The 72,089-nt window shown below is 37.3% G+C and overlaps 2 protein-coding genes across 2 annotated transcripts; both read right to left on the bottom strand.

Moving 5' to 3' along the window:
• Positions 1-276: 276 nt before the first annotated feature.
• foxe1 (forkhead box E1) lies at positions 277-1,341 on the bottom strand. The gene has a single exon (XM_073841481.1). The coding sequence runs from the start codon at positions 1,339-1,341 to the stop codon at positions 277-279; it is 1,065 nt and encodes a 354-aa protein (XP_073697582.1).
• An 18,443-nt stretch (positions 1,342-19,784) lies between these two features.
• On the bottom strand, positions 19,785-54,006 carry sh3gl2a (SH3 domain containing GRB2 like 2a, endophilin A1). The gene is made up of 9 exons (XM_073842371.1): positions 53,823-54,006; positions 34,133-34,201; positions 32,260-32,332; positions 32,028-32,171; positions 26,774-26,907; positions 25,025-25,183; positions 24,050-24,153; positions 21,721-21,839; positions 19,785-21,634 (listed from the first exon to the last, which is right to left on the bottom strand). The coding sequence occupies exons 1-9, from the start codon at positions 53,865-53,867 to the stop codon at positions 21,438-21,440; spliced, it is 1,044 nt and encodes a 347-aa protein (XP_073698472.1). The 5' UTR covers positions 53,868-54,006; the 3' UTR covers positions 19,785-21,437.
• Positions 54,007-72,089: the final 18,083 nt, after the last annotated feature.

The raw sequence follows: 72,089 nt of genomic DNA, 5'->3' as shown, positions 1-72,089 counted from the left end.
TTGAGCACTTTGTGCTTTTTTTTTTTTTTTTTTTTTTTTTTTATACAAGATTCTAATAGGAAAAGTCTGTACATGCGTAAATTGAGGTTTCTAAAATTTCAATTTACTCTACTGATGGGATCACAATAAACAATAACAACATCAGTTTAAATATCACAGTTGTTTTTCACAATGTTTTTCATATTTACTAAAAATAGTCTCTCCAAATGTTTCTGTGCGTTAGCGGTTCTTGCAATGCAAAAAAAAAAAAACGAAAAAAATCTTCCTTGTACTTGTTTAGGTGGCAGACACAAACCTGTCCATGTTAGCTGAGTAGGCTGGATGCCTGATGTAGGCTCCTGAGCTTCCTACTGGACCAGAGTTATTGTACTGAACAAAAGAGCCCAGCTGTGCAGGGGAGGTTCTGCCATAAGGGTCCCCCACAGCATCCCCAGCAATGGGAGACAAACTGGAGATTGCCACCCTCCCTGTTGGCCCGTAGGCCTGGGTGCTGCCTTGCGGGTATGATACCTGAGTTTGTCCATGTCCTGGGCTGGAGTAGGCAAAGGCCATGTTGTTTGAGGAGCTTGAGCAGCACGACAACACCGTCTCACCGCTGCAGGACTGATGCTGGAAGCCCGGTCCTCCCAAACTGCAGGAGCCACTGTCAGGACTGAAACTGCGGCAAGACTGCTGAGGCATCATCTCTGCACTTTGGCCCATCCTGCCGGGCGACCCAATGATAGAGTTGATTCTGAAGACCCTGGACTGACCAGCACTGAAGTTTGGGGGGGAGGACTGGTAGTAGGCGGAAGGCAGCTGTTGTGTATATGGCGGACTCACGGCCATGTTGGAGTAGACTGAGTTGGCGTAGGCTGAGCGCGCAATCTGGACTGGCGAGAAGACTGGAGACTCATGGATGTATGACGAATATGTAGTGAAGTCACTGCGTTTGAAGCGTTTTCGCCGTCGTAGAAAGCTTCCGCTCTCAAACATGTCTTCGGCGTTGGGGTCCAGCGCCCAGTAGTTGCCCTTTCCGGGTCTACCGGGCTCTCGGGGGATCTTGATGAAACAGTCATTGAGTGTCAAATTATGACGGATGGAATTCTGCCATTTCTTGGAGTTGTCTCGATAGAAAGGAAACCTCTCGGTGATGAACTTGTAGATCCCTCCCAGAGTGAGTTTGCGGTCGGGCGAGTTGGCGATGGCCATGGAGATCAGAGCGATGTAGCTGTATGGTGGTTTGCCTCGCTGAAGGGGCCTCTTCCTCCGGCGCCCTCTTTGCGGCTCTGCTCTCTGACTGTCATTCACTGGAAGAGTGGTTTCAGAGGGAGAATCACTCTCCACTTTAACCACAGGCATGACTCTAGTTAGAATGACTCCCAACGGTAGCACAGCTTGAAAATCACGATAGTCTGACTGTCACGGTTTTGGTTCACTTGGTTCTTTGTCAGGAGCAACAAATGGTCTTTGCTTGCTGGAAATATTCTGGTGAAAAAATACCAGTCATAATGCAGACTTTAAAATCCCCAACCAGAAATATCAGTTCCTTTGCACTTCATCTGGAACGTCAGGTTTGTCCTTGCACTGATGCCCTTAATTCTAAGCAATTCTTGCAGTAGCAAGTTTAAAAAAATAGAAGCACTCACATAAATTTGATGGTGGTCTTCGTAACGTTGAAGAGAGAAGTGAGCAGTCAATAACTGGCTGTGTTAACCAAGGAACACAGTACCTGAAGAGTTATTAGCCACACCTCCTAAAGCAGGTTATCCGTCACGTGGCTAAAAGCACATGCCTCTGCAGATTTGTATATCTTTAAGTGCTTTCTCAATTGGTATCATTTATTTACTTAACTTTTGTCGAAACAGGTACATTAAAAACACGGATGTCCTTTTAGAGCCGACAAATGAAACGGTTTCTTCTGTGTGCCAAATTTTTGAATCCTATTAAATGATGTAGTCCATGCGTGTATTATTTGTGTTAAAAATTCTGCACTCTCAAAGAGTACTTTCTGTTTATGATTGTTTCTGAGACTCTCAAGTAGCTACTGTTCTCCCTGCCACTGAAGCACTTTTTTCCCCCTAAAAAAGATTGAAAGATATCTACTATTTGACTACTTATCCTATTTTTGTTTAGTGACTCATATCATCTTATTTTTTTCCCTACATGCAGCTAGTCTTTCTTCGAGAAGCTAATTTTTGAGCTCTCCAGCAAGTAATGTTTATTTTTGTAGCAAGCAAAACAGATTGGGATTCATTTTGGCTAAAGTGGGGCATTATTGAGCTCTAATAGCCCTGTTTAGTGGTAATCCAAACTACATTGCCTCCGCAGAGTTTTTTTCTTTTCTTTAGTGCCGTGTCAGGCGGTTTCATCTGTGTGAGAAGATGTAAATATGTTATTGTAAGCCACCGTGTGTGCCTCCCTCTGTTTTAACAGCATGCAAATCTGGGTCACATTTTGGTGTGTGGGTATAGACAGGCTGATACCTAGGCCAGGTATCTTGTTTCCGTGTTGGGGAGATGTTTAATAAAGGAAATAAAAAAAATGAAATTGATTCTACACAGTGTTATTCCCCTAAGCTATGTTTTTTTTTTTTAATGGAAAGTAGCCCTGTTTAAATACTGATTCTCACTCAGTGGTCATCTTAGGCAAATGCTAAAATTCTGTCCTTAAACAACCTCTGACCTTTCATGCTGATCAGGTGGGCTTCTTGCATTATATTCAGTGGTTTGTTTCTAGCTAGTTCTTAGCAAATACTTGAGCAAAACCTCTTATGTGAGAACCTGCACTTGAGGCCAACTGAGGGGTCTTGTGCTGGGAGAGTTTGAGAGGTTATGCTGAAATGGGCTGCTACTCGGACAGACGCCAAGACAACGAGCCTCTCTCTAAAGGTTAAACATTGCTTGGGCTTACAAAGAGATTCCTCACCTGTCATCCGAGGGTAATCTCTTGTGCTTGGCGGATTTATAGAGGATATTTCCTAAGGGCTGCCCACCCTTGTGCAGTTGGCAGAAAATGCTCTAGGAATGAGTCATAAAATGTTGCTCCTTGTTATACAGAGGATTTTACATTTAAGAAAATGAGTTTACCTTAATACCCCATGTTTTGTTCATTCTATCACTGACGTCATCAGAGTTAATAAAGCATCAGAGGGAATCAGAACATCAGAGATAATAAAAAAATACATGAATAAAAATATGGTCAAAACTATTAGTCTTGTAAAGTACATACACCAGCACTGTTAATGCTACCTAACATTTTTGAGTTGGTTAAATGCAATAGCTATGTTTATACAATTAATAAAAATAGGGATAATTGCAAATTACATTTTTTTTTTTTTATAGACAATGCCAATGCATGAATTGGTTTTGTTGACATGGTAAGCAGGTCTGGTACATTTGTATGGACAGAACAGGAAACATTTTAGAAATCTTCTCTTGAAATTTGGGTTATTGTGTTCCATGAATTAAATTAATATATGAAGCTATTAGTGTCTATTTATGAAAGCAGGATGCTTTCACTAAAGATATAGGTAACACTTTATAATAAGGTGTCATTTGTTAACAATATTGCTCATTGTTCGTTCATGTTAGTTAGTACATTAACTAATGTTTAACAAATGAACCTTATTGTAAAGTGTTACCATAATGGATTAACTAACATGAACAAACAATGAACAATACATTTATTACACCATTTATTGATCTTTGGTAATGTTAGTTAATAAATATACAGTCGTTAATTTTTAGTTAATGTTAGTTCACAGCACATTTACTAATGTTAACAAGCACAACTTTTTAATAATTTTAATAATGCACAACTAAAGTAGTTAACTAATGTCAATTAATTAACCTTATAAAGTCTTACTAAGATATCATATTGGACAGAAAATGACAAAATTTACCTTTGTGTCAGAAAAAAATCTATTAAATTCCTTAAAAATATATATTGTTTTTGATTATTTATTCGAACATGAAAGTTTAGAGCACAATTTATAACTGTTTTGTTAACACTTAACACAATAAGGTTTCATTAGTTAATGTTAGTTAATATATTAACTAACATGAACAAACAATGCATAAAACATTTATTACAGTATTCATTAATGTTTGTTAATGTTAATTAAGTACAGTAGTTTATTGTTCGTTCATTAATTCACAGTGCATTAACTAATGTTAACAAGCACAAGTTTTGATTTTAATAATACATTAGTAGATGTTGAAATTAACATTAAGATTAATGAATGTTTTAGAAGTAATGTTCATTCTTAGTTCATGTTAAGTAAAGTAGTTAACTAATGTTAACTAATGAATCTAGTGTTAAAAAGGACATAATATTATAATATATAATATTGGACATAAAATTACAAAATTCACCTTTGCGACAAAAAATACATTTTATTTTTACATTAAAATACAAATGACTATTTAAATGTATCTGAAAGTTTAGAGCACAATATATAACCATTTTGTTAACACTAGGTATCATTTATTTACATTAATGTATAAACTAACATGAGCAAACAATGAAAAATACATTTATTACAGCATTTATTCATCTTTGTTAATGTTGTTAATTAATATTGTTGGTTCATGTTAATTCACAGTGCATTAACTAATGTTAACAAGCACTAATGTTAATAATGCAATAGCATTGTTAAAACTAACATTAACTAAGATTAATAAATGCTATAGAAGTATTGTTCATTCTTAGTTCATGTTAACTAAAGTAGTTAACTAATATTAACTAATGAACCTTATTGCAAAGTGTTACAACTGTTTGTTTATGCATTTATTTGACCTGATTTGTTTTTGTTTTTTCCTTACATACATTTCTTCAATGCTTGATATGAAATAGCAGTGTTTTCTGCATGTATAATCTACATTGCTTGCTACATTTGCCCAAATCTACGGCATATAGCAGACCTTACTGTGTGGAGTCCTGCATCTGATAATCCAATGCTCTTAACTTGACCTTCAATTTCTAGTGTGAAGAATGAACTAGAATAACCAGAAAAAAAATTCTCTCTCTTTATCACCCAGGGAAGTTTGTTTTTACGAGTTGTAGTTTGTATTTACGAGTTGCCAGGTTGTAATTACCACGCACATGGTGAAATCATGTAATGACAATGGAGCAAACTGCTGTTTATTAAAATAATTTTAATTCTTTGAAAATTACCAGCCCTTTCCTTGGAATTCCGTAGTCACGGATTCCAATAGCTTTAATGACAAAGCAAACAAACAAGAAAATGGGAGTTTGTGTATGTAATATTTATTGCTTGGTAGTGATTGTTCTGCTGATCTTTCTGAAATAAATAAATATACAATTTATTTAGCGTTCTGACTAACTTCTATTGACTTAATTTATTCTATATGCCTGCTTTTGCACTAAAACATGGCTGTCAGAATGATGACAGCCTTGAATTAAATGAAAATGTTTAATTTTATTTAATTTGTACAATTAACAAATGTAGTATGTATTAAAATGTGAATAGAACTATGTTGTTTTTTTTTTTTTGTTGTTGTTTTTTTTGCAGTAGTGTACAAAGTGGAATGGTCCAAAGGCCATCCATTGATGAATTATGTAAATCAGAGTTTTGTCATTATAAGCTATGCAAAAAACCTCTGGCATCCCTTACACTCTTCAGGTAAAAAATGGTGACATGCAAAAGAAAACTTCAGTATTTATTTAGAAAGTCACTTTAGATAGTTTGTTTCATGTGTAAAAGACTTTAAACACACAACTTTCCTTCTAAACACAAACATTGTTTTCTTGTTCATTTCTTTTATAGATCTGGTCACAAGCTCATTTATAATTAGTAATGCATTTTAGGAAATCTGCTGTCGTGCTATGATTTGATCAAATCTACTGTTCATTTCTTTTTTCCCCTCAGCAATATCATTATTATTTTGCATATCATGATTATAACCCAAACTGTAATTTGATTAGGAAAAAGCTAGTGCAGTGGACAGACAAATCTAGCGTGTTATTTGGAGTGTTTGGCATTAGCGCGTAGCTGACGGCTCTCTAAATAACCCTCTGGTGCTGTGCGGGTGACAGTTTATTTGTGTTGGGTTGCTTTGAGTGTTTCTAATGCTTGCTGGTTTAGAATAATAGACATGACTAATTGCTCAGGCGTTCAGTGTATAACAGGGCCACTCATTTGCTCCTGTCACGGTCTGTGTGTATCTCAGTGCGTGTTCAGCACTTTACAAGCTGGTAAATTTGGCAGATTCTGGAGGTTTTGCTGATTTTTATAAGCTGTTGGTATTTGATCCTGAAGTAATAATGGTCATTAGGATCTAAGGATTTAAAATAGCTTTAAATGATAAAATCAATCACTGACAGATTTTTAGCTGATTATAATTGCAGTTCAATTACGTTTAAAGCCTTCTGTGTGGGTGGTGTGGAATAACAGGCCTCCTTTGGTGGTAAACATTTGCTGTTTATGCAAGTCTTTAAAGATGCCTGTGCAATTCATGTTCCTTTTTAGGTTTTCTTAAATTAATTTGACAAATATTGTTTAGCCCTGCCAATGTCATCACTTGTCCTTTAAAATCTGCATACTCTCAATTCAAGGCTATTTAGATCTGGCTTTGTTATTTCTTGTTTTTTATATTTATGCAGTAACAAATGGTTTATGTTTAGTTATTTCCTTTTTCAAATTGTAAAACAAATGTGACCATGGACCATGAAACCAGTCTAAAGTGTAATTTAAAAAATATATATTTATAAATTACTACATTAATACATTATTTGGTCGAGATACAACAATTTGAAAATCTGCTTTCTGAGGGTGCAACAAAATCTAAACATTGAGAAAATCCTCTTTAAAGTTGTCCAAATGAAGTTGCATATGCATGCAGCAATGCATATTGCTAATTAAAAATTATGTTTTGATATATTTACGGTAGGAAATTTACAAAATATCTTAATGGAACATGATTTTTACTTAAAATCCTAATAATTTTTGGCATTAAAAGAAAAATCGATCATTTTGATCCATACAATGTATTTATTGCTACAAATATACCCGTGCTACTTAAGACTTGTTTTGTGTTTATGAAAGAAGTCTCACTAAGTTTATATTTATATTATGAAATATTACTTGTTTTTAAAATTATTGTTTTATATTTAAATATCTTTAGAAATCTAATTTATTCCAGCAGCCATTATTCCAGTCTTCATAATCACCAGAAATATACTGATTTGGTGCTCATTTACTATAATGTGTTATTGGTGCTTAATTCTTAATATTGTTATTATTATTATTATTATTAATTTAATTGTTCTTTATTAATATAAATGTAAAAAACATTTTTCTGTTTTTGTATTATACATGGTACCTTTTTTAGGATTCTTATATGAATAAAAAAAGAACAGCATATATTTTGTATAGCAGTCTTTTGTTACATTGTGTTTGCTGTCATATTTTTTGTTCAATTTACATCCTTGCTGAAATGTATTATTATCTTATTATTATTATTATTATTTAAAATCTTACCCCAAACTTTTAAATTGTACTAAATCACAGCTTCCACAAAAAATATTAAGCAGCAAAAACTTATTACAATATGGTGATTTCTTGCTAAGAAACATTTTTAATTTTGATCAGTAAAAACAGTTTTTGCTGTTTAATATTTTTGTGGAAGCTGTGATTTAGTACAATTTAAACGTTTGGGGTAAGATTTAAAATAATGATAATTTCTGATGATTTCTTAAGGATCATGTAACACTGAAGGAGCATGAGAGACTTCTTTTAAAAACCTTTAAACCTTAATAAACAATTAAATCCTAATAATTTTAAAGTTTTGACTGGTTGTGTATATTTTTATAATTATTGTTGTTGTTGTTGACAATCCAACTGTATTGTGGTTTTGTCCAACGAGTTCTTTCTATGAGAAACAGCTCAGGTGAACTCCAAATAAAAATGTCTCAAACATTAACAGATTATGTTTTATATGCTCAATCGAATGTTATGAAATGGATTATCTGACCCATTGTGTTCCCTAACAATATGTTTCAACAGTTCCTTGATTCTTAGGGTATTACCCATTTAAGTGTTGCACAAGGCAGAAGTCTTATTGTATCTTATCCTGTCTGCAATATTTTATTATGCGTATTACTAGCATATTGGCTGTTTATCAGTACTACAGTAAGTACATAATAATACCTTATTCTGCATGATCATATTTTAGATCCTTTAATCTCACCCTAAACCTAAATTTAAAAGCTACTTTACTATTCATAAGCATAGAATTAGGAGTTTATTGAGGCAAAAGTCGTAGTAAATAGTTAGTTAATAGTGAGAATTGGACTATGTATTTATCTATGTATTTATTTTCATTTGTGTCGTGCATTAGTCTAGTCATGGTTGCGTGTGTTTATTTGTGTGTACCTGAACATGTATACTGTTTGCATTTAGCCCAGGTCTTGTCAGTGGCAATGCAAAATCCCAGTGCCGGTTGACTGGTTCTCAGGGCTGGCCAGTTTACATAACTGAAGCAGAATGCTGCCTCTCTCGGCTAACGTTCACTCTTTATGACCCTCCACAAGGCAACCACCTGTCTGTATTGACATGGCCAATCAGAACTGCTCTGTGTACATTCGCATTAGACTTACCCAGTTAAAAAACAAAATATACAAACTGGATCATCTGTCTGAAAAGCATCCAAAATAAAAGTTTTTGTTAACATAAAATATGTATGTGTACTTTGTATATAGGCCTAAATAAATACACACATGTAGTATATATTTTGAAAATATTTACAGTCAAGCCTGTAATTATTATAAAGTTACTTTTATCCAGCCAGCAAGTTTTTTTTTTGACCGGAAATGACACAGGCTTCTCCCAAAAGACAATAAGACGATGTACAAGAGGCATCATTGTGGAAAAAAAATATTTCTCAGCTTTTATTTACTTTTCATTTACTTTGAACAAAAAGTGGCATGTCCAAAATCATTCATACCCTTCTCAATAATCAATAGAAAAGCCTTTATTGGCTATTACAGCAATCAAATGCTTCTTACAATTGCTGACCAGCTTTTTGCATGTCTCCACTGGTATTTTTGCCCATTCATCTTTAGTGATGAGCTCCGGCTCTTTCAGGTTAGAGGATCTTTATCTCCCTCCACAGATTCTCAATTGGATTTAAGTCAGGACTCTGGCTGGGCCACTGCAAAACATTAATGTTTTTGCCTGCTAACCATTTCTTCACCACTTTTGCTGTGTGTTTTGGGTCGTTGTCATGCTGAAATGTCCACTGGTGCCCAAGCAGTCTGTTTCTCTGCAGACGGCCTGATGTTGTTGTTGAGAATTGGTGCTGTTTACTGTGATTAAGTTACCTGGTCCACCGGCTAAAAAACACCCCCAAAACATTAGGTTCCCACCACTATAGTATCTTAACACTTGTATGTATTGTAACGCTTATCCTCTTCCGCCTTGAGTTGGCGACAACTGCACGTTTAAAAAAAGTATTTATCATAGAATCGTTCATTAAGGAGGTTGCAATAGTGAAACTCTGAAAATAGTGAAAGTCTTTATTAATTGAGACACTGACATTTAAATTTTTTTTATTAGATATATTTTTAAAAAGACTTAAGCAATAAACCACGTCAGAACCACGAGTAAATTGTTATTTTGTTTAGATTTCTAGTCTTTTTTTTTCTTCAGAATCATGAGAGAATCATGATTTATAATTTTTTTTTACCAATTAAAAAAAAAATTATATTTTCAATTTATCCATGCAGCTTTAGTTTACATGTTTATTACTGAATATAATTCATTAAAACAGAAGCTTAATTTCATAAAATACAAGTTCATATCAAAATGCACCTATATATTTTTTTGCATTTTGTGTTTAATAAAATACTATTTTCACTATATATTTCATTGAGGATTTCTGTTAAAAAAAAGTTTTTTGTCTTGTCTCGTTCTGGTGAACCCAGTCTCGTGTCTAACTAACCCAAAGAAGAAAGCATCTAACCAAGCATTTTCTTTAATAACACCTCTGGAGTTGGGGAGTTGTTATTCCACAGCATATTTTGTTTTGGTGACTATGTGATTGCTCTATTTCATCTCTTGAAATACGGTCTTCATTAAAGGTATTTTTATTTATTATGTTCTAAAAGTACCTATTGTTGATAAGGCCCAAATTAATAAAATATTCTCACCGGCTGTTTATTAGTACTTATAAAACAAATATCAATGCCTTATTTTGAATGACCATAATTTAGATCCCTTAATCCTACCTCATACCTAATCTTAACAACTACCTTACTAACGATTAATAACCAGCAAATTAGGAATTAGTTTTTTTTTTTCAGATTAAAGTGTGACTGAAATATTTGCTCAAAATGTTTAAAGATTGCAATTAAACAGCATCAGAAACACATCCCTGCAAACCCTCTTTTGGTTACAATGCACATTTCATAGCTGTGCGTTGGCTCCATGTGTCTGATAGCATACATTGGCCACCAAGGTGCTTTTCCAATGTTTCTGCAGACGTATATAGACTTCTGTTGGCTCAAAAACTCATTTTCTTTCCCCCTGCCTGCTTCTGAATGGGTTGCTCAATCCAGTTGTATTGTGAGTGTGAAGGTTCAATGTTCTCCATGGAATGTTCTCTCTCATTAGCAAAACTGGTTGTCTAGAAGGACAGATGTGACCACACCTCGCTGGGACGATGAAATGAAGTCTTCCACAGTCCTCAACCTTGAGATTTATTTCATTTGTTTATGTGCCGTTCACGGATATTGTGTAAAATGACAGAGTGGTGATAGAAATGATCTCATTCGGCCCTTGGAAATCGCGGCATGGATTTTTCGAATGTAATCCAGGTGTATGTGTGTACGTCCTTTGCTTTGCTTTGTGAGTTCATGCATGATGTCTACTGTTCTGAACAGCCAAAGCTCAGTGTCTCTCATGAATGTCATTCAGTGTCTAATCTTTCAGCTCCTGCAGATTTAGTTAAGTGTTGGCAGGATTTTGGCTGTTTAACAGGTTGAACCTTTTAATATAACAAACATGGTTGTGACATCTTTTGAAAACATCTTGAGCTTAACAAATAAAATATTAAGAGAACATGTGCAACATCAACTGATCTATCTATCTATCTATCTATCTATCTATCTATCTATCTATCTATCTATCTATCTATCTATCTATCTATCTATCTATCTATCTATCTATCTATCTATCTATCTATCTATCTATCTATCTATCATCAATTCTTTAAAAGTGAAAGAGAGAGAGCTAGTGCATGGTTGGCATTTGGGGATGCCTGACAAAGACAAAGAAAGAAAAAAAAAATTGCATGGTATGCAGTTCTTTTCCAGTGCCACCTGCATGTCTGTTACTGCAGGATTTGTATCTCCTCAATCACTGACACTACTGGATTACCTGTTCTTAAAGCAAAAAGCCAACGCAAGCCACATCTTGCGCACAAGTATTCAAGCTCTCACACACTTGATTTTCTTTGCTTTGTGGGATGGATTTACCCTATTATTACTGGCAGTAGTCTGATTATGATTTCATGATATACTAATTTCCTGCTCTTTAAACACTGATTAACCACTCTCAAATGCTTAGCGTTAATTTTCCTTTTACTAAAAAAACTAAAACCTTGTTTTTGAGGAGCTAATGCTAGAAAATAGTTACAGCAGCAAACAATAAATAATTGTCTGTGGATCAGATCCAACTACGATTCACTGCTTTGGTTTATCGACTTTTGGTTCAGAGGTCGGGTGAAAAGGTGAGTTATTGTCCTAGAGAGACAGACTCACCCTGGATAGGGAAGCACTTTGACAATCAGACTAATCTCTATCAATAAACAACTCCCATCGCCTTGGGTTACACTACAGCAGGTGCATTCTGGGTTTTGACTTGTATGCATGATCTGTCTACGGGGCTTTCTTAGAACAGTTTTATATTACAAAACACCTCATTTAGGTGTTATTTGCCACTTTTCAGGAGTTGTGTCAAAGGAAGGCTACTCTTTATTCTCTATTCCCTTTTAAAAACTGCTGCTTTTTGGTGATTTTGGCTTATAGTTATCATATAGCAAATATCCATTAGCATTCCCAAGCCATGTCATTTCTATTCTAAATACATATATCTAAACACATATTACTTTGTGGTGTTATGGTTGATTGCGAAAAAACAAAACACAACCCAAGAGCATGTTATTTTTTAACCTGTAAACACATCAGTAAATCGGTCAATCAGTTTTTTTTTATTATTTGTTTTTGTCATGCTTATTTGTGGCTTCCCCATGCCATGTCAAAGTATATGTGTATGTGTGTGTGGCTTTATTTGCATATACTAGTATATTTGCACAACAAATGGTGCCCTCACTGAGCTGTTTTGCATGGTGTGTGCCTGCTGCTTTAGCTGACACTGAGGGTGAACGGCTGCTTTGTTTTTTCTGAAGCTGCACCCAAATATGTGTCCACCTGTCACTCATCCACACTGCATTTCTGTCAATCATATTCTGTGTTATTATGCTGCTTATGTACTAAATGTGACATTAAGTTAAAGTAGATTAGCACCCAATGCCTGGAGAATATTTTCAAGAGCAATAAAATTGTATACTGGGGAGGATATGTTTTCTTTGCTATAGTCAAAACGACATTTATTCAGACACCTTCAGCATTTTTCAGATTATCAAAGTTTATTCGCTATTGTTTATAAAATATGACAAGAACTAAGAGTTAAACTGTGGCAGAACAAATTCTTCTGGATAATGTCAGATAACTTTGAGAGAAAGGTAATGGATTACAATCTGTTAGTATGACAATATTTACACAACTATCAATCCTTTGTTGACCAGTTACCAAGCAATGCTTAAAGGGTTACTCACCCCAGAATGAAAATTCAGAATTTTGGAAAGTTTCAAACTCGTAAAAGCTTTGTTCATCTTCGGAACACAAATTAAGATATTTTTGATGCATTCTGACAGCTCTCTGGCCTTCCCACAGAGAGCAATGTAATTAACACAATCAACATCCGGAAACATAGCAAGGAGATCCATGTGACATAAGGGGTCAAATGTAGATTTATGAAGCTACAAGAATACTTTTTGTATGCAAAGAAAACAAAATAACGACATTCAACAATTCGTCTCCTCCGCATCATCACAGAAAAGTATACGCTGTTTGCGCTCAGTTGATACTCTCCAAAATGACACTACACTCTTAAAAATAAAGGTGCTTCACGATGACATAGAAGAACCTTTTTGTCTAAATGGTTCCATAAAGAACCTTTAACATCTGAAGAACCTTTCTGTTTCACAAAAGGTTATTTGTGGCAAATAAGGTTCTTCAGATTATAAAAGGGTAAGCAAAAAATAGTTCTTTAAAGAACCTTTGACTGAATGGTTCTTTGTGGAACCAAAAATGGTTCTTCTATGGCATTGCTTGAAGAACCTTTTGAAGTACCTTTATTTTGAGGAGTGTATGGCCATTTTTCGAGAGTATCAACTGAATGCAAACAGCGTATGCTTTTCTGTGTCAGATGAACCTTACAGATTCGCTGTTTCCATTTAAATCAAAGCGTAAATAAACACAGAAAATGTATCCTTGTAGCGCAGCTGACACAAAACAGTGGATACTCTCCAAAATGGTGCTAGGGTGATGTGGAGGAGACTAATTGTTAAATAAACTTGTTATTTTTGTTTTCTTTGCATACAAAAAGTATTTTTGTAGCTTCGTAAAATTACTGTTGAACCCTGATGTCACATGCATTATTTACATTGCTATCTATGGGAGGGCCAGAGAGCTGTCAGAATGCATCAAAAATATCCTAATTTGTGTTCCGAAGACAAACAAAGCTTTTACAGGTTTGTAACGACATGGGGGTAAGTGATTAATGACAAAATTTTCATTTTGGGGTGGAGTAACTTTTGTGGTGTAAAAAGGTTGCATTAGCAATTAAGGAAAAAACACTTAAGCAAAACATGGTCAAGTCTGAATATTTTTTGGTCCCAAATTTTTATAAATTTTACTGATAGTCCACTTTATGAAGATTTTTTGGGTATAATATGTCACGGTTTACTTTATTCTGCACTCACTAGCAAAAAATGATCAAAAATTATATCTGGTCTCTAAATAAATTTTGGTTTGACTGTATATACCAACTACTTTTCAAAATTTCAAAAAGAAATTAATACTTTTATTTAGCATGCAATACATTAATTAAAAGCGACAAAGGATATTTATACATCGCTACCATAAATTATATTTCTAATTTTTTAAACCTTCTTAAAAACAACAACAAAAAAAAACAACAACAACTATAATAATAAGAAATGTTATTTGAGCTCCAATTAGCATATTTAAATGATTTCTGAAGGATCATGTGACACTGGAGTAGACTGGGAGTAATGGCTGCAGAAATTTCAGCTTTACCATCACAGGAATAAATTACATTTCAAATTGATACTACAGTTATTTTACATTTCAACATTTCACAACAGTATTACTGTATTTTTTACATTTATTTGATCAAATGCACATACCTTTGACATAATAGTTCAAATAGTTATTAAATAGTAAAAAATAAAAATATAAAAAAGTAAAAATATTTAGTGGCATCACATTTTATGTTCTGAAAATGAATATTATATAATTTTATAATTATATTAAAACTTATTGTGTGTGGACTATTGAGGGAAAATTCTCTCCTTTTTTGCTATCTGGCCCCTTATATAAATTCCTACTCAAATTCTGATTGACTGGAGACATGACACAGATCTGGACGTTAGGTCATAAAATAGGCTCCAGGCCCACTATTAGAGCACTGGTGCAGGCAGGAACACTTTAACAGACACAATATTTAGAGAGGTTTCTCCGTCTTACACCCACACACATTCCTACTGCCACTTCTGGCCTTCAACCTTAGCATGTTTTTTTTCTCCTTCCAATTTAACTCTTACCTGGTGCTACTTTAGATTAATTCTATGAGTAATTAGAGTACATATCCTTTCTGTCTTTTTTGCTGTGAGGAATAGTTGTACTCCAACAGAAATGTCTCTGATTATCATGTCTCCTACATTAATGTTTCAAATATTAGGCAGGTTAAAATAAAATCTGGCGAAAAGAAAAAGAAGAAATGCATAAAATAAAAAAGTGATTGTTTTAAAGGTTTTATTTAGGAAGAAGTTTCCATCAAACTTTAGTCTAAACGATTGTTGGATTCGTGCATTGACACTCTAACAGTCATGTTAGCACACCTGAGCTTGTTGCAGTCTGACCTGTCTTACCGCCTCATTTGTCATCTCCAATCACGGGCTCTTTTGAGGGGAGCTGAAAGACAAGGAATTATCAGCCCTTGCTTGGTGATGAGAGCTCAGGCTGCTGCTCAAAAGAGAAAGTATGTGAGAACACCAGCAAGTTAAACATGTAAGAACACAGGCAAACACACTCTTCTCTGCCAGTCCTCCGCATCGTCCAAGGAGTGACTCATGCTGTTTGCATCAAATATTTCTGACATTTAGGTAATGATTAGCAATGCAATTTGATGACCTAATTTATTAATGTGTGTATGCATGTTACACGGCCGATTTGAGGTCTTTGACTATGCCTAGGAGAGATTTAAGATCATCCAGAATTGTTATTACTGGAATAAGACAATATACATTCTAGTTTTTTGTTTTAATTTTTGTGAGCCCAGCCTTTTGCAATTTGATAAGTGCACTAAGCCTTGTTTAAAATTTCGATTTAAGTTCAAATTACATTATTTGAACCTCAGAGATCTTTATTTGAGGTGTAAATATATCTGTAGCACTTAAAGTTCTATTTGTTAACGTAGGTTAACTACATTCCTAACAATGAAAAATACAGTATATACATTTAATACTTTAATTGCGAACAATGAAAAATACTTCTAGCATCTTTATTAATCAGCTAATTTCAACATTAACTAATGCATTGTTAAACTCAACAGTTGTATCTGTTAGTATTATTTAATGGCCCTGAGCTACAATGAACTAACAATGAACAGTTCAATTTATTTTATTGACTAACATAAACAAAGATTAATTAAGTCTGTAACAAATTCAAACTCATTGTTTATTAACTTTACTGCATTAACTATTGTGAAGTGTCACCAAAATATTTTTTGTTCATTTAAGAGCATGTCCTATGGTATTTCAAAGTGTCCTAATATTGCGTTGAAGTCCCCTGCAACATCAGAAAACGTAATTTTCTCAGAATATACATTTTGCAATGATTTCGAAACTATTCATTCGAAGCAGTTCTAAGTTTAAGGTCAGTAAACCCCTCTCTTCCATAAGCCTACTGTGCTCTGATTGGTCAGTTGGCCAAGTCTGTTGTGATTGGTCTTTCCGTATAATGCAAGCAAAATCGTGCCCACAGCTAAAGTTTAGCTGCTAAACTGTAAACACTTTACAAAACAATAATGGTGGATACGTTAGCCAAGTGCTACGTGACTAACTGATGAAACAATACAGTTTGTAAACCAAAATATGTCTACATTCTTTTTTACTAAACAAAGTAATTAGAACAACGACAGTTACATTAATCAACACATTCTTAGGAAATAGTGGGTTCACAGCAAATTATCAGAAATATTTCAGTAAGACAGTAATATCGTGGTATACTCGGAAACCTAAAGCTGCGCTAGGTATACATCACAAACCTTGATATTTTGAGCACTCAATTGAAAATGTACACATAACGTATTAATCATACTTACAAATTGTGGTTTAGATACGCTTGTTGGTGCAAATAAAGAAGGTACGGACATATCTTTCATGGACAAGCATTCACCACGATTAGAGAAGCAGTCCTCTAAAATGACAAGCAGCCAACAAAAGGTTTGAATTGTATTGACGTGGTATTGTGGAAAGAAATTAATTTTATCCACTGATTCTTCACATTAACATCTTTCGGTAATGAAAACAAAAACTTGCTTTCACAGCGAAGAGCACATCGTCTTCTCGACATGTTGTAAACACTAACTAGTGGAAGTGTTTGTGGGCAGGTCAGAGTGTTAATTTTTTTGCGGGCAGATTGGGATTATGCTAATATATTACCTAGTGACGGCGGCTTAGAGTTGACTCTTACATTTTAAAGACAGTATCTTTATTCATCATGCACTTTTTTGATTAACAACTTTGCTGACCGTTTACATTGAAGGATAGCTACGTTAAAGCTATTTTTTTTAAAAGGCATATGACCTGCTTTTTAAGAAACTTTGGCAGGACAGATTAGACTGCCACAGGCTAGGTAATTAATGAGATATCTGTGTCATATTAACATGAATATTTTAGGATAACAATGTATATATTGTAAGTAGGGATGCACTGAATGTTCGGCAACCCAAATTATTCAGCCGAAAATAACAAAAAAAAGCTCTTTTGGTGTTTTACCGAATAAGCGAAAAGGCTGAATTAATTATACCGAACAATAACGTGATACAATCAAATAGAGGCGCGCACTAATGCAGCAAATATGTCGGCAGTGTGGAAGCATTTAAAAAATTTTTTAAAGCTTTTTAAAAAAAGCATTTTGCTGGTTACTGTATGATGACTGAAATCGCGAAATGGGCTCAAACCATTAGTAAAGAAATGACAGAACGTTATGTTGTCTAATACACACAAGAATTGTATTTATTCTGACAGCACTGCATTAGCCAGGGTTCAAAGTCCAAAGCGCAAGGGAAATCTGCCTGATGAGAGTCATTCATAAATCTGCTGCTTTAAGCAAAAAGTAGTACTGAGGACTTCTTGCGGGTTTCCGCCAAAATAACAATCAACATTCATAAATGTTAGTATTGTAATTTTACTGTTGTTCTGTAAAATAAAATAAAAAGTAACAAAAATAATGATAACAATCATTACAACAGCTCTATTAATACATGTATTATAACATTCTCATTTGCTCAGCAAGGCTGCATTTATTTTTACATTAATTTGTCCTTGCTGCATTTATTTGTACATAAATTTGTACAAACACATGCCTGATTCAAGAAGGGGGTCTTAAAAATGGCCAAAGAATATTATTTTACTAACTTATTCATTTTAAGTTAAATTGTGCTTTGTTTGTAGGCTTAATGTCTACTAGAATGTTAAAAATGTTCAGTGTTAAATAAACATTTATAAATTGTTGTTTTGTAATTCATTTTTTTCTTTGAAAAGCAAGACAAAACTGTAAAAAGCAAATATTGTCTATTAAATTTATGCAATGGTGAAAAAAATAGGAAAAATCTATGGGGAAAAAACACGAAAAACCTTGTGCGGTAATCAACCTTCAGCCCAGGCCAAGAATTTTCATTTTAGTGCATCCCTATTTGTAAGTATATAAATAAACAAATAGGCATATACATGACACATTTATGCATTTAGCATTCAGACATGTAGTAATAATGACCATTGTCCCAGGCAACACTGAATAAATAATCACTTGTCTGGGAAAAGCTTTGCCTTATACACTAAGGGTGATACCAGATCTTGATGATTCATTGTTGGGGTGCTGATCATCCTGTCAGTGAGTTTGTTGCGTGATAATGATTGATTGTACATTATCTTTTATAGACATACATGAAAGACCAATTTCCTGACATGAAATACAGGTATATTTACAAATATGTACTTTCAGTCACACTATCTGCAACGCACACTGTTAGTCTTTGGTGTGTTTGCCGACACGCAGTGAGTCTGGGAACAGGGTAAATGTTTACATTGTGGCCATGTAAGAGTGAAGCTTGCTGGTTGGCTTGTGTTCATGGAGGGGTGGGGTAGAGCATAGGGCGGATATGATATGCCTCGCTGACTGTAAGTACGGTTGTAGGATGAAGTGACACATCCCTGGCGTGCCAGTGTCAGGGCGGGCCATGTGGGGGTGGGGGTGGAGGTGGAGAGTATCGGTGGCTGAGAAGCAGTTGAAAGCTTTTGGTCAATGCTATTAATATCTTAAAATCCCAGTGAATGGGTGTCAAAAATGGCAACACACCAAAGATAACACCACCAGTTTGTTATTTATATTCTTTAATCTAGCATCATAATTTTTATTATTGTAATTTAAATTATATGAAGTAAAAATATTCTGAAAACAATTTACTGTAATGTTGTTAGTAGTAGAAATGGACAAAGTGTTCCGATTGTAAATACGGTTGATGCCAAAAGTTTACATACACCTTGCAGAATCTGCAAAATGTTCATTATTTTACCAAAATAAGAGGGATCATACAAAATGCAAGAATTTTTGGGACCAGGTGTATGTAAACTTTTGAATGGGGTAATTTTTTATAAATTCAACTATTATTTTCTCTTGTGGACTATATGTAAATGTCTTTTATGTGAAATATCTTTTTCAGGTCAGCACTAAATAAAAAATAACATGCATTTTGTATGATCCCTCTTATTTTGTTAAAATAATTTAACATTTTATTAACAATAATTAACTACAGATTCTGCAAGGTGTATGCAAACTTTTGACTTAATTACTGTAATTACCAATATCTTTTGATACCACAGACTGCTCCAGCATGTGGTACTTTATCAAAAACACATATCTGATATAGATGGTGTTAAATGATAAACTGAACTCTTGTCTCTAGTTGGAACGGAAAGAAAAACTTGATCAATTTTAAATCTCATAAAAATATTAAAGAATGTTGAATGCACTCATTAACAATTACACATTAGTGAAACTTGTTCAGTATTTGATGTTGCTAATTTTGATTTTTGGCATTCTAGGGTAAACAAGGAAACATAATCAGTCCGTGTTGTGGCAGCATCACCTACTGGTTGTCAAGCAAAATAAACACACTCCACACAGCACCATTAAACTGTTGATTTTATTGTAGTTGCACTATTTTATTTTTTTTTTCGTTCTCAGTACAAGCCTATTAATTCAGATGAGTCACTGAAAATTCATGCTGGAGTTGATAAAGTATGTAGTGCTTTCCGACTAAACACTCCCCCAGCACTTTCATAAATATCCAGTGTCTATTTTATATCTAGTGGTAAATGCTTTAACACTGATCCAAAAGTAACACATGGTACTATAGTTACATGACTATACACAAATAGGAAATAAAACACAAACATGACTGTACAGACCTCACTGAGGATAAACAACAATTGAAAAAATATTGGAATGTCCTGCCAATACAATATATGCTCACTTTATTATTTTTTTTAAATATAAAGGGGATCTAAGATTTGACAATAATAAATAATACATTAACTAAACACACTTAAATCTTTTAAGAACATAATCTTATTCTGTCTGTGGAAATTTTAGACCAAATTATACATCATTTACAGTCAGCAGTTCATTCTTGTCCTTAATCAGACATCAGGTGATGAGTGTAGTTGTGATGTTACAATACTTTCTCGTAATCTGGTTTAACATGATGAAGTGCAACAACAATGTGATCATATTCTCGAAGAGTTTAAACACTTGCTCTGTGGCACTTTCAAATTCAGAATGGGTCTGTCTGTTTTTCTAAACAATGGTGGAGTAGTTGGATAACCCGTTTATAAAGTCATTACTTTACAATTCTGTTTGTTGTGATAATTAGCATATCAATTACACACTTCACCATTACAAAAGGAAAAGAAAATATATGAAAAAATGTGATATGCACCGTTTCATAGGTTCAGATAACACACTCAAGCATATTTATAGTAACACGCACACGCACACAATTTCATGAAAGAATCTTGGGTAGCCTTTTAGTGACCAGTTTACCATCTACGGAATGTGATATGGAAGCTTGAAAATGCCCACAGGATTCATGGACCATATAGAATGTTACCGTATAGAATGACACACTGTAACAACAAATAAAAGATTCACTTTCCTTTCTCTTTTTTTTCTAAATATTAATCTATTTAAATAGTAAAATCTAACACCACTTAAAGGCTAAAATTTGTTTTAGGACATTAAACATGGGAACATTTCACACTATGAACAGGAAAGATGTGAAAGCATATTCGTTTTGCAATTATTGCAATTTCAAAGAAAAGAAAAATCCCTCAAATGTTTAATACTTCATATCACCCTGATAACTAATATCCTTCAAATCATTTTTCATAAATACATTATGCTAAGAATGTAATACCAAAATAAGTTATTACTTTATTGCAGATTTTTTTTTAAAAAGGGTTTGGATAAAGAGACCAATTCATGGCTTGTTGTTGCAAATGGAAACAGGCAAAAATGAAAAACAATGTCTGAACATACAGTAGGAATAGCAGCAGGCAATGCAGAGGTCAGATCAACCTCGAGAAAATAAAATCAATTAATACAAGTGGTGGCATTCCAAGTCAGGAATAATAGTTATGAAAGGGCACTCAAATGTTATCATTGCTTGTTTCCTATGCGCAAATACCACAGAGCTGTTTGTGCTGTTTGTTTTGGTTATTTTCTCTTCTTGCAGAAGATGTGGTTTGATTGGTCAGGTCATGATTGGGGTACATGCATAAGACTTAGTGGGGTAAAGCTACCAGGATATCTACATAGTTGACAGGGAAGAAGCCAGATTGCCCATTGACCATTCCTTCATACCAGTTGTCATCAATCTTGCTGGTTAAGGTGATGATGTCCCCTTCCTTGAAGCCTAGCTCACCCTCATTTTCAGGGTCGAAATCATAAAGTGCCCGACAGCAAGGCTGGTCCATTGGAGCTGAAACAGCGCGAAAAAAAGGATTCTTTACTGAACATAAAATGAAATCCTCCATTTCATAGATTTTATTATATTTATTGCCTTACCTGGTGACCTGGAGGGGCCACTGTGCCCAATATTCCCATTGTGGTTCTCGCTGAAATCAATGGAAGTGCGAGGTTTGGGGACATACTCTCTTCTTGGCTTATTAGAAGCCTCTCTTATTCTGACAAACAAAGAAACAAGCATACATTATAAAATCTAGGCCTGACAATCTTTTATCATTTCCAAAATAATAATAATAAACATTAAAAAGAAGACATTTTTACTCAAGAAATGTTCCACCTTTTGAGTAAGCCTAAATGCAAAGCATGTTTTCGTAGTCAGACCATCACCACTACAGGCAACTAACGTGCTTTACCAAACCACACTTATCGATTTACAACAGTTGGGGTCATTCACACAGGATGTTTTTGTGTTCAAATACAGATGGAGTGCAACAGAATAAAAATGAATGAAGTCTCTAGATATGCTGAACTATTTATAACTTCACACAGCGGCTGAAAATGTGACAATCTTGATGTGAGATGTGATGCAATATAGTGAGATGTACCGCAACACCCAAGTGCAGGTGGGATACAAAAATGCATCCTGTGCAAAGGCCCCCAGGCTACCTCAGGCAGACTGACAAACTCCAAATTAGACTGCTATGAAATAATGCTACTGAAATAAAACAAACACTTACAAAGCCACTTTTTTCTAATAACTATATACAGTGCTTGTCTGCCACAAAAATGTGACATTTTTAAATCATCTTCATTTGCAGGATTTTTTGACTGACCTATGTTCGATTAATTACAAATATTTTATCAAATATCATGTCATTAATTTTACTGAATGTTTCTAATTGACTGCAAGATCTAATAAAACACTTTAAAGTACAATTTAACATTATTATTAGGGTTACTGCTTTTTTTTATAATCATTTGCACTTTGTGGTATGGGAGTTGAAAGTACCAGAGTGTGCTACTGTACTGCTTTAGTTAACTGTAACAAGCCTTTCCAAAAAAACAAACAAACAAACAAACAAACAAACAAAAAAGAACTCAACAGTTCTCTACATTACACATTATTTAAAACTAAGAGCTTTGGCGTTTTTGTTTGGAAATAACTGCCATTAAAAATGGCTCATCAATTTACCAATTACAACTAGTCTTCAAGTGTGTAAACACTTACAGCTAATTTGTGCACTTAGAAATAATTTCTATATACAGTGTAAATATATTGAATAGGAATACATAATGTATAGTATATATGCTGTACAGAATTTGTACACATACACTATCAGTCAAAAGTTTTTTCCGCTCACCAAGCCTGCATTTATTTGATCCGAAGTACTATAGAAACAGTAACATTTTGAAACAGTTTTACTATGTAAAATAACTTTTTTCTATTTAAATATATTTTGAAACGTAATTTATTCCTGTGATTTCAAACCTGATTTTTTTTTTGGCATAATTACTTCAGTCATATGATCCTTCAGAAATCATTCTAATATTCTGATTTACTGCTCAAAAACATTTATGTGGAAAACAGCTGAGCAGAATATTCTCAGGTTTCTTTTATGAATAGAAAGTTCAGAAGAACAGAGTTTATTAATAAAAATCCTTTGTAACATTCTTTATCATCACTTTTTGATCAATCCTGATAAAAAAGTACTCATCTGTTAATAGTATTATTATTATTATTAATAAATTATTATAGTAATAACAATAATAATAATAATAATAATAATAATAAATGTTTCTTAAACAACAAATCAGCATATTAGAATGATTTCTGCAGTATCATGTGACACTGAAAACTGGAGTAATGATGCTGAAAATTAAGCTTTTATCACAGGAATAAATTACCTTTTAAAATATTCTCAAATAGAAAGCAGTTATTTTAAATAGTAGAAATATTTTTATTCTTGGATCAAATTAATTCAAACTGTTAACTGTTCAAAAACATTTGACTGGTAGTGTACATGTATGTGTGAATGCTTTGACAAAAAGCATCATGCTGTGCACTACACTGCACTCTGAACATGCAAAAGTCAAGACTGTAGTGTTTTACATTTGTCACATCAATGTGTAGTTGGCAGTTTGAGTATGGTGCAAAACACCAGTTTAATAAGTTTTGAAGTGTCTGTTTTTGCAAGAGACATGTTTGCTTGGTTTGAGTATAGAGTTTTGAGAAAAGGACTCATAATTTCAGAAATCATGTGCAATTGTCATAAACGAATGCAGTTTGCCAGAATGAAATGCTTTTCATGAAAACACTTGTAACTTGTTAAGATGCCTGTAATTGCAAAGTTTTTTGTGAGAAAGGGAAATCTACCACTGAAACATTTAGACAAGATTTATGATTGTTGATTTGTTCCAGAATACAGACCTGTCCTCTAACTTGCTGGACAGCTGCTGAAGGATCTCTGCAGACTGTCTGTGGTAGTTCACCTGAGCTTGGACCAGAGCCGAAAGCTGACTCACTTGTTCAATCTGCAGAAACAGTTAGAACATCAACTACTACACATGAAAGCAAATAATGCCTCACTGATTGCATATGAAGGTCAAGATTAACAAACAATGGCTACATTTACATGCACCCTTATAAAGCAATAAAGGCAGTACTGTGATGTACTGCAAGCTTATGTAAACACTGTGATTATGGATTACGTTCATATTTAGAGTAACCATAAATCACAGTAAAAGTGTTGATTTGTGAGTACTGCTGTTTCGATCTAACTATTCGCTCATGCATGAGTTCGAAAACATGCTGGAACAGAAGAAGCCACACTTCTTGGCATCATGCACGTTGATGTCTGGAAATGTGCCTGAAGTGTGTCCATTCCAATGTTTCCAACCATCAATAAAACACATGATGTCCATGTCGTGTAAGCTATGAGCATAACCTCCTGAGCTCCCCAGAAGTGTGGCATCTACAAAACGAGGGAGACTATGTACCCTAGAACTGCCGAACAGGTCCGTGTACACGGGAATGGCTTGAAGGCTGCCTATTTTAAAGCAAAAACATCACACCTCTTAGCAAATAATCTAAATAATGGCAGGTATCATGTCAACGGGACTAAAAATGTTTGCTCATATCATATAAACATCGTATTCCTTACTTTGATTACTGCTAGCAATCAGACTATTAACCATGTAGACATAGCCATTGTATAAGATAAACTCATCAATGAAAACATGAGAATGTTGCGATTTATTGTGGGTTATTGATTCAGAACATATAGAAATGTGTAGTGGGAAAGACTCATTGGACCCTGGGAGAGATAAAAGTAAAACGAAACTTTACGGAGGCATGAAATGGGTTGTGAACAAGGGCAAGCAAAGGGCAGGTCACAGATCTTACATCACTCTCCAGAAGGTTAAACATGCTTTGCTCGGCAACATCCTTTGATTCATCAAACTTCTCCAAGGCCTGTTTCATCTCATCTTCTGTGACTTTTCCTTGCCTTTTCTTCTTATAGTCAAAGTCCAACCGTCTCCCTTCCAACTTTTTCAGGTGATGCTGTCAAAACAGAAAAAAATGCAACGTTCAGTTACTGACCTCTAGTGACACATTTAGTTATGTCTGCATCAACAACTGTGACAAAGTATGACTTCTTCAAAGTATGACTTCTTCAAAGCCATTTCAAATATTGGGTCATTCCGTGTCAACCAGAAGTCCCTGGCTCAAATTTTTTTTCTTAAGAAAGTAAAACATTAATAGTTATGGAAGCCAAAATATTAAATGTCATGGATGAATATTAACTGAGTAATCCACTATTTTGTAGTGGGTGGTCAAAATGTAAATTTTCACCCAAGATTCAGAGGCAAATATCAAGGGGTAAAAATGACTTCAGGAAGATGGCAGCATCATAATGTTATTTTTACACATGTAGGGCCATAAAGTTACGATGCCAAAAAGACAGTTTGTTGAGATCCAATATCTAAAAGGACATTAAGATATCTTTACTACTTAAGTTACAGGCATGCAAACTTGAGTAAAAACTTGGAAAGTGCTGTTTTCCCATTTTTGAATGATCATTGGTACATAATGTAACAAAGATAGCTAAAGTCAACAGATTTTACTAATAGAACTTCTAATCTCTGTGTAAAAGTAAGATTATTATGCTGCCATCTTTATAATGTCATTTTTAACCCCCTGTAATTTGGCTCTAAATGTCAGGTGAAATATGCCATTTTGACCCCCTCTAAAAAAAATTGTGGATTAGTCAGTAAATATTCATCCATGACAGTTAATATTTTGGCTTTCATCACTATACATGTTTATCTTTCTTCAGAAATAATATTAGCAAAAATCAAAAATTGAGCCGAGGATGTTGTTTGGTTGACTTGACACAGAATGACCCTTTTACAAAATATTCTCACTGTAATGTAATAATAATCACAAGAATATTTCAAACTGTAGCCTTCAACAAATCTAAAACTAAAAATTATGAAATGAGTGAACCATTGGTAAATAAAGAGGTCATACATACATTTTTATTGTTAATATTCACTTAAAATATTGTTAATACAGTTAATAAAATCCAAATACAGTTATGACTGAAATTATGACCAGTTTTGTCTCCTTTCTCTGACCTTAGAATTAAATGAGCCATTTTTGCTGATGTGTGTGAAATGAGATTTAGCACCTTCATTCTCGAGCTGCTTTCAGTATATTTTTTTAACAGCCCCCTCTGTCATCTAACAACCTCTTTGTGTCAAGTTCATGAAACAATCCACGCTTAAATGTGCCACTGAAACTGTTAAGGCTGAAGTGAGATGATCAGTGACACTGTAACTGCTGGTAATTGCGATGTCTTGACTAAACAGCCACAATTAATGATATGCTATGAGAATAACTTAATTTGAATATGGCTCAGTGCTATTTCAGAGCTTTTAACTGTCAGGTTAGACTGGATTGTGGGAGGTTAGTGAATAAGAGATTTTTTTACACTGAAATACCACATGCAATGGAACAAAACTGTGAATTTTCCAATAAGAGGTCAAAAGACAAAAGATTTTTAGAAAATTGGAGGGGTAAACATTTTGTCTAACACGTTTTCTGTGGGGGGAGGTACAATGATTTCAATGCAATCATTTCTTATCTCACCTGGATTTCTTTTAAGTCTTTATCATGCATATTCTGCAACGGATCAATAAAGTTTTGCTTGACCTCCATGTCTAGAGCATCTTTAACTTCACCTAGCTCTCGCATGGCTTCTCCAACATCAGTCAGAGCCAGACCTGTAAAACACAAAACAATAGATCTCTCACTATAATATAGCCTTATTATTTAAGGGCAACTCAATGAGAATCCAATATAGTTTTTCAAATTATACATAAAATAATACAATATTAATATAAATAATTATCTGGTTATGGTAATTAGATTAGATTACTTGTTTTTATTTTGGATTTACATTTTCAGCAACCAACAATCACAAGCTATTTACATTTATTTTTATACAACTGCACTTATAAATATTTGACAGCTATTATCACAAATCTTTCCTGCTAATTGCCACACCATTTGACAACTGCATATGCTGCAAACAGATTGTCACTATGCACCAATCAGTGATTACATTATTTGCATATCCTGAAGCTTTGCGTGATGCGATATGAGTTTATGAACTGGATTTTGTAATTTAATCTGATCACTCTACTAATTAAATGTAATTAAATTGCGTGCAAGCAAGCAGCATGCACAAGACTAAATCACTATCATAAGACATAATCTGTCTACATGCTTGGAATGCAGACAGATTACTTTATTATAATGGGAGATTGGGAGCATGAATCTAGTTGTGTTGCTTTGTTTAAGCTGCTCTCTCCATGCACGCTAGAACTGATGTGGTCTCTCTTGCATCACAGACAGCTTCATTTATTATAAATGAGAGCATTCTGATTTATCATGCTGCATTGTCCATGTGGTACAGCCACAAAAACAGCAACTACATTGTCAAAACAGTCTGGATTGTGGTTGCGGGTCATTGATAACCTTGTCATGGGCCAGATTTTGCCTGCTGGCAGGATGTAAGCATCGCTGCCATTCAGTCATTTTAGACAACCACATTAAATTGAATTTATAGAAAGGACTCCCGTTCATCCACAGCTGTGTTTTTTTTTTGTTTAGGGATAGCTGCTACGAAAAAAAAGGATGAGTCTCTTGTTTGTCCTGAACATTTAAACTGCCCACTGTTCTTCAGAAAAATCCTTCAGGTCCCACAAATTATTTGATTTTCCAGTATTTTTGTGTATTTGAACCCTTTCCAACAATGACTGTATGATTCTGAGGACAACTAAGAGACTCATATGCAACATTTACAGAATGTTCAAAAGCTCACTGATGCTCAAGAAGGAAACATGATGCATTAAGAGATTTTTTAAATTTGAAGATCAGGGTAAACTTAACTTATTTTGTCTTCCGGGAGTCATGTAATATCTTCTGTGTAACACGTAAGTAGACTTTGAAGAAATATGATATTTAGGCAAAATAAGAAAAAATTACACAACTTCATTCTGTGCAAAAGTTTTCACTCCTTAATGCATGGTTTTCCCTACTGGAGCATTTGAACCTTCTGTAATTGTTGCATATGAGTCTCTCAGTTGTCCTCAGTGTGAAAAGATGGATCTTAAAATCATACACACTGCTGAAAAAAAAAACAGCTAATACAACCTAGGCTGGTCTTAGCTGATTTAAGGCTGGGAAAGTGGCCAAAATCCCTGTAAAACCCCTGGCCAGCTATGACCAGCTATAACCAGGCTGGTTGACCAGCTAAAACCAGCCAACCAACCTAGGCTGGTTTTAGCTGTTTTTTTTTTCAGCAGGGTAGTCATTGTTGAAAGGGTTTAAATACACAAAAATGCTGAAAAACCAAAGAATTTGTGGGACTTGAAGGATTTTTCTGAAGAACAGCAGACAGTTTAACTGTTCAGGACAAACAAGGGACTCATGAACAACTCTCTCTAAACAAAAAAAAAAAAAACACAGCTGTGGATCATTCAGATAACAACACAGTATTAAGAATCAAATGGATGTAAACTTTTGAACAGGGTAATTTTTATAAATTCAACTATTATTTTCTCTTGTGGACTATATGTAAACATCTTTTATGTAAAATATCTTATTCGGGTTAGTACTAAATAAACAATAACATGCATTCTGTATGATCCCACTTATTTTGGCAAAATAATCGACATTTTGCAGATTCTGAAAGGGGGTGTAAACTTTTGACCTCAAGCACACTGGCGACTACTACCTCTACAATATGATTAGGGGAATGCTTCATTATGCTTTTTTAAAAACCAGTTGTAAAAATCTATGAACACAGCAATTGCTCTTAGACCTGCATCAAAATAATCGATCCGAGATCACCTCAATGAGGTTGTCTCAGCCCGACTGAGAACAAACTCTTGAGTGGTTTGGTTGTAGTGAGACAGCAATCTAACACAGCTGACCAACAAGTGAAGCTGTATCATAATTTATAATGGGAAATGTGTTATGTAAAAAGCAGAAGGTCTGATTCTGTGAGCATGCACATTAATTATCACAGTTGAAACCAAAGTGCGCCTCTTTATCTTAATGTTGCCTAATTTCTCTACTTCCCTTGATTCCCACTCTAACTGATCAATTACAGCGGGAATGACAGATACATTTATATAAGTGTATGTGTAACGACAGCTACAGAAAAAGATACAAAAAGCCCACAGAGATAACTTGCCAATCCATCTTGATGGATGATGCTGAACAACATTAACAGATGTACTGTTGATGCCAGACCAGTTAGAGGGAAGTTTTAGTCAAATTTGACTTGCATAAACACATTTTGTTACACTTTTGGAAATGTTGCTTTGTGAAAGCGAACTTAACCAAGAATACTTGTAATAAAATATGTCCTTGTTTCAGAACTAAGCAAACTACAGGTCTAAAAACAGCCTTATTGCATGATTTATCGCTGTTTGTGGATTGTGTTAAACTGTGATGAGATGACTTAAAGGGGTTATGAACTGCCTTTGTTTTTTATTCTGTACGGGTCTCTGAGGTCCACTTATGTTATCAAGATTTTTACATCAAAAAACATCCTAACTTAGAAGTAATAAGCTATTTCCTGTCCTCTTTTGAACCTCCTCATCACAATGTTGTTTGAATAGGTGTAGTGGATTGTAAACTCAGAAGTAAATGACCACTGATATAATTGGCTACCAGTAGTGTATGTATGACAGCCTATATCCTTCATAGATGGACGCTGCCGTGATTTAGGTTAAAAATGCATAAATACTTAATACATATCAAATGACCTGTAATAACAGACAACGCAATAGTGACCACCAGTGTTGGGGGTAACTCATTAAAAGTAAAACGAGTTCCGTAATAAGATTATTTTTACCAAGTAACTAATGAAGTAACGGATTACTTTTTAATTGATGAAAATAGTTACTTTTTTGAATAAGTCAAAACGACAGACCCCCCCCCCCATGTTGAGAGAAATCGGGAGTAAGATTTCAAGATTTCTAGACTTTTGTTCTAGAATAAATGTAAACATGCATTTATTCATCTTACTCACAAAAAAACTCAGTATTTCATAAAATTAATAAAAACAGTGAAATTCAACTCAGAATATGATGCAAACCTGCAATAATTAAATATCTTAAATAATACAAACATCCTTTACATTTTTAATCCCATTTTATTAACCACTGTCTTTGCTGCTGACCTTTGATGATCCAATTCATCCATACTATAAGCAAAAATTACTCAAGATAATCTAATATTTGTTTTCCTTTTTTTTTGCTGAAGAGTTGACATTTTTTTTCTTCTGCATTCAAGACATAAATTTACTTGCCTGAGGCTTTTGGGGTGAAAAGGCTTTTACATTTGCCAAAAACATAACTTTTTATATTAAAAACAAACAAGCAAGCCCTGCCCAGATTTAAAAAGTAATGCAAAAGTAACTTAACACATTACTTTCTATAAAAAGTAACTAAGTAATGCAAATTGTTATTTTTTTTAGGGAGTAACTCAATATTGTAATGCATTACTTTTAAAAGTAACTTTCCCCAACACTGGTGACCACATCATAACAGTTACTCACACTCCAATTTAATATAGTCAGCACAGCATCCAGTATCCAATATAGTCAACAAAGCATCGTCTTTTAGTTTCAAACTTTCTGAAAATCCTGTGATGAATTGTGCCTTGTTTGTGAACAAAACTGCGGTAAAATGAAGTGAAAGAAGGACCAAATTCTTAATGACGTGGTTAAAGTTAATATTTACTCTTTCTGAATGTTGGGATCAGAAAGAACGTACAGCAAAGTCTGTTTCACAACTTGGCACTGTACAGAATCTTGTTGTCTTTGGGGCCTATCGTTTCTGTTTATACCTGTGTTTGCCTCTCGTTATTTACACTAAATGCACAAATCAGTGGGCGGGGCTAAACAGACAGCGATGTAGAAGCAGGCGTTAATCTTCTGCTGAGGCAGTGTTTAACCACAATATTACATAATACAGTCATAATTCCACAACCTGTCATTTTGGCAGTTTGGCTTCAATATAAGCCGTTTTTAGACTAATAGGAAAGTTGAAACATTCTGAAACTTACAGGATGTTTCAATACAATGACCTTTTATAAGTGACCATGGAAAACAAAACCAGGGTCAATTTTTTGAAAGTGAGATTTATAGATCATTTAAAAAAACTGATGATGACCATTGATGTATGGTTTGTTAGAATATGACAATATTTGGCTGAGATACAACTATTTGAAAACCTGGAATCTGAAAAAAAAATTCTAAATATTGAGAAAATCACCAAGTTGTCCAAATGAAATTCTTAGTAATGCACATTACTAATAAAACATTACGTTTTGATATATTTGCGGTAAGAAATTTACAAAATATCTTCTTGGAACATGATCTTTACTTAATATCCTAATGATTTTTGGCATAAAAGAAAAATCAATAATTTTGACCCATACATTGTATTTTTGGCAATGCTACAAATATACCCATGCTACTGGTTTTGTGGTTCAGGGTCACATATGTCAAAAGATCACAGGAATTTTGGTTTCACAGTTCATGACCCCTTTAAACATTTAAATGTTAACACAATATTTTCCTCATTAGTAATGAATTCAGGTAGTTGATGGATTTTTGCACGCCAACATAAAGATGAGGCATAGTTTATCGTTTAATCTAGTTTTCAAACTTAGTAACTATTGTGTCAAAAGAGCTTGTTGATAACTTGCAGATTAAACTCATTATTTTGGAACAAGCATATTTATACTGCAATATGTGTGAAGGAGTTGCCCACAAGGCCAACAGCTCTGACTTTGTGTATGTTTATAACAAAGCAAACATTACCAAAGCAGGATTCTTCCCCGAGTTCTCTGCCAAACTTTTGCATGGACTCTCCCAGGATGACTTCAGTCTGTGTGTATCCAGGACCTTTATCTCCACCACGAATTTTAGACATGGAGCTCATCATACTCATTTTGGCACGAGTTGCTAAAAATAAAAAAAAGATGTACATTACAGATTTTTATTTTTTAACTAGAGATACACTATAAAAAATTAAATTATTATTCAAATTTACCTGGATTGGGCTGCAGGTACTCCGTTGTCTTGGTCATAATGTCCATTACCGCCCTTGTGGTGACATCAACTCTCTATGTTACAGTGAAGATGAAGGTAAAAGAATGGCAAAGAATGATGTTAGTAACTTGTTTATTTTTTAATGTCATGTCAGTAGCAAAGCTATCTTTATGAGAAAAACAGAATAAATAAAGTCATAGAATTAATAAGAAGCTATTTAAGAAAAAAAATCTAAAATACATTTAGATAATAGGAATGAACCTTAAGAAAGAATTAAACATTGCACATTTAGCAGAAGCTGTGACTGACATTACACATCCACCTTCATGAAAGAGACCTATGTCTAGGGGTGGGAATCTTCAGGCACTTCACGATCCGATCCGATTCCGATTCTGGGAGTCACGATCCGATTCCAAAACGATTCTTGATCTAAATTTTTTCCCCAATTAATTCTTCTGCTGTGCAAATACAACTTTACAATTTAAAAAAACATGTAAAATTGCAGTTTCTATGCTTTTTGTTTAAAAGTAGGTGTCAATCTGTTTTCATTATCAACTAAATATCACAATGCTCACATTCTCAGTTTTCAATAGTACTGCACATGGCTACATTTTCATATACGTTTTATATCAAATTTATTTTGTGCCAATTTTACTTTATTTTTATTAAAATTATATAAGCAAGGTACTTTTTAAAATAATTACTTATTTAAAATAAGTGTTCTTTAGGTATCCGAAAGTTTACAGACAATAGTTTTTCTTTTTTCCTCAGCATTACTGCCGTTTTATTATTACTGACATCATAGACAGGCAGCTTTACCAGGCTGCATTCAAACTAATGCACAACAGTGGCTAGTGGTGACTTTTTTTTTTTTTTTTACCAGGTATGCTGAGTGCTAAAACCACCAGTAATACCAAAAATAATAATATCTTTAGATTATTTAGAAACCAATAAAATCAGAGACGAAATCATATTTTAATATTTCCTCTTTTTCCTGTTTATTATATAAAAAAAAATTATATACATTTTATATAGGCTATTTGTCTTTTTTTGGGGGGGGGGGGATTATGAAAATATACAGCTAGGATGTCGAGTAAGTTGTGCATCAAACACAATATGATTTTTGGCAATCAGGCTGAGAATTCTGAGGAGTCGAGAAAGATGCGGAGAATCTGTTTGCCCGGAAGATTAAATCTCAAATAAGGGATCAACTTATAAGCATGTTTATATTATTTAACACGTGAACGCATTCTCTCTGACAGCCTGGATAGCGGAGCATTAGCAGTTTATATGGACGGAATGCCATACACAGATCTATTTCGATATATCAGATGTTTTGTCCTGCTCTCAAAACATATATGTATGTACAGTTTAGTTTAAAACTATTGAAAATGCAAGTGCATTTAACCGCATCCGCAATCGAGCTTTAGGACGAACAAACCCAAAGCGCACGTGAGTCTGTCAGTGCACGAGTTTCGTGCATCTAATCTACCCCTACCTATGTCAAGTTATTTCTTCTCAAATCTCCATAATCTCTCATAATTAAGTGCTCTAGAAAGAGCAATACATTAACTGCACTAATTATATTTATATATCTTTTGTTGCCTACAGACCCCAGTAGTTTCTCATTCCTCCATTTTGTCATCCATCTGTCCATTCCACAGTTTTAACTTTTATAAGAGACACTCTAAAATACACAGTTATAATCACACTCAATTTATTCTGACTTAATTAGGTTGCGCTAAAGTAGGATTTTATGTCTACAGATGACCTAATTAAAGCTTCCAAAATTAGAAACTTCTAATAAACAACCAAATGCTCATTGCTATGCTTCCTGAATGAGAATCAAATCTCTCTTGCTGCAGGAAACTTACCTTTTCCATTTCCACAAAGTCTTCATCTAGCTTAGTTCCCTCTGCCCCTCCGACCTTCTCACTAACTTTCTGCAAAATAAGACAAGACAATTTTCGTTTTTTTTTTTTTTTTATTAATTCAGAATTTTGTCTGAATATAACTTTTTTTGTAAAATCTGTTTTCGGAGTTCTGAAGTCTTTCAATCATAAAGGTCATTGTAGAATATCCAGTATAATTTATTTATAAGAAACAGCTTTCATTATTTGGAGTCTGGTGTCATATGTCAGTTGTCTAACTAGTAAAGAAACCTTGGCATAAACATCAGAATTCAGACACACAAATCACAATTCCAAAAACTTGTAATTGCTTTACTTGTACGTAAACACACAGTTGAAACCATTAGTTTAAGGTGATTGAAAAAGAAACATGTTCAAAAGTAGATTCCTGCATAAATGAAATGGTCAATACATAATATAAGCAATGGCACATGTGATACGTAGCTCAAAAGTTATGTTTTGTAACAACACATATTTACATTTACATTTATTTATTTAGCCGACGCTTTTATCCAAAGCGACTTACAATTGGGAATACAGCAAGTGATTCATCCTAAGGAGGCAGAAGGAAGTGCTCAAAAATACCATATATCAGGCGTTGTTAGAAGAGTGTAGGCTAGAAAGGGAAGATCGGGAAAGAGAGGAGAACAAAGTCACATAGTGTCGAAAAAGATGGGTTTTCAGCAGTTGCTTGAAAGCCGTTAAGGAGTCTGCATTCCGAATAGGGGTGGGAAGATCTTTCCACCAGGCAGGAACGTTGAACGAGAATGTTCTGGAAAGTGATTTCATGCCTCTCTGTGGTGGTACAATGAGGCGTCTTTCACTAGAGGATCTCAGACTTCTGGAGGGAGTGTAGATTCGAAGTGGTGAATGGAGGTAAGGAGGTGGCTGTCCTATATGCCAGCATCAGTGTCTTGAATTTGATGCGAGCTGCAATCGGTAGCCAGTGCAGGGATATGAAGAGAGGTGTGACATGGGCTTTTTTGGGCTCAATGAAGACCAGCCGTGCTGCTGCATTCTGAATCATTTGTAGAGGTCTGATTGTACATGCTGGAAGACCGGCTAAAAGAGCATTGCAGTAGTCCAGCCTGGAAATGACCAGGGCCTGGACGAGGAGTTGTGCAGCATGCTCTGTTAGGAAGGGCCTGATCTTTCTGATGTTGTGCAATGCAAACCTGCAAGATTGAGCAGTTTTAGCTATGTGATCTTTAAAGGTCAATTGGTCGTCAAAGTCGATGGGGTAATTGTTGATGAACCTAACTGGATGGAGAAGTCATGTTGTAAAGTTGGAGTGGCAGGAAAGATAAGTAGTTCAGTCTTTGACATATTGAGCTGTAGATGGTGTTCCTTCATCCATGCAGAGATATCCACCAGGCAGCCTGAGATACGCGCAGTTATCAATGGATCATCTGGTTTGAATGAAAGATAGAGCTGAGTGTCATCAGCATAGCAATGGTAGGAGAAGCCATGTGCCTGTATGATAGGGCCCAGAGATGTAGTGTATATGGAGAAGAGGAAGGGTCCAAGAACTGATCCCTGAGGAACCCCAGTGACCAGTTGATGAGTTTTGGATACCTCCCCTCCCCAGGCCACTCTGAAAGACCTACCAGAGAGGTAGGATTTGAACCAGCGAAGTGAAGTCCCTGGGTCCGATGGCCAGCGATGAGAGGGTGGACAGGAGGATCTGATGATTCAACGTGTCAAAAGAGTGTGTGGTCAATTGTAGTTCTTGTATGTGTGGAGCTGAGAACCTATTACTGATAGATGTAGTTTTGTCTGTGAAGAATGTGGCGAAATCATCAGCTTTTATAGAAGTGGTGGGAGGTGGTGGAGGGGGACAAAGCAGTGAATTAAAAGTTTTGAAAAGGTTGCGTGCGTCCGGAGCATTGTTGATCTTGTTGTGGAAGTATCAAGATTTGGCAGTACGTACTTGGTTAGAGAAAGACGAAAGCAGAGACCGATACATACTCAAGTCAGATGGATCCTTAGATTTGTGCCATTTTCTCTCGGTTGCCCAAAGTTTGGACCGATGCTCACAAAGAATATCGGATAACCAAGGGTTCGAAGGAGCAGCCCGTGATGGCCTGGAGGAGAGAGGGCATATATCATCTAGACAAGAGGTTAGAGTGGAGCATAAGGTGCCGGTTGCTGCATTAGTGTCCAGGGATGAGAAGTTGGTTGGAGAGGGAAAAGAGGAGGACACTAAGGAAGAAAGGTGGGAGGGTGAGAGAGAGCGTAGGTTTCATCTAAAAGTAACAGGTAGAGGTCTTGGGGGTGTACAAGTAGCAAGATGTAGGTTAAGTGTAATGAAGAAGTTGTCAGAGATGTGTAGGGGTTTGACCGCAACGTTGTCTGAAATACAATTTCGTGTGTAAATGAGATCAAGTTGGTTGCCAGATTTATGGGTGTATGAAGTGATGATGTGTTTTAGATCAAATGAAGCTAGGAGTGAATGGAAGTCTGCAGCATAGGGTTTGTCAAAGTGAATGTTAAAGTCCCCAAAGACTAGAAGTGGGCTGTCATCCTCTGGAAAAGAGGACAGCAACCCATCCAGCTCTTCTAAGAAGCCAAGTTGACTAGGAGGGCGGTAAATTACCACAACATGGAGTTTGATAGGAGATGTTACAGTGATTATATGAGATTCAAATGAATTATAATTGCATAGAGGAGAATGGGTTGAGTATTTCCAGTTATTAGAAATGAGCAAGCCCGTACCCCCACCCCTTCCAGTCTGACGAGGGGTGTGAGAGAAGGAGAAGTTATTAGATAGAGCAGCTGGGGTTGCAGAGTCTTCAGGACGAATCCAGGTCTCAGTCAACCCTAGGATGCTCCGGCAAGATTGTAAAGAAAAGGCTAAAATAAGTCAGCTTTGTTGACAGCTGACTGACAGTTCCAGAGCCCAACCGTGAAAGAGAAAGGTTCAGTGGAAGAGGTGACCATAGGACGCAGGTTAGAAAGATTGTGTCAACATGTGCGTGTGATGTTAGAGCGATGTGTAGAGACTACCGGAATGAGTTGGAAACACATGATAGAGGAGGACAGAAAGAAGAGTGCAATAAAGTAAAGGAATACTTAAGTGCGTTGCTGGTTTCGTTGCTTGGCTAAGTTGCGCAGGACAAGTCGCAGTCTTTACTCTCGTTGGTCTTCACTCGAGGAGGCTGAACACTTCTGCTGACGCTTCAGCGCAATTAATCACACCAACAATCAATACTTCATTGACAACAGCTGGGTACACCTCCTTGGCTGAGTGAGTCGACAAACGGATCGTAGGCAAATGGGTCAAACCAAAACTAAGCACACTTCTCACTTTTAAGCGCGCTCAGGAAGGGAACGATATGACTGACAAAAGCTTCCCTTGGCCGTCAGCTCAGAATTTAAATTTGAATAAGTGCAATCAAAACTACAATTTAAAATGAAAACAACGGCAAGACAAATATACCAAGGGAACAACTGCTTTCCAGCAGTGGCTAAATGTAAATAGAAACGAATAACCAAATAAATAGAAACATAGAAAAACACGGACGTGTTTATCTAGCTCCAACTAAATGCAAACAGAAACGAATAACCAAATAAATAGAAAAATAGAGAAACAAGGAAGTGTTGATCTAGCCCCAAGTAAATGCAAACAGAAACGAATAACCAAATAAATAGAAAAAACAAGGACGTGTTGATCTTGCACCATCTAAACGTAACAATCGCTATAAAAATACAGTATTTTAAGTACTCACTTACGCGCTGTCGTTCTGTCCGCGCTTGAGGACTGAAAATCACTTATCCCCTATTTAAATAGTAACAGTTATTTAAATAGTAACTGAATTTGAAACTCTAACATTTCAAAAGACAGACATGAGCCCAAGTCCAAGTCTCAAATCTTTTTTTGGTAATAGGACAATTCATTTTACATATATGAATACGCAATTATTTTAAGCAATGCTAAAAGCATATGAAGATTTAATAAATTAAATCTAAATTGGCACAGAAGGGACTGATATTTATATCTGATCTTTACATTCACTCAACAGGACAACATTTTTACTTGTAAACCTAAAGAAATTGTGTTCACTAGTCTTTAATTTGGAGTCAATATTCAAGTCCACTGGGTCTAGGTCAAATCCAAAGTTAAAGGGATAGTTCATCCAAAAATTAAGATGTTATGTCTATCTGCTTACCCCCAGGGAATCCAAGATGTAGGTGACTTTGTTTCTTCAGTAGAACACAAACGAAGATTTTTAACTCAAACTGTTGCAGTCTGTGAGTCATATAATGGAAGTCAATGGTTACCAAATCTTTAAGAGTGGAAAAAAAAAATGCATTGAGGTCTTAAGACACATATTGTTCGGTCTGTGCAAGAGATCAACGTGCTCTGGCAATGTAGTTGGTGAAAAGTCGACTCCCAGATAAGTTTGCACAAGGAAGCGTAATCTTTTAGTTTTTAAACGGTTGCCAGAATCAGGATAAGCACAAGTAATTAAAATTTTGAAAAACCAATATGCACTATGTATTAATGAGTGATGAATACGTGCGACAGATCGTTTCTGCATGTGCATCTACTATGGTTGATCACGTTGAAGTGATATGCATCAGGACCGTAGACCGTTGTGATGGATCAAAGGTAAATAATGATATAATGGCCGTTCAGTTTTTTGCACAGACCAATCGTTTTGTGTCTTAAGACCTCAATGTATCGTCACAAGCCTCAGGGTTTAATTTGGTTTTGTCTACGTTTCTTTTTACTCTTAAAGATTTGGTAACCATTGACCGCCATTATATGACTGACAGACTGCAATGGTTTAGGGATAGTTAAATTTTTTAGTTTGTGTTCTACTGAACAAACAAAGTCACCTACATCTTGGATGTGCTGGGCGTAAGCAGGTAAACATCAAATTTGTATTTTTGGGTGAACTATCCTTTTAAGACACAAGTTAAAGTTTTAATTGCACAAAATAGAGGGGGATGTGTAGGCCTACTGGTTCTCACCAATATGACAATAAGGAATATCTTCAATACCATTGAGAGATTACATGTCTTACTGCAATAAAAATACTTGATGTATAGTATTTCAAAGAATCATGGGAATGAGAGGATTCTGATAATGTAATCTCTATAGAATGAGAGAAATAACAGTGAAAAAATGCTTAAAAAGACATCTAAAGTCAAGGGGCCGGGTAAACTGTAGGGCTCGGAGTATGAGTGAAATTATAACGGGAGAATGTGAGGCCATTGAGACTCTGGCTGCTTTCATTGTCTGGTTTGCTGACAGAAGGTTTCGAAATGCTTTTATTGACTGTGAGCTACTTTTAACTTGACATGGTGTAATAAAAATGATGTGTATGATAAAAGATAAATGTGGAGATATAGTGGATTAACAATTACATTTAACTGGCCTACAGTGGTATGTACAGTAATAGCTGACAAAAATTACATCAACAGTATAACAAACTTAATTACAAGTGAAATACATGAAATGTTACACAATTAATGTACTATAAAGACATCTTAAAGCAATTTCCTACAATTCAAAGAAATTAATAGTTTACTTTAACTACAGCCAATTAACAGATCATGAATTACAAACAAATTAAACCACATTGATTCAGCAATGAACTCCACTTTAATAAAATAAAAAAAGATGATCTTTCATTTGGGTGGACTTATCAATGAATTTTCTGTTGATAAATGAATGAGCGAATGCATTTTCAATGGAAAGCATAACAAGGGTGTTTAATCTCTGTTAACCCAAGGCATTTCATTAAAAAGAAACAAACATAAATCAAGACACAAATGGATGACAGCACCATACCAGTCTCATATTTAAAATGATTAGTGGCCTACATTTCCTAATTCATCATTAATCCTAGTCTGGTACTGTTTAGAAAATGAAAATTAAGGCAGTAAAACGCAGTCTCTGTTTTTATTCAAAGGTTTATTTGCTAAACGCTGATTATCATGTAAACATACAGCAATACTCCAATAGCTGTACATTCTAGATAGCAAATAAATTTTCAATAAATAAATAAATAAATAAATAAATATCTTAATCAGAATATGGGCCTTATAATGTAAAATTTATTAGGTTTGAAAGGTTCTAAATAAAAACTGATTATAGACTAAATGTTGTCACCTTTGTTTTGCTACTCTTCATTTTTGAATGGTCTGCTAAAGCAGTTTCCTTTGGTTTCTACAAACCAATTTTGTAAATTTGTTTGCAAAGTAATTAGATTCACACCCCATTTCAAAGAAGTATCCTAATGCAATTTAAATCAAAATAATCAATTAAACAAAGAGTAGGGTTTCTTATATCTCTATTATAACTAATTCAAACTGAAAAGCCTTATACTAGAATGTTCTAAACTAGAGTGCTGACCATTATAAAATGTGTCTAGATAAAGCAGTACTTGACCACTACTTGGAGTGAGGGTATTATATTGTAAAAATATGAATTGTGGTGTTTAGATGCGTAAAAAGTGACAGGGAGTCAAAGGCTCAAGGGGAAAGAATGACAACAAGCACTCCATTTAGCATTAAGCTATCATATGATTATACAATAAAAGCCTGCCATCACAGAAGCAGTGGGGTTAGCACATAAATGTTGACCTTATTGATAAAGCCCATATAAATGTTTAAATGCCTTCGTCTTGTGTTTCACAAGGCCTTTAATGGCCTCATTTTGCTTCTGTCTCAGAGATCTTTCCCCATCAAAATAGCGTTTAGTACAAAAAATATGACATAAAATAATAGTGAGAAAATAAGTAAATAAATAAATACAAAAGTCTGCATTTTTTTATATTTGATGCATCAGGCTTTTAACAAGGGTTTGATATAGGAGAATATGGAGCACACAGCCAAGGAGGACACACATACATGGAGCAAAAATATGCAATTTGGTGCAGCTGCTGAAATTACTGAAAAAAGTCAGATGAAATTCTAACAGCTTGTAATGTAAATCAATGAGATTGTTACAACATTATTACAGAATACAAAAAAATAATATAAATATCAGTTGTCACTCTTTATAAAATGTCCAAAGCTCAGTCGTTTTTATTGTGATAGTAAATCCCTTATAAGATGTACAGTAGGATACCATCTCCCAGTTTTTCTTTTTTTTTCTCCTCATAGAGAAATGTAGATCAGTTTGCAGTGGATCTTCTAAACCAAGAGCCAGAGGGACTGTGCAGCTCTTGCCAATCATTCAAGAAGCCAGGAACACAGAAAAGATGACATACGATCATAAACCCTTGAGATATACTGACAGTCACTTAATTTCATTTCAAAAAGAAAGGCTTTTACTTAGAAATTACTCCCACATAACTTTAACAAAGCTGTAAGTAATATTAGCCGAATAGGAAACAGTGATCTACCAGACTACCAAAAGTGTATGGTCTTAACTGCCTAAAAATACATTCTTAAAACAATACATTTTGATGACAGAACTATGCTACCAATTATCTTAAGGTGGTGCTTAAACATTGTAAGATGCTGCTCTTAAGTACAATGTGCATTTACTTTAAATTGCAACAAACATATTTTGGCATGTGCAGGATGATGTCAATGTGTTATTACAGGAAATAAAAAGAAACATTTGCTAATTTAGCAAGACATCCCCAAACATATTTTTTAATGCCATTAATATAAAATAATAAATCAACTATTCTATTTAAAATTCTGTTTTGACAATTTAGACAAATAATTTAATAACTGCTGACAGAGAAAAAAATAATCTTTAAAATATGAGCAAATATATGTCATATAAGCTTTAGGACTATAGGCTTTAATGAAAAGTGAAGATGTCGGAAATGTGTATGTAATTGGTGGTCCCTAACTTTTTCTAACAAAATCTATTTTTGAGCAAATGCATAACCAGCCAGTGTTCAAAACTATCTCCTTACTTTCAATTCACAACGGTAAACTTGGATTAATGTTTTCTAATTTGAGTGGTACTGGTACTGGTAGGAATTTGCAGGAAATTCGAGCATGCCGCCATGTCATTACGTCATGTCTGCAAACATAAAGGCAGCCTCCTGGCTATTAGGCTATATCGCATGAGGGTGCTGCAGGTGCCGGATCCTTTATAACCTTTTCCCACAGCAGCTGGAATAACTAAATTTATAATTTTGATGGCAGATTGTAATCCAGAAAGGATTGTGTTTATGAAACACATGTGACTAAAATTAAGATAAATTCCAGTTTTACATTTTTTATTTGATTACAGAAGATTTATATTTTAAAGAGAACCAGTTCTAAAGAACATAAATGTGCTTTTTTGTTAAAAGAATTTTTTTTTATATGAAACTCGAGGGGTATGACAATTAGAGATTAGACTGTACAAAAAATGAAATCTACACGCTAAAACACACTAAATACATGTAGTTTTAGTAGATAGTAGATTTATTGTAATTCTTTTTTCCTCAGTTGGTCAGAACAAAAGAGGCAGATAAGTTACTTGTTCAGATGACAATATCTGCTGAAAATTCATATTTGGGTCATACAAAAACATAGGCTAGAATCTGTGATTCTAAAGTACAGCCACAAATACAGCTCAAAACATTCATCTGTGCTGGAGCCGTGCCAACACAGAGATGGTGACAGAGGCAAAACTTACGGACTGCAGCTTTAAATGGAATGAAAGAATGAATGTACTGAATGTTAGCTTACTTATCTATGTAAGTGCACGTCATACTAACAAGGAACTATGCTTCCAATCAGAGGTCAAAAGATGATTGAGAACTATGGTTTCAGGAAACAGAAAATCGTTGAACATCATTAGTAACTGCAGAATTTGCAACCACAGTTAGCTAAAGATGCTTTTGGGAAACGGACACCTTTGTTAATTGTAAGGAAAATTATTAGAAATGTGGCTCCTTCTATTTTAAAATACAGATTTTAGAATGATCAAGTTATCAGTGGTACACTCCTAATAAACATGTTATAACCTATTGTTTAATGACAGCATAAAAAAAGAAATACTGTAGTGTAAATATGAAACAAGCCTTAATTAACATTTTGTGATGTCATAAATTTCAAATTGTTCTAACTTTAATTTGTTGCAATTTAGAATATACTCAGGGTCAGAATAAGTCTGTAGACTTTATTCAATATCGGCAGACATGACTTCATTTTATCGTATTCATTTCATTTTATCTGTTGTGTGGCTACAGTACCACAGAACAACCTAAAACTGATCTCTCAGACAAAGTTCTTCAATCCAATTCATACAAGTAAATACAGTCTGGAAGGAAGTGACACTGAATGAAGAGAATGAGAGAGACGTACATATACATGTACAAACTCAAAGGATTAAATTAGAGCTTGCCAAAGGTATCGGATCAACCTTGTTACCTGGAAGGAGGTGTTGTGCTACTGACTAGGTGGATGGCAGTCACATGAAACCCAATGTGACAGCAGCACATGGAGAAGAGAAATCTCCACCCCCATCCTCCAGTCAGGCGGTCTTAAAATATTCCTGAGTCTGTGCCTCCTGGATTACAACCACCAAAGATTAACGATTTATAAATAGAACAGATAGATGGACAAATGAAAGAGGTTATGGGAGGATGTCCTCTCTTGATTTGTGATTGTCTACATGGTAGAGAGGGATGCACACCCCTTGTGCTGGACAGACAGTTCCAGGAACGCTGCATCTCTCTCCTATTATTATGTGTGTGTGTGTGTGTGTGTGTGTGTGTGTGTGTGTGTGTGTGTGTGTGTGTAATTAAGGGCAGCTGAGAAAGCTCATGCATAAAGATGGCTAGAGGAGACATGTGACATGAGAACTAAGGGGGAATGGATTTTATATGCTCTAAATGTTAATTAATAATAATAATAATAATAATAATAATAATAATAATAAAAATACTTGTACCACTTTTAATTAATAAAATGTATAGTCACGAAACATCACATTGGGACAAAAGAAAAGCAAGAGTTCAAAAACGGTACACGTTCAAATGCTTTAAACGTCAAAAACAGAATGTCATTTTAACAGTACAATGACGTTGAATAGCTGAAGAAAGAATAAAAGAGTTTTAAATGGGAATTTAAATGGACAAAATTCCAGAACATTGTACTCAAAAGAGCTAAAAGCACTTGTTTACAAGCCTGTAAACAAGTGTCTAAGGACATGGGAGTCCTTGCTGGAGTGCATTTATGACCTAATGCTAAGGAAGACAGAGGAACACTGAACGCAGGGTGACACGGCAGTGACAAAACAAATTTTTGATGTGTATCATATCGTGAGATTCATATACATTTTACGAGTAGCAAGAAGAGCACAGTATGGCATTAACTTTAACATTCATAAAATACCAAGGACATGTGCCCGTGTCAATCCAGTGTCATTTTGATGCTGTGGGAAAACGTTACTGTGATGGTGATGTAATTTTTAAGCCTCACTCAGCTCTTATGTAACAGCAGGATGAGCCCCTGCCCTGGCATGCAGTATCATCAGACTTCAAGTCAAGATTGGTAAAATGGAATAAAATAGAATAGACTAGAATAGAATAGAATAGAATAGAGACCCATGAACAGGAAAATTCAAGTAAGGTTGGTAGACAGTCATGGTTATAACTTTATATAGCATATTCAATACGTCTAGGAGATTATTATTTACATGGAATCAGCCAAAATTCTCACCCAATTTTGCATGTACAAGATGTAGAGGGATTGAACTGTTTTTTTAACCTTACATAGAATATCTCTGTGTGTGTGTGTATGTGTTTGCACACACATAAAGAACATGATTAAATGCTCTTTAATGGCTGTTGATTTATTCAAAGTATTGAACTGTCTGAGTAAGTGCAATCTCTGATGATGAGATTCGGCATGTTAATGTGCCATTCTGGAGAGCAAAACGTAGAATGGGTTAATCCTAAAATGAGTCAGTATTTTGCTTGTCATTAATAGAAAAGAGTTTAAATGAATAGTTCAGCCAAAAATTACAATTCTGTCATCATTTACTCATCAGTTTTTTCTTTTGTTCAACAGCTGGCATTGTCTTTCATTGTATTTTTCCCCACATACTATGGACAACTGTTTGGTTACCAACATTCTTCAGAATATCTTCTTTTGTGTTCAATGCAAGAAAGATGCTCACACAGTTTTGAAAAACTTGAAGGTCAGTAATTGACAGAATTTTCATTTTTGGTTGAACTGTCACACCTGAAATCTACAAAGACCTCAAAGAGAAAACCAGAGGCAGAAAAGATTAGGGATGTTTTCATTTTAAAGACAAATTTGTGTATTTCATATGTTCTATCGGTTTACTGCATTTGCCCACAAGGCCTTAAACAATCTTTTTCCACCAGACAAAAAAAAAAAAAAGTCTAATCAGAATATAATATAGATATTTGCCTCACAGATTAAGTTATCGCCAAAAAATGCTGTAAGTATATTATGGTTTTGAAGTGACATAGCTTTAATATGGGTTACAGAGTGTTACACATAATATATAGTCTAAGTGTGACCCTGGACCACAAAACCAGTCATAACTAGCATGGGTATATTTGTAACAATAGCCAACAATACATGATTTCTTTTTATGCCAAAAATGATTAGGATATTAAGTAAAGATCATGTACTATGAAGATATTTTGTAAATTTCCAACTCTAAGTATATCAATTTTTTTTATGAACTAGAACTTCATTCGAACAACTTTAAAAGTGATTTTCTCAATCTTTACATTTTTGCACCCTCAGATTCAAGATTTTCAAATAGTCAGAAATAGTGTCCTATCCTAACAAACCATACATCAATAGAATCAATTTATTTAGCTTTCAGATAATGTATAAATCTCAATTACAAAAAATTGTCCCTTATGACTGGTTTTGGGGTCCAGGGTCACAAATATGTACACATAGTGCTATTAAAATGCATTGGTACTAACAGTTTGCAAACATCTATTCATTCTAAGCTATTATTTTTAGGCGTGACTGGGGAACATATTATTCTCTCTTTAGTAAAAAAAAAAAAAAAGTTATGATTTAGTGTAAAAAAGTAGTCCTTTTGCTTTAGATTATGCATTGGACAGCAATGCAACAGTTCTAAAACACTGATCTCACAAAAATAGCAAGCAGACATAACACCAAACACAGCAACAGGCCCAACAATATGCAGAATTATTCACATGACATACTTTTTGTTATGGTTTCTAAATGTCTCTAGAATTTTGATGGTTCCATGCTCTTGGCTATCAAAAATACACTGCACAAAGCACATGGTGGTCAGCACAAACTAGTTTTTGTTTGTCCTCATTTCAAGTTAATCTAATGTGGTTTTCATATTTTATCTTCTTTAGCTTGCATGGTTTTGTTGCGTGGTTTTTGTGCATGAGGGTATGACACAAAACCTGCACATGACCCCATTAGAAATGGAAACCTAAGAATCACAAATTATGGCTGCATCTAGCCCAATGTAATATAAGAATAAATAGGTGGTGTTTCCAAGCATTCCAAGTCACAGAGATTAGCAGTGGCGCCTGCAGCAGTACGGCTACACGCGCTGTCTGTATGAGTGATCTTGACTGACCTGAGAAACATTTTATTACATAGTTAACTTATTATATATGCTTTTCGGTTGCCTGAAACAGATATTTTGTGAATTAACCGTGTGCCTTCTTTTCTAAAATAAGTAAATTGGCCAAACAGGTTTGCAAAAATGGTCTGTTATCGATTCACATTAATTTGGGCTGCTCTCTCACTGAATCATCTTAAACGCTTTCTCAGTCAGTCCAACAAATAGTATCTATACACTTAGGAACACAGAGAACAAACAGTGCTGTAACCTGCAAACAACTAAAACAAAAGGCTACTTTTTCAGTGGTAACGTCAGCCACTGCTGCATCATGAATAAGCAGTTATTCATATTGAAAGAGTTTTCTTTCCTTCTTTCATTCATCTGTTTTTCAGTTCTTTTCTTATGTGAATATGTACTAGAAGGGTGTATTTGACCATTTCATTGCTTTTTGTTTTCATGTTTTAAAATATTTAAAATATGTCTAAAGACACCTTTATTCTGCTCCATGGCTTTCACTGATTGTTAGGTCTGAAGAGTCTTTAATAGTCTCAAATAAAAGTGTGCAACAGTTACATGAATGATAGAGATACTCAAGAAAATTAAAATTTCTCTCAGTAGACTATTTGACACAAACATGTATTTATTTACACACACACACACACACACACACACACACACACACACACACACACACACACACACACACACACACACACACACACACACACACACACACGTTGGGTTTACATGTTTTATGGGGACATTCCATAGGCGTAACGGTTTTCATACTGTACAAACCGTATTTTCTATCGCCCTACACCTAAACCTAGCCCTCACAGGAGATTGTGCACACTTTTACTTCCTCAAAAAACTCATTGTGCATGATTTATAAGCCTGTTTCCTCATGGGGACCTAAGAAATGTCCCCACAAGGTCAAAATCTACTGGTATTCCTATCCTTGTGGGGACATTTGGTCCCCACAACGTGATGAATACCAGGCACACAAATAAAATGACCACAAAATGAACCCAATGTAGGCTTTTAATCTGACTATGTTTGGTGGTGCAGTAATAATCTATTTTGGCAGTAATAAAACTGTCTGGAGAAAATCCCAAAAAGGTGGACTTACACTATCAAAAAACATGCCTATAAGCAATTGGACTGCCACTATAATATTAGTAGTCTAAATGACTATGGATTAAAGCACTTTCAAACTAGCAAATTACCAATTTTCTATAAAATCTTTACAAAAAAGCCTACATCCACAAGGCCATCAGCATTGTCCAAGACCTTTCTTTCCCATCCTATGAACTTTCTGCTCATCTGCTATCTGAAAAATCAAGCTAGCATCTGAACTAAACCAACTGGAACAACATTTTCACCCATCCTGAACACTGCTGCTCACCATCTTCTCCTGAGGCTAGAGAGTGTCTAATCACCAACTACCTGCATTAGACAACTTGGATGCACTGTATTCTTTAAACATGTCTGTCCATTTTTATTTATTACATTTTTTTCAATGACTATGTACTCATTTAGTCCTAACTACCAGATAACCTGTTTAACACTAGAAAGACATTCTATCCTCAAAGTGCTATTTCAGGAGGCAGTATAATCTGCTTCCTACAATTTCAGACAGCCTTTGTGTCAGGAGCTGCCCAGGGATACCTAGAAATCCTGTGTAGGTAGACACAAGACAGCTCACCTGTTTGATAACAGTTTTGAAAGCAGGGAAACTGGTAGATGATATATTTTAGCAGCAATGTTGAACATAATTCTACACCTGTCCAAAGGCAGAATATAATCCACTACAATACTACACCTCGAAAGAATAAACCATATTTAATAAGAGAGAGAAAAAAAAAACAGAAAACACAGGTCTATTTCTCAACCTTTGGCTTTTAAAAGATCATGCATTCTTTAATAAAGATAAAATCAACAAAGACATTGTCAAAGATCTGCCAAGTATGCAGTATAGCTGACAAAAACTTAAAGAGGAAAATGCACTGCAGTAAGCAACATCTAAAATTTGTAATAGAGAAAGCAGATTCATCAGCCATGTTTCAGACAGACATTGTCGTGCATAAGCACTGCCATACATCAAAGAAATCAAGGGAGAAAGAAGCTAAGTAAAAGCGTTACACTTCCACACTTCTAAATGCAGTATTGCATACAACTAAAATAACAGAGTATAACTGATTTATGACAACATCAGCTCACAAATTCCACTTCAAATATCTTCAAATAACCAATGGTAAATGAAAGGAGGAAGATAATGTCTAATCTTTTGCATCACATCATTTATGTAAACCTCAAAAACTTTTAGCTAGACAATTGCGTAAAACAGCATCTGAACGAGCAATATACAAAATTAAATCAGACACAGGAGAATCTCTTACTTCCTCTAGGGATATAAATAGTAAGTTTCAAATGTTTTATGAGACACTGTATTCATCTAAAGGAAATATAGATTCTACAGTTATTGCTCAGTTTCTAGACCAAAAAAAAAATCTACCCTCATTAAATCAAGAGCAAGTTGAGGAGTTAGGTGCAGAAATTACTAATAAAGAAATATCAGGTACTATAAAATCTCTAAAAGGATGTAAAACTCCTGGTCCAGATGGATTTTGTTATGAATTCTATAAAGCTTGCAACAAACTACTATCACCTTATTTATATAGGGTTTATAAACAGGCATTTATAGAGCAGTCTCTGCCATCCACCCTAAATGAGGCAATTATTACTGTAGTCCCTAAAAAAGGCAGGAACCCAGAGGAACTGGGTTCTTATAGACCGATTTCTCTCCTAAACTCGGATCAAAAAATTCTGGCAAAAACTTCTGGATGCACTAAGTTTCTAATTACTTTATTTGGCTTGCAGGCTAAATAAAGTAATTAGAAAATTAGTGCATCCAGATCAAAATGGTTTCATACCAAAACGTAACTCTTCTTCTAATCTTAGGCGTCTTTTCAACATAATTTACTCTTCCAGTGGCTCGCAGCAAGATCTAGCCATTCTGTCATTGGAAGCAGAGAAGGCATTCGATCAAATTGAGTGGCCTTACCTTTTTGCAGTATTGAAGAAGTTTAATCTCGGAGATAATTTCCTTTCATGGATTAAATTGTTGTACTCTAGTCCGTGTGCAAGAATTCTCACAAATCAAACAATGTCTTCTCATTTTGAATTACACAGAGGTAAAAGACAGGGGTGTTCACTGTCACCACTTTTGTTCACATTAGCAATTGAGCCTTTAGCGGAAGCTATTAGAACACATACTGGAATTAAAGGCTATAAAACTAGAAGTACTGATAATAAATTAGCATTGTATGCAGGTGATGTAATTTTATTTATTTCTGAACCCAATAGTAGCATTCCAAATATTCTTAATTTGATTAATCACTATGGTACATTTTCAGGATATAAAATTAACTGGGACAAGAGTGTGCTGATGCCAGTCACTATCAAAGATTCTTCTTGGCTTCAACATTTGCCCTTTAAGACTGCTTCAGAACAATTCACATACCTAGGAATTGAGGTGACAAAAAGTTTTCCGACTTAAGGCCAATTTTCAACCCCTGTTGTCTAAACTTAAATCCATGATCAATTTCTGGAGAACACTTCCTATTTCTCTTGTGGGTAAACGCAATTAAGATGATATTTCTCCCACAATTTTTGTATCTAGTGCAGAATATTCCTGTATTTCTGCCCAAATCTTTTTTCAAAAAACTGGACTCTATCCTGGTTCCCTTTGTCTGGAACTATAAAGCCCATAGGATTTCTAAACACCACCTATGTATCCCAAAATGCAGGGAGGGCTTGCCCTACCTAATTTTCTTTACTATTATTGGGCTGCAAACCTGAGGGCCTTGACTTCATGGATAGATTTTATTCCAGCGGGAGAGAATTGGTTGGTGCTAGAAAAGGAGGAATGTCTTCCATATTCGATTAATGCAATACTTTTATCACCGAAAGGTATAACTAGCTCACTTTATAATCATAACCCTGTTATTCATAATTCTGTTCGTATTTGGAAACAGTTAAAGACTCATTTCAAATTCACCCAAATGTCATTTTTGCTCTCCATCTCAGCTAACCCCTCTTTTCGCCCTTCGATGTTAGATAGTGCATTTGAGTTTTGGAAAAATGTAGGGTTACGAAACATAGGGGATTTATATGTAAATGGAAAATTTGCTTCCTTTCAGCAGCTGTGTGAGAAATACAGTATTCCTTCTAATAACTTCTTTAGGTACCTTCAAATAAGAGACTTTGTGAAGTCTAACATTTCTAATTATGTCACAGCGTCACCCATGTATCTGGACACATTTCTGGAAAGATGTCTTAGAGATGGTAGTACCATTTACTTGCTTTACAAGGGTTTAGAACAGGTGAAAAGTCCATCTATGGAGAACATTAAATCTGCCTGGGAAGAAGAACTTGCAGTAGAAATTCCAAGTGAAATCTGGGAACAAAGTCTTGAACTGGTTCACAGATGTTCCATTAATGCAAGACATTGTCTCATTCAGTTTAAAGTGCTTCATCGGCTTCATTATGTAAATTGAATAAAATATTTCCAGAAGTGTCGCCATTATGTGACAAATGTCAGTTTTTAGATTCCAACCTGTCTCCCAAATTAGAGTTTCTGGAACAAAATATTTCAAGTTTTTTCAGATACATTAGACATTCCGATTGAACCAGATCCTATATTAATTATATTTGGAGTTTCCGAAGAATTTTTAAGACTTACACGGGTACAACAATAGTTTGTTTCATATGGCTTGATCTCTGCCAAAAAACGTATTCTTTCATTTTGGAAGAAAAAAAGAAGTTCCAACTCTTAAATTATGGCTGACAGAGTTAACGGGTACATTACATCTGGAAAAAATCAGGTATAACCTAATAGACAAGATTTTGTTATTTGAAAAAATTTGGTCCCCCTTTATTTCCTTTCTACAAACTTATGATTAATATGTTTACTATGCCTTTAGTACCTACTTTTACCATTGGATAGCACTGGTGGGTGGTTGGTTGGGGGAAAGTGTGTTTAATTTGTTTAATTAATATTAGACTGTTGGTTTTTTTGTTTTGTTTTTTTTGAATGTGTAATTGTTAAAATGTAAATTATGTTTGTATTAAAAAAAAGTGTATTTACAAGTGAATGTCTGCTAAAATTCCTAATAATAAAAATATTTAAACCACATCATTTATGTGATAAAATGAAAAAAATAGAAGACAAATGGCAATTGAACTTTACTAGCAGGCTTATAACAACCCTAAGTTAATGATAACTTGTATTACAAGCTCATAGAATGCATGTCTATTTTTAAACAACAAACAAAACTCATTCTTTTACGAGAAATCCTGTGGAACATATATTTGCAAAACAATGGATAACAGGATGACTGTATACATGGCCATGAGCAGACAATTTCCATTAAATCACACTTCTCTTTTATGTAACTACCACACATGACAAGATAAAGGCAGAAGAGATGTGCTCAAACAAGTGTTAAAAAACTTGAGCAGTTATGAATCTTTGTATTTTTGTGTGATTTTGAGATGAGATTTTTACTACTAAAATATGAGAATATATTACATGAACTGCTTATTGTATCTCAAGGCCTAAGCAGCATACTGATATTTTAAACATAGTATTTTTTTTTATTCCACATACAGTACTTGTAAAACAAATATAGGCAAATATTTACTATACAAGCAAATTCCCAAATAATGCAGGTAAAACAGGACAAACCTGCCTCTAAAAAGCCTCTAGGAAGAAGGTAAATAAGGGAGAACCAAAAAAAATATCATAGAGCAGGCATTATATTTTGTCACGACTGCAAGATTGCAGGAAGGTTGTGAATAAAGTACACAGCAAGCTGTGAGATGAAGCAGTGCGTTTGAGGAACCATCTGTTCTACAGAGCAGCTCTGAGTCATGCCGCCCTCTCCACTGCGCAGCGTGCACTGATGATGTCAGAGCCTGACGATTGGTCAGAATGAGACAGATTATGTTGTCTAATGTCAGGCAGTGAGATGCAAGCCCAGCTCCACAACTCACAGAATTTTATGTTCCCTTCAAAATAGATAGTTAAGGCAATGGTTTTTTTTTAACCACTTCAACCTTATTTCTGGATTCTTCTTTTTTTGGAATCAAACACTAATGATTTAGGCTGTCAGGAATAGGTTTGAGTTAAAGGATGCTAGGGCCATGCCTTTAGCATGTGAGAGCAGTAGTTCCAACAGATGCTGCTTTAACAAAACTATCCTTGGAATGACAGAATATTTCTCCAAAATCTTCTCTGTACAAACCATCAGCATTCAATTTTCATTCCTGCATTAATGCAAGGTGAAGCTTCAGGCAAGGACACTAGATGGACAGGCTAGTCTGAAAGCACCAGAATATACTTAACCAGCTATTAAATCTGGTTATATGCTTTCATGTCTTAAATACATAATAATAATAATAATAATAATAATTATTATTATTATTATTATTATTATTACTATTACTGCATATAATCATTTATATAATATAAAAATAATATATAAAATCATTCACAAAACAAATATTTCTTTAATATAGAATATATGTTTGAGGTCCATATATATTATAATATAATACAATTTAAAAAAATTATATTAAACAGAAATAGAAATGAAAAATGTATATGCACAACAGCATTGGACACTAAAGCCTATATGCTTAAAGCATCATGTATTTGAGCATCACGACTGATTTAGAGGGCATCGAGGTCAATTTAATGGGTATGAGCTATTATGTAACAACTTTCATCAACGCATCTTAAATATTCATGTTCACGCGTTGTAATTTCATCGATGGTAACAACATCTAATGAAAACCTCACGAGAAAAAAACTGAGCATACATTCATTCTAACATATGAATGAAATGATTGTGGATGACATGAACAGATCACGGTGACTAGCCTGTTGGTAACAACGTTAGTGCATGTATATGTTTATACTCGTATTACGTTTCGTTCAAAGCAGCACACAGTGTTCAGCGTGAAGATCCGCATTACGATTCAGGACACAAGCTGCTCGGTCTGCTGTAGCACTGCAGCAAACGCATTTTCACGCATGTAATGGTCAACAGAACGCTGAATTTCGATGCCATTGCACCTTACCTGAGTGGCTTTGTGGAATTGCTTCTTCAGTCCCGCTACAGACATGATTCCGACTGGACTAATGCTGTTTTTGTCCTAACGCCTGAATGTGATGTGCTAAGATGTAAATATGCTCAGAGGTACAGTGGATGCGAGACGTTTAGAGATAAACCCGTGTACGCTGGGAATCACCACACGCGTAGGCTGATTATAGCAACTGATGATGACGCGTCAGTGACATCATGCGTCAGGTACCGCCTCTGCTCGGATTACATCAAAGGCCCTCCTTCAGGGGAATCTTCAAGGTTAGCTCAAAAAGCAAACAGGTATCTATTTGGGTGAGCTGGCACTGTTCATGAATTCGGTACACTGTGATGAAACAATTAAACGGATAAATTATTATCCCTAACCTAAAAAATAATTAACCTAGCAACTGATTTTTCAACACATCAAATATCTGTGTCATACTAAATCCAACAATTAGAATCAATCAAAAAACAATGTCATCATTTTGTGATAAATCTGTGTTTTTATAACTTTCTAAAAACTATTTATAATTTTCTTATAAATACTTTAATTGTTCATTTATATTGGCTACCCTGTTACCTCAAGATGGCTATTAACATTAGGTTAATATAATTATTTTTTCATGGTTTAACATAATGCTTAAATTACAAATTCTAAAACAAATAATTATGGCTTTGATTTTGAGAGTCACATTCAAAGCCATTTTAAAATACTCTACAAACATAAACCTTTGTCCTTATCACATAAGTAATCCTTCCACACTTCATCTGTGTGTTGCTGCGGTTTTATGTATTATGCAGCCTATTTCAACAAAATTAGCTACTGTTTATTTAATGTGTCTGTAAATTTTCAGCTCAAAATACCCCACAGATCATTTATTATATAATTTTGAAAATGCCCAATTTGAGTGGAAGCAGAAATGCTGTTTTATGAAATGCAAATGAGCTGTTACTCTTGGATAATCTGCTAAAAACATCTGTTTTTGATTATCATGTTTGTTTTTTTTTTACATTGAAATCACGCATTTAGTTTTGACTTATGATAAAGGGTTTTCTGAGTGCACACATCCGAAGCATGAGCACAGAAAGCGGCTGTCACATGGCATGTGAGTACTAAACTGTTCTCTTTCATGTCTTATTGCGTAAACTGTCAAATATACACAAGTTTATGTTAAAAACACAGGGGTTACAAAAACAGTCGGTTATGTCTGTGAAGGTTAATAGCTGGGAAAGAAATTGCATGTTATAAATTTGTGTGGCAAATTTGTGTGTACAATACAAATGCAAAAATAAAAAATTAAGACTTTCACATGCACGCAAGAAATATTCGCCTGCACACAAGAAACATTTTGCGTGCTAACTAGAAGCTTTTGCATGCTCATGAGTAACATTTCGCTTGCGCACAAGAAATTGAGATATATTTTAAACTTGTCCATCAATATGAAAATATTGTGTAAAGATCCTTTTCCTTGGTCTGCAATTCCTCTCCAGAGAGGCAGAGGGCACTCTCTATGGGATCACTGACCCAGTATTCTCCTGGCCACTAGATGGCACCTTCTCCCCAAAAGATACTGTTATCATTCTCCAATTAGTGCTTATTCCCTTCACCTGTGTATTGCCCTATATTAGAGTGCTTGATCCATGTCTTTGTGTTCAGTCTTGAGCCTTCAGTTCTGCAGTCATTTGTTCCCGAGTTAAGGTTGGCCCTTGTTATTTTGTTTTTGATACTTAAGTCTATGTTTTCTTTTGTTTTGTGGAAGCTCGGCTTGCCCAGTTCTTTTGTCAAGTTTGCATACAGTTTTAGTTTTGTTTTAGTCCCTCGTGTCGGTTTTATTTTCCCTGTTCTGTGAAAGCTCAGCTTTCCCTGTTGTTTTTGTAAAGACTGCATCAGTAAAGATTATTTTACTTTTGAAACAACACCTGTTTCCTGGTTCTTCTGTCATTGGATTCCATTGCCGGAGAGTTAGCTCACGGAGTAACACTCCTCACATCAATACCAGAGACCTGGGTTCGAGCCCACCTAAGCGGACCCGTTACATATTGTTTCTGTTCTTGCATTCTGACACCAATAAATCATCACTGAGCAGCATAAGAACAGCTTTTCCCCTCAGGCTATATTAAACCTGAACAATACAGTACATCTCTCTCTGTTAACTTCTTAAAACAAATCTGTAAAAATAGCACATTCATATTTTTTTCTGTTTTCTTTATATTTTGTATATAACTTCCTAAAATATTGTCACATTCATAATTCTATTTTATCTATATTTTTATTACCATATAATTTTAAGTTATTGTTTATTCTGTTTATTATTAGCATTATATTTCACTCTATTACCAAGAATTCATTGTGTGTATAAACACACTTGGCAATAAAGGTCTTTCTGATTGTGACATTTAAAATGAATTTTAAGGTCTAGAAGTGATTGGTACAGTATGCTCAAATTTTGGATTTCCATAAGGCTATATATATATATATATATATATATATATATATATATTGTGGCGGGAGGGACGAACGACAGACACAGTGGGTGTGGCGTCAGGCCTCGTAGAGGCTTTTATTAAACAGAAAATGAAAGAAAAGTGTCCAAAGGGGGAATAAAGTGTCCAAATAAAAAGGGGGTCTGGTGTCCTCGAGTGCTGGGGTTCCGTGAAGGAGGGGCATTGTTCAGTAGGGAAGGGTCCAGGAAAGGGGCAGAGTCTGGCGGCTTCGTCCTCCTGCGCCTCCGCGGCGCTTCCTGCGGGGATTTCTACGGCCCGGCATCCTGGCCCGTCGGCCATCGCGGGTGCGGTCCTCGGCCGGACCGCGGGTCCGGCAGCTCGTCATCTGGCGGCGCTGGTTCCCTCTTCACCCCTTCCTGGACCCGCGAGGACACCAGCGTGCATGCACGAGGGAGAGACCGGTCTCCTGAGGAGAGGCGCGCTCGGCATTTAAACAGCGGCGGTGATGAGGCTTCATTCCATTCACGTGTTCCTCATCACACGCCGCCAGCCCGGGATGTTTCCGTGCCCCTCCTCTCCCATACACACCCACTCCCGTCGGGAGCCTGGAGAAGGGCGGCGAATAAGGGACGGGGTAGTGATGATATTTAGGTGGGAGGCAGCCGACTCGTCACACCCCCCCCCCCCCCAAGCGACATCCCCGTCATCTGGTCGCCGCCCACGCAGGAGTGCTACCTTCCTCATCCAGGCTCCAGCAGTCGGAGTGGGCGGGGATTCCTCTCCAAGGCAACACTCCCTCTCGCAGCGCACCGGAACAGGGACAGAAAAACCGGCATTTAGTCGACAGCCTCTACCAACCGCAGGATAAGTGACTCAAACTGAAACATCACTTACCCGTTTTGCGGCTGGGAGGCCGTCTCCGTCGTTTCTCCGTCCCCGTCCGGGTTTTCGCGAACTTTTGCGAGCGAGAGGGGATGACGTCATCGGGTGTTGCCCACTGCGCTGTCTAAGCCCCACCTTGCCCGCATTCTCCACCACTGTGGCGGGAGGGACGAACGACAGACACAGTGGGTGTGGCGTCAGGCCTCGGAGAGGCTTTTATTAAACAGAAAATGAAAGAAAAGTGTCCAAAGGGGGAATAAAGTATCCAAATAAAAAGGGGGTCTGGTGTCCTCGAGTGCTGGGGTTCCGTGAAGGAGGGGCAGTGTTCAGTAGGGAAGGGTCCAGGAAAGGGGCGGAGTCCGGCGGCCGCACGCGCTCCCCACTTGGGACCGGGGCGCTAGGGGCGGCGGCATCTTCCTGCGGTTTCGTCCTCCTGTGCCTCCGCGGCGCTTCCTGCGGGGAATTCTACGGCCCGGCATCCTGGCCCGTCGGCCATCGTGGGTCCGGCAGCTCGTCATCTGGCGGCGCTGGTTCCCTCTTCACCCCTTCCTGGACCCGCGAGGACACCAGCGTGCATGCACGAGGGAGAGACCGGTCTCCTGAGGAGAGGCGCGCTCGGCATTTAAACAGCGGTGGTGATGAGGCTTCATTCCATTCACGTGTTCCTCATCACATGCCGCCAGCCCAGGATGTTTCCGCGCCCCTCCTCTCCCATACACACCCACTCCCGTCGGGAGCCTGGAGAAGGGCGGCGAATAAGGGACGGGGTGGTGATGATATTTAGGGGGGAGGCAGCCGACTCATCACAATATATATATACAGTATATATATATATATATATATATATATATATATATATATATAAATTGTCCAGTCATGACTTTCTGTTCCACAGGATTATAAATGTGAGGAACACAAAAGCCAAATTCCCTTAATTATCCATCACAAGAAGTAAAACCAAAGAATGTAGTTCTCATGTGCAGAACAAGTTTGTTGAGCTTCACAAAATAGAAAGTGGCTGTAGGAAAAGAGCTAAAACATTGAAAATCCCCATTCCCACCATCATGGCAATAATTAAGAAGTTCCAATCAACTAAAGATGTTACAAATCTGCCTAGAAGAGGATATGTGTCTATATCATCCTAATGCACGATAAGGAAGAGAGTTTGAGTGGCCAAAGACTCTCCAAGGATCACAGTTGGAGAATTGCAGAGAAGAGTCTTGGGGTCAGAAAGCCTAAAATAAAATGATCAAACAGCCCCTAAATCACCACATGTTGTTCCAGAGGGTTTCAAGAAAAAATCCTCCTGGCTCACCCAAAAACAAACTCCAGCATATTCAATTGTAAGACATGATTTGAACTTCAAACAGGACTGGGTTCTATGGTCAGATGAAACTAAAAATGAGCTTTTTGGCAGCTAACCCTCCAGATGGTTTTGGTGCAGACAGGGATAAAAAAGTACCCCATGCCCATGGTTAAAAATACTGCTAGGTCTTTAATGTTGTGGACCTATTTTTCTGTTGGAGGTCCTAGACATCATGTTTAGATACATGGCTTCATGGATTCTATCAAATACTAGCAGATAAAAAATCTAAACCTGACTGCCTCTGTTAGAAATCTTATAATGGGCCATGGTTGCATCTTCCAGCAGGACGATGATCCAAAACAAACATCAAAATCAACACAAAATTGTGTCACTGAGCACAGAATGAAGCTTCTACCATGGCCGTCCCAGTTCCCTGACCTGAACCCTGTATAGAAACTGAAGAGAAGAAGCACCAACATGAAGCTGGGAAGTGAGAGATTCTGGAGAATATAGAAAGATTCTGTATGAAGGAATGGTCTCTGATCTCTTGTCAGGTGTTCTCTAAACTCATTAGACATTATTGGAGAAAACTCAGAACTGTTATCTTGGGAAAAGGATGTTGCAGTAATATGGTGCCAATAATAGTGGCCAACGTGAACTAGAGAAAAACATTTATTTCATAATGAGATTTCACTCCTTCTTTTGATTTACTTCAATGACGGGTTCGAATTTTGTGAATTTTTTTAATGAAAGATCAAAAGGATAAATTATGCAGATTTATTTTCACATCCACTTTTGCTCATATTTACCAAGGGTGCCAGTATTAGTGGAGGGCACCATATATTGTCCTACATGAAACTTTAAAATCCAGTTTTATATACAGTATATAAGCAAAAGCGATGAATTATTTCTTTATTTTTCCTATATCTCTCTTGCTCCATTGTTTTTCTCCTTGTTCTTCTGCACAGGGAGTTAGTGTCTTAAGCTCTGCGGCTATTTGGGGGATTTCCGCCTACATTTGGCCTACCTAAATTCAAATGGTTCCCCTATACACATACAATGGAGGAAATTTAAAAAAATGGTTTCATTGTATAGAAAACCATTTAAACTACATAATATCAGTGTAATTCTTTATAAATAACATTATATAGGTTTCAAAAACTACAATAAAAACTAAAAAATCATAGGCGCTTTTTGATTTTTTTTTCAAAAGTTTTTTTTTGAAAGTCTGTAACTCAGGATTTAGGTGTCTCAGTTCTTTGCAAATTGTTTTGTTTGATTCCACTAGGTCTCAGGATATACCAGAAAAAAAAGATTTTTTCATATAACTAATTGAAAAGTTATGTTTCTAATTGAAAGTTATTGAATTATAACCGAAGGGAGTCGCATTGCCCCATTTTCCCCCTTTTTCCCCCTAAAAGTGTCCTTCTGTTTCTTTGCAAAAACAGGCTTTATAAAGCACATTACCCCTTAGAATACGATTTTACTATGTACCATAGCACTTTTCATGATAATTGACTGAATTATGTTTCATTTTTTATGTTTGCCTGTGTATTTACTGAAACACATACTGTACTTTACTGTCAACATTCAATATACACTCAATACATAGCTTAGCAGATTGTTTTGGTGTCCTTTACGTTTCAAAGTAATTATAAGAATAAAACAAACCTGAATAGAAGCACTGTTATACTTATAGACGCGCTTATGAGCCGCGGATCCTCTGCTCTCCATGGAAACGGCCCGTTATTTATTCATTTAGCGTCTATTTTGGATAATGGAGACCGCTATATTCCTCTGAGACGCATATCTCTGGTGTAAGAGTCCAAAAACTACATATCCCACAATGCCCGGCACCGTCGAAGCATCTTTTGTAACCCGGAACCTCTCCATGGCTCTGCTTCTTCTTCGCGTCTGGAGAGACAGAGCTGTCATCGTTCACACCTCTGTTCATCACAGCAGGCGGCCGGAGGGTGTAATCTGATCTACTGACACGCTCTGAATGCAGCCGAAGACACACACACACCTGTTTGAGCGGTTCAGAGCGCGTTTGGAAAGCCGCGCCCGAGCGCATCTGGCAAAACAACGGTTCCCTTCCGGGAACTCAACACTGCGTCATCAACGCTTTGGGGAATGCCATTGGCGAGCCCGCCTCTGAATCAGTCTGTAGCCAATAGGATGACGGGAGTGACGTCACCGGGGGTGGTGACGTAGGCGACCAGGAAGTATATAAGCATGTGCGTTTCAAACCGGCTTCAGCTTTTTTCATTCAGCGAAGCGCTCTGTGTCTGTTTGTCTGTTTCATTCCACTGCTTTTCTGTGCCAGTTTGCACAACTTTTATTTGAGTGGATATGTTACCAACTTAGAAAGGGGGAAAAGTATTTCTAGCGGTTTAGCAGCCTCACAGACAGCGTGTCCCTCCCTGCCGGCAGAGAAAGCTTTCTGCTGGTGGGGATACACGCAGTCTGTGTGTGGCTGTGTGGGTGCGGAGCATGCTCAGTCAGCCCTTGAGGGGGCTGGCTGTTTGTGGTGTGAAAGCGCGCTTTCCACTGCACATACTCCGTTCTCGGAAGACTCTCTTTGAGGAGGGAGTTTTCACCAGCGTTCTTCACGGGTCTGGCCCCGCTTCCGCAAAAAAGGCGGAGCGGCAGCTGCACTCGTGCGGTTCGCAGCTCGATCTGTTAGAGGGATGGAGACGGGTAATCCCCTATCTCCTCCCCCGCATAGCAGATCGGATGATCTCCTACTGGATGAGGAAGCCCGCGCTGCGGTTCTTCCTACCAGAAAGAGGTCTCAACGTTTCTCTTGTCTTCCTCCGAGGAGGTTGATGTGGAGAACGTTGTCAAAAGTATTCAACCGCCCCCCGATTGCCTCAATGTTAGGAGCTTTGGAAGTACTGAATAAAGCGATGGCCAATCCAAATAATAAAGTAATTATTTTTGACCACTGCTTTAGAGATGAGCCGTAGGAAAGCAAACTATTTGTTTTCTTCGGACTAAGATCTGCACTTCCAAAAAGGAGCCTTTTTGTTTTTTCCCAATCTACACAGTTAAAAAGAAAATCACTGTTTAGATCAGAAAAATCCAGTTTAACCCGCTCTTCACCCCCTTTTTTGAATAGTTTACTATTAATAATGGGGGCTGAATGAGCACGGGTATAAGATGGTGCCGGGGGTTGAACAGACGCTTACGAGCTATCTGTCACCCAGTCTGGCATCATCACTGGAAGCTCCGTCTTTGCTTTCCAGGCCACATGTATATAATACAAGCCTGATGTGCAAAAGTACACGTGCCGGATGCTGTACGGGAGCAGTAACCGGCCGTGTATCAGCTCCTTACATAAAAGGCTCTTAATGGAGCGTTGCAGTCCGTTTTTCCTCTGGTAATACCTAGAGGACGGGGTTAGCAACATTCCTGACCGGGGGCTTCAAAAACTAAAGCCCGATCTGAGGGTCGTGCTTCAGTCTGAGAGGTCCTCGGCTAAAACAGGGAGATCTGTCAGCCAACCCTGCTTGTGTTACAGGGCACGGCAATCTCCCGCGAACATTATTCTCTAGTTTTTCCGCCCGGAAACGTAGCAGAGCTAGAGAGTTCGCCACCCCCACGGGGGTCTTTAGAGGGATTAATTCAGATGCTTCCTGCCAGTGAGCTGTTACAGGGCACTGAATTAAAAACCCTAGGTAGTACCAGAAACCAGTCTGAGAGGCTGGTTCCCCTAGTAGAATTTCGAGCAGCGTGAATACTACTGCTGAATATATCTACATGGGACCTGCATATGGGGCGTTTTTATTACTACTACCCAGAGCAGGGTCTGGTTATCGATGGAGGGACAACTGGCAGCCAATTGCTGGTTTTGGAAGCCCGCTAGGCGGTACTTCCTCCAGCAAATGGCCCTCAGTGCTCCGTTTATCCTCCTCTGAGGAGGTGGATACGGAGAGCGTCACCGACGTTCCGTTCCCTCAATCGCCCGCACTTGCAGCTGCAGTTCAGGTGTCTCCTGCCGGTTCACCGTTACAGGGCACCGAGCTGTAAGCTCAGGGCACAATAGAGGCCAGTCTCGAGAGGCTGGTACCCTCAGTAGAACTTCTGGCAGCGTTATTACGACTGCCGACAGTATCTACGTGGGTCCTGCGTTCTGTGAAGAAGGGTTACTATATCTAAAGAACCCTCCTTCAACGCGGGGCTTCCACCGAGGTGGGCTCCGAGCAGGCTCTAGACAGGGACCATCGAGGTGGTCCCTCTTCATGAAGGATGGGGGGCTACGGCCCCTCCTAGATCTCAGACAGTTGAATCTTTCAGTCAGAGTAACTGAAGTTCAGACTGGCGGTTACGTCACAAATCAGGTCCGAGGACGAATTTGTCACGATAGATCTAAGAATGTCTCCATCCTTCCTCAACAACAGCAGGGAGCTCTTCTTTCAGCCTAGCACTCTCCCCCCCGAACTTTCGCAGAGGGTGTGGATGCGGCTCTGGCTCCTCCATGATTCCAGAGCATCCATATACTCGACCACTGTAAGCCAGGCAGCATCGAGGTGCTGCTCTCGCTCACATGAAAGAATTGGGGTTGAGACTCAACACCAAGAAAAGTGTGCTGTCTCCATTACAGAGAACCACTTATCTAGGTGTTGTATGGGATTCGACCACGATGCAGGCACGGTTGTCTCCTGCTCGGATCGAGTCGATCCTTACTGCAGCAAATGCGGTCAAGCTAGGCCTGTCACTCACTGTCAAACAGTTTCAAGTACTGTTAGATCTTATGGCAGCAGCAGCCAACGTGATACCTTTTGGCCTGCTGCACATGAGGCCGCTACAGTGGTGGCTCAAGACCAAGGGATTTTCCCCGAGGGGGAAATTCATTCCGCAAGTTCAAGGTCACGCGGCAATGCCTACGTGCCCTGGACATGTGGAGGAAATCTTGGTGTTTTATGAGAGCAGACGTCCTGTCGAGGCAGGGGCCAAGGCCCGGGGATGTATGCTTCACCCAGAATGAGTGAAGCAGAGTTAGAGAGTGTCTGGCCAGATTCAGGGGACTCATTTGCGACTCATGAGACATCGCAATGACCCCTCTGGTGCTCTCTACTGCTTCCAGCTCCTGCGGGACTGGATGCTATGGCACAGACATGGCCGAGGCCTTGTCTGTACGCCCTTCCCCCTGATCGTTCTACTTCCTGGAGTTTTTGAGGGTGACCCCTGAGGGGGCACATCTCATGGAGACCGGTCTCTCAACCGAGGTTGCTGAGACCATCCTTTTTACTCCAGAGCTCCCTCTATGAGGAAGTCCTATGGCCTTAAGGGAAAGTGGTTTACTGCGTGGTGTAACCAGCACCAAATATGACTCAGCTTACTGCCCAATTGGTACAGTACTGAAGTCGCTGCAGTCTCGCTTTCCGCAGGGTTGACCCACTCCACCCAAAAGGTGTACGTGGCGGAATTACTGGCCTTCCACGCCCCTTTTCGGTGCTTGTCAGTGGTTAGAATCCCCTGGGTCATACGCTTTCCTCCAACAGTGCACTCAAGAGCAGAGGTGGAATGCTTCACCCCGAGGGGTGAAGCAGATATGGAGAGTGTTCGACCAGGCTCAGGTGGACCTTTTGCGACTCAACAGACATCGCAAGGTCCCCTCTGGTTCTCTCTAGTGCCTCCAGCTCCATTGGGACCGGACGCCATGGTACAGACGTGGCCGAGGCCCCGTCTGTACGCCTTTTCCCCGTTCGCCCTGCTCCCGGGAGTTCTAGAAAGAGTACGCCGGTACAGAGTCAGTCTACTATTAGTAGCCCCATACTGGCCGACCCGAGTATGGTTCTCGGACATCATAGCCCTCCTAGACGGCTCTCCGTGAGAGATTCCGATCAGGAGGGATCTCCTTTCTCAGGCTGGGGGCGCAATCTGCCACCCCCACCCAGAGAAGTGGAAACTATGGGTGCGGCCCCTGAGGGGGCGCATCTCATAAGTGAGGGTCTCTCAACTGAGGTTGCTGAGACCATCCTTCACTCTAGAGCTCCCTCTACAAGGAAACTTTATGGCCTGAAGTGGAAACTCTTCACTTCATGGTGTAGAGAGCGACACGCTGACCCAGTTCACTGCCCGGTTGGTACAGTGCTGGAGTTCCTGCAGTCTCGCTTCTCCACCGGGATAGCCCACTCCACCTTGAAGGTTTACGTGGCGGCTTTATCGGCCTTCCACGCCCCTCTCGGTGGCCTGTCATTGGGTAAGAACCCCCTGGTCATACGGTTCCTTCGCGGTGCACTCAGGTTGAGGCCTCGGGTGAACCCTAGAATCCCCACGTGGGATCTCGCTGTGGTACTTGAAGCCCTCTGTAGGCCTCCATTCGAGCCCTTAGAGGAGATTTCAGATCACTTCCTTACTATTAAGACGGCGCTGCTGTTGGCTCTTACTTCTCTGAGGAGAGTAGGAGACCTTCAGGCCCTTTCAGTGGCCCCTTCATACATTGACTTTGCGCCTGGTTTGGCCAAAGCATTCCTCTACCCTAGACCCGGGTACGTACCGAAGGTACCGACAGTGGTACCACAGCCAGTCACCCTACAGGCCTTTTATCCTCCTCCATTCGTGGAGAGCGACCATCGGAAGTATACTGCATGTGTCCAGTGCGAGCACTGGACACATATGTCCACAGAGCTGAACTGTGGCTAAAGTCAGAGCAACTGCTAGTTTGTTACGGTCCCCCTAAGAGGGGGCTCCCGGCAACTAAGCATACTATCAGTAGATGGATTGTGGATGCAATAACTACTGCCTATGAGTCCTCTGGCCTCCCATCACCGATGGGCGTCAAGGCTCACTCTACTCGAGGCATGGCAGCCTCGAAAGCTCTGATGGCAGGTGTCCCTATCCAGGACATCTGCAGTGCGGCGGGTTGGTCTACACCTTTGACCTTTGTTAGGTTCTACGAGCTAGACCTACGAGCCACTCCTGGCTCCTCTGTCCTAAGCTGACAGGAGATATACCTCGTGAGCCTGAGGGCCGAGGTAGAAGTTCCCTCTTCGCTGGGTACCCCCCAGGCAGAGATGTAATTTCACTCGCGTCCTGGCAGTTTCCCAGGCGGAGCCCATGTCAGTGCCCTGGCCAGGAGTTTCCAGGCACTATTTGTGTCCCTCTTGTCCGGGTGCGCCCCGACAAAGGACTATTGTCTCCTCGTGTGCCCAAGGGCCGAGGACGACTCCTTCCTCTCGGTCTGGTTGGTCACCAGACAGAGGTCTCCACCTCGTGAGCCCGAGGGCCGAGGTGTTTTTGCATTCCCTCTTCGCTGGGCACGTCCCAGGCAGAGATGTAATTCTACTCGTGTCCTGGCAGTTTTCCAGGCGGAGCCATTCCAGTGCCCTGGCCAGAAGTTTCCAGGCACCACTTGGGTCCCTCTTGATCCGGGTACGCCCGACAAAGGACCATCTTTTCTCCTCGTGTGCTCGAGGGCCGAGGAGAACCCCCTCTCTGGCTGGTGACCAGACTGGGGTGTATGACCAAAATCTCGTGAGCCCGAGGGCCGAGGTTTATCCCTCTTCGTTGGGTACGTCCCAGGCAGAGATGTAATACCGCTTGCGTCCTGGCAGTTTCCCAGGCGAAGCAACCTGGTGCTCTGGTACCCCCAGACACCTCTTGTCCCTCTACGTCTGGCTGGTCCCCAGACAGAGGTGGACTCTTTTCCTCGTGTGCCCGAGGGCCGAGGCGGATCAGATCCCTCTTCGCTGGGAGTTTCCCAGGCAGAGATGTAATCCCACTCGCGTCCTGGCAGTTTTCCAGGCGGAGCCAATCCAGGCTATTTGCGGCTAACTGAAGCAGTAGTATGTGGAGGAAAGTAATAGAATATATTATCATATTCTTCAAGTATATTCTGACATCGCGATTCAATTGAAGATTATTTGATCTGTGTTTGTCACACAATAAAATGATTTATATGGTCAGATTCTTGAGAATGAGAGCTTTCTTGTGATATATGACTTGTCTGTTTTGTGAAAAATATAAGAAAAACCCATTCTTTGTAATAATTCTTCACAATCGTTAGGCGGAAATTTGTGTGTGGAACAACATAAATTCTAAGCATAATTTTACTACTTTATGAATCATAAAACTAAAAGTTATGGTATTCCTCGTAAAGAGGAGACTCTAAGCTTTCAAATGAGACCATATATGGGCTGATACTATATGAGGAAGGTCATGTAAATGAAGCAGCAACATTTTGAAACACTTTTTGGACCCGCCGGCGGGTCCACAGAGTTTAGGAGGTTAAAGGAGTCATCAGATGCAAAACTTACTTTTACATGTTGTTTGAACATTAATGTGTGTTGGCAGTTTGTGTACATGACCATCCTACAATGAGAAAAATCCACCCACTGGTATTTTTATAAAAGTAAATATAAAGTAATAACCCTGTTTTAAAATCAGGTCACAAGAATGTCTCTGATTGAGCAATTGAGGTGTTCTGTTGTTGGATGTAATAATGAACATAGCAGTAGTCATTTACTCCCGACATAGTTCGTGCGAATTGTTCCTGATGCAGCTTCACCCACAGCAGAAGTGGGTATAAGGTTTTTTTGCATCTTTGCAAACGGCCTTTCTTAATAATGTGCTTGTTGGCAAGTTTCGCTGCTAAATGCAGCTAAAATAAACATTACGGCTCATAATCCCACAGCAGAGAGGGGCGGGGCGAGCAGAGCTCATTTGCCGTACAATAAAATGAGTCGATTTTTTGCAAAGCTGATTTTGACAAGGTAAAAGGGTGTTTTATTACATTACTATTAAGAATTTTTAACCAAAGCATATTATAGACTTTTCATTTAGACCCTAAAGAATCATATGAACTTGTGGAAAATGGACATCCGAAAAATGGACATCCAATGACCCCTTTAATAGTGGGTGATTTTAACATCCATGTTGATAATGAAAAAGATTCCTTAGGAAACAGTCTGACAATGTTGTATAATGAGCACACTGGTGCCCTAAAGAGAGCAGCCCGGAAAATAGACTGCAGCTAGAGGAAAACAGAACTAGAGGTTTTTCACACTGCCTGGCGTGAACGTACCCTATTATATAAAAAAGCATTAAAAACTCCTAGATCTGATTACTCTTTGTCTCTCTTAGCAGAAAACAAACATAACCCTAGATATTTATTCAATACAGTGGCTAAATTAACAGTGGCCAACAGCACAGCAGTAATGACTTTATGAACTACTTTACTTCCAAGATTGATACCATTGGAGATAAAACTGTAACCATGCAGCCGTCAGCTACAGTGTCACCTCAGATGCACTATAGACCCCCTGAGGAACAATTCCACTCATTCTCTACTATAGGAGAGGAAGAATTGTATAAACTTGGTAAATCATCTAAACCAAAAACATGTATGTTAGACCCTATTCCACCTAAGCTACTAAATGAGGTGCTTCCAGAAGTCATAGGTCCTCTACTGAACATTATTAATTCGTCATTGTCATTAGGATATGTCCCCAAAACTTTCAAACTAGTTGAAATTAAGCCTCTCATTAAAAAAACACAACTTGACCCCAACAAATTAATTAATTACAGATGAATCTCGAATCTCCCATTTCTGTCAAAGATAGAAAAGGTTGTATACTCACAATTATGTTCCTTCTTACAGAAAAATGGTATCTGTGAAGATTTCCAGTCAGGATTTAGACTGCAACATAGTACTGAGACTGCTCTTATTAGTTACAAATGACCTGCTTTTATCATCCGATCTGGGTTGTATCTCTTTATTAGTGCTGCTGGATCTTAGCGCTGCATTTGACACTATTGACCACAACATTCTTTTGAATAGACTTGAAAATTATGTTGGCATTATTGGAAGTGCATTGCCATGGTTCAAATCATACTTATCTGACTGCCATCAATTCATGGCAGTGAATGATGAGGTATCATATCACTCACAAGTGCAGTATGGAGTACCTCAAGGCTCAGTACTCGGGCATTACTTTTTATGCTTTACATGTTACCCTTGGGAGATATCATCGGGAAACATGGTGTTAGCTTTCAATGTTATGCTGATGATACTCTATATTTTTCGCAGCCCGGCGAAACATACCAATTTGAAAACAAACAGAATGCCGAGTTAATATTAAAAAACTGGATGACGAGTAACTTCTTACTGCTAAATTCTAAAAAAACAGAGATGTTAATTATTGGACCTAAAACCTCTGCATGTAATAGCCTAGAACACTGTCTAATGGCTGCTCTGTCAATTCTTCGTCATCAGTTAGGAACCTAGGTGTGCTATTGGATAGCAATCTTTCGTTCAAAAGGCACATTTCTAGCATTTGCAAAACCGCATTTTTTATCTCAAAAATATATCGAAATTATGACCTAGAAACATTAATTCATGCATTCAGGACCTCAAGGATTATTATTGTAATGCTTTATTGAGTGGTTGTTCTGCATGCTTAAAAAACATGCAGAAGCTAGAGAGCCCGGTTCTGTCAACACTGCACTGGCTCCCTGTTAAACATCGTATAGATTTTAAAATCTTGCTAATTACTTATAAAGCCCTCAATGGATCAGCTCCTCAGTACTTGAGCGAGCTTTTATCACAATATAGTCCATCATGTCCACTGCCTTCTCAAAACTCAATTTGATAATACCTAGAATATCAAAATCAACTGCAGGTGGAAGATCATTTTCTTATTTAGCACCTAAACTCTGGAACAATCTACCTAACACTGTTCGGGAAGCAGACACACTCTGTCAGTTTAAATCTAGATTAAAGGCACATCTCTTTAACCTGGCCTACACTTAACACATTAAAAGGACTGTTAGGCTGCATTAATTAGGCCAACCAGAACCAGGAACACTTCCTATAGCACCTGATGTATTTGTTGCATTATAAGATGAATGGCATCTACGCTAATATTTGTCTGGCTGTATCCGAAATCGCCCCCTATACCCTCAAATAGGGCACTATTTGAGGGGACAGCCATTTTAAGTGGTGTTGGAAACCATAGTGGACGTTCTCGAGTGCACTCATTCAATCCCACAATGCACTGCAAAAACGAGTGTACAACCGGTGAACACTCAAAAGCTAGAGATAACCCATAATGCACTGTGAGTCGCGCGCCGATTGAATTCCTGACTTGCGTCTCACCAGAAGATGACGCCCGCAGCTGAATCATCCATCCGTTCATTTTACAGCGCGCTTGTCCACGCCGTAATACAGTGTACAACAGGTAAAAGTTTGTTGTGAATTGATTCTTAAATTGTTTAACTAGGGTTTATACATAATTTCCGTGACAGAGTTCAAGATAAATCCTTTTATCTTACTACTGGAGCTGCCCATTTTAAATGATTATTAAACAGTAAACAAAATATGCAAAAGCGGCAGTCCTTCCGGTGCGCTTAGTATCCGAATTCACTCACTCGTTTTCATTCACTACTTCAAGTGAACTGTATAAGTGGACTAATGTAGGGAATAGTGAATAGGGTATAGGGCGTGATTTTGGATACAGCCTCTGTTTTGTTCTTATTCCAAGGTCACCGTAGCAGTCAGATCCAGTCTGTATCCATATCACCTAGAGACGACCTCTACAACCCTGGATGTCAGCGGAGACCACATCAACTAGATATGCCCTGGAGATGGTTCATCAGAAAATAACTCCTCACCTAGACCGCCGCTGGCGCAAGACCATGGGGGCCAGATAAGTCCTTTGCAAATCCGACTTTGCTGCAACATGGAACTTTTGCACTACTAACACTATAGTCCTATTTAATACTGTAAAGTTGCTTTGACACAACCCGTATTGTTAAAAGCACTGTATAAATAAAGGTGATTGATTGATTTATTTAATTTTTAATAATTATTACTTTATTTCAGTTTATTTCAGTAACTGCTGTTAAATTCTTTTCATTTTAGTTTTTCATTTATTTTGACATTTCTTTCTTTCAGTTTAGGTGACTGACATTGCACCCCCTTAGTTTGCTTTCCATAAAATAAAATCATTTACAGCAAAGAAACTGTTTTATTGATTAAATAAAACATACACAAACCTACATTTTACCAAAGAAATGCAATTTGGCGGCACTGAGAACTACTCTCGTCTGAAGAGGATACAAAATATCCACACTAACCGTTGTTGTTTTTGAGCACATGTGCATACTATAAAAGTAATGGATGCAAGCTATGGTAATTACTTAAAGTTACCCCTGTAGTCAAAAAATGTATGCCTTAAAACCCATCTTTGATCATCAAAATGGCATATTTAAATGTTTTTTCTTAAGAAAATAATTTTCTCATGCCTTAAAACAGCTTTAGTGTAACACCACCTCCTTGTCTCATTTACTATATGAGGATCTATGAATACGCAAATTAGCCACACCTTCAATCAGTCACATCAGCCAGAGCCGATCCACTAACTAATCTGTAGTTAATGCAATTGCTGAATTGCTGTGAATAGTTGCATATGCCTAGAAAACTTTGCAGCTCTGAGACATTGGTAGCTGCTTTATTGATCTGTATGTCCTGAACATGGATGGATTGGGGCTTGGATGCCATGTGGCCCTATGGGTAGGAAAGGAAAGAAAAGGAAAGGAGGTGACGTGAGGCCAACTATGGTGACCCATACTAGGAATTTGTGCTCTGCATTTAACCCATCCGAGTGCACACACACAGTAGTGAACACACACACACACACACACACACACACCGTGAACACACACCCGGAGCAGTGGGCAGCCATTGCTGCGGCGCCCGGGGAGCAGTTGGGGGTGCGGTGCCTTGCTCAAGGGACTCATCTCAGTCGTGGTATTGAGGGTGGAGAGAGTGTTGTACATTCACTCCCACCACCTACAATCCCTGCCGGACCTGAGACTCGAACCTGCAACCTTTGCAGGTCCGACTCTCTAACCATTAGGCCACGACTGCCCCATAGAGCTGTAGGCCACGGTAAGCCCATAGAGCTGAAATTGATTTTGCATCCTTGTCTGGTAGCACTTTATTCTACAGTATGTGTACTCACCTGCATGCATGGTAAAAAAAGTGATTCAGTTGGGTGTTGCTATGTCAGAGCTATGTTTTCTTATGGAAAGATAAACTGTTGCTACTCTGAAACAAATTAGGCGAAGAACCTTATTATGCATCAAACATATAAATGAACTATTCTTTGTTATCAACTGCTATCAGCTATATAATATGTAATGTAAATTAGAAAAATTATATACTGATAATATACAACAATGCCAAGGTCTCTGGAAGAGATCAGAAAACATTTGGCAATGTTATGAACACATTAATTCAAAACATGATGGGAAAAGATTGAACTGTCATGCATTCATTCATTTGTTCATTAACAGCTGAGTTTGTGTAAGATGTTGCACTACACATCGCTGTTAGTAAGAATACTTATTACTCTGAATAACTATAAGACATGTGTGTTGTGGTTCGCATCAGTTCAAGGTATGAAAACATAGTTATAAATGGATTTGGATGGATCTCCATGATCTCTCTTCGTTTCACCCACTGCTGTTGCATCTGGAGATCCTATGGAATTTTTATTTTTTATATTTATTTGTATTTTTCTTGCCCTCTAATAGGTGTCTGGCAGTTGTCCTGGCAAAATGTAGCAAACCTTTGTCCACTATTGTGGTCAAGGAGGAGCCCTCACCATACATTGGGCC

The sequence above is a fragment of the Garra rufa genome, chromosome 6 (assembly GCF_049309525.1).
Source record: "Garra rufa chromosome 6, GarRuf1.0, whole genome shotgun sequence".
NCBI lineage: Eukaryota > Metazoa > Chordata > Actinopteri > Cypriniformes > Cyprinidae > Garra > Garra rufa.
The sequence above is the reverse complement of the archived record's forward strand: the minus strand, read 5'-3'. Positions and strand labels throughout refer to the sequence as shown.

What these genes read in the sequence shown, in the direction of transcription:
- foxe1 (XM_073841481.1), bottom strand. Translation starts at nt 1,341, where the DNA reads ATGCCTGTGGTTAAAGTGGAGAGTGATTCTCCCTCTGAAACCACTCTT.
- sh3gl2a (XM_073842371.1), bottom strand. Translation starts at nt 53,867, where the DNA reads ATGTCTGTAGCGGGACTGAAGAAGCAATTCCACAAAGCCACTCAG. An exon ending in AATTCCACAAAGCCACTCAG is followed by an intron (nt 34,202 to 53,822) that starts GTAAGGTGCAAT and finishes CTTATTTTGCAG; the next exon opens with AAAGTTAGTGAGAAGGTCGG. An exon ending in GTACCTGCAGCCCAATCCAG is followed by an intron (nt 32,172 to 32,259) that starts GTAAATTTGAAT and finishes TTTTATTTTTAG; the next exon opens with CAACTCGTGCCAAAATGAGT.